The 72089-nt window shown below is 43.2% G+C and overlaps 1 pseudogene across 1 annotated transcript; it reads right to left on the bottom strand.

Annotated features, from left to right (window-relative positions):
- Positions 1-29466: 29466 nt before the first annotated feature.
- On the bottom strand, positions 29467-61726 carry LOC148118343 (large ribosomal subunit protein eL27-like; annotated as a pseudogene). Its single transcript, XR_015736130.1, has 2 exons — positions 61663-61726; positions 29467-29903 (listed from the first exon to the last, which is right to left on the bottom strand). The product of XR_015736130.1 is annotated as a large ribosomal subunit protein eL27-like (transcript).
- Positions 61727-72089: the final 10363 nt, after the last annotated feature.

Genomic DNA, 72089 nt, shown 5'->3' with positions numbered 1-72089 from the left:
GGAAGGTATGGGTAGCCTCCACTTCTTTAGATCGCCTACCCCAGTCTTACCTTGTGTATTAGTCAGTCCTAACCGGATGGGATGAGTTCATGGCCTGAAGAGACAGATGACTCATCAATGGAGTATAGGATTTGAACTTGTGAAGGTGCGGCCTGATCAGGATCTCTTTTGTATGCCTGTTGAAAGGAAGACTTCATTTGTTCCCTGAGAAACCTTTTAAACTTGCTAAAAGTGTAGATCCTTGGATCTCACTCTGTGGAGGTTTGAATGAAAATGGTTCCCACAGACTCATAGGAAGTGGCACTATTGGAGGTATATCCTTGCTGGAGGAAGTGTGTCACAGGGGGTGAGCTTTGAGGATTCAGAAGCTCAAGCCAGACCCAGTGTTCCTCTCTCTCTCTTCCTGCCACCCGAGGATCTGGATGTAGAACTCTAAGCTACTTCTCCAGCACCACGCCTGTCTGTGTGCCATCATGCTTCCTGCCATGACAATAAGGAACTAAATAAACCTCTGAACTGTAAGCCAGCCCCAATTAAATGTTTCCCTTTCTAAGAGTTGTTGTGATCATGGTGTCTCTTCACAGCGATAGAAACCCTCACTAAGACGTACTCCATACACTAAATAAGGGCAATCCTAGAAATCTATACACTAGCAACAGAGGAACAGACTGTAAGGAGGACTATAGAGTGTTGATCAAGAACAGCTGAGATTATCCCATCCCTCCCTTAACATTTGCCTAATCTTGCTAAAATGAGTTCATTTTCCTCTGCTTCATCTGTCATTTGGCAATAAAAATCTTAAAAATACCTAATGAATAGAGAGCATTAGTGAGTGAACCCACTTAAAATGGCTAGGCTAGTACAAGGCATTCCGTCAGGTTAGTAGATACTGGTGTGATGGAAGAGGCCTTTTGTTTGTTTTCGGCTGCTAAGACCCAAATTGTCACACAGAAACTATATTATTTGCAATACTGTTTGGCCAATAGCTTAAGCATATTTCCGGCTTACTCTTATATCTTAAACTAACCCATATCCATTAATCTGTGTATCATCATGTGGCTGTGGCTTACCATGTAAAGTTCTGTCCAACATCTGTCTCTGGTGGGGCTATGTGGCATCTCCTCGACTCTGCCTTCTTTCTCTCTATATAATCTCTTCTCGCCTGACTATATTCTGTTAAACCATTGTCTGAAAGCAGCTTCTTTATTAACCAATAACAGCAACACATATACAGAAGGACTTCCCAAATCACCTCTCCTTTTCTGTCTAAATAAAAAGGAAGGTTTTAACAGTGAAATTACACATAACAAAACAGGTATTGTTATAATAAAGGAAAATTATAATTATAAATATCTATTCTTCAACTCCATCAAAGACTCCAGAAGGATATAATATTACCTAAATAAACAGGAAGTACATTTTAAGCAACTTCCAAAACTCTAGAATTGACAGAGACATCTCACTGCCTGGACAATCACCCAAAGTTCTTCTGTATCATTGGGGCATCCAATCTTCAGCCCACAGGCCCATAATATCTGGCAGACTTTTCCATGATGCAGGAAATTTGACTGCCATCTACTTGAGGGGATTTTCTGAATTAGGAATGCGACTATGGGACCAGAAGGATGGAATCAGTTAATATAATCATAAAATATATCAATGACTTTTCCATCTTGGTCAAGCTACTTAAGTGTTCCTGCTACATGAACTGTAGTTTTGAGGGCTTGTTGCTGCTGCCTGTTGTGTGGTCCCCATTTCCTGGGGGATGGGAGTGATAAGACACAGAGACAACGTCATAGACTCTGGGAGATTACAATACAGAAGCTCTTTATTGTAAACAGGTTGGGGTTTTTTATGGGGTTAGGAAAATTAAGTTGCTGCAGGAATGGTTCTGGTTGGTCCTTTAGAAACTGACAGTCACTGCTGGTGTGCTGTGATTGGCTAGGAGCATGCCTCATTAGTTACCATGCTTTTGGTTCGACAGGTTGTCTTGGCCAATTCTCTTTACTCATTGTGAGTTTGCACGCCTTGCTTGTGCTTGCTTGCGTTTGTGCTATTGCCCTGCCTCAATGCACTAGATTAGAAAAAGGCTCCCTTCCCCATGGAACACGCCCTCTGTGGAACCAATTATCCTGCTTGCCCTGCACTGGTTCAGCACTGAGTTCCTGGTATTCTTCAGTCTTAAGTACACCAGAGTGGGAAAGACTCTGAGCCCTGTCCTCCTGGATTGGATCCTCGATAGAAGGAAGTAGAAAAGCTAATCTTGTAGCCTATCGATTTATAAAAATCCAGTGGCTTTCCCTGCCCAGAAAAGTAGCTGGACTCAGCTGAAACAGACAAAATTTCCTGAGGATGAAGTGAGCTGGGGCAGAGCCACCTTCTGCCCAGGGGCGAAAAATTAAAAGGCCCTACAGCTAAATCTGCATATCTTTGACCCTTTGCCTCATGGCAAATTTTAATACTACCACAGGTACAGGGGAGAGAAACCAGTTCTCTCCCTTCTTGGTTTGGCTAATATGTAAATCCAGTTTTCTTTACCAATTTCTGTTTGTTTCTCTTTTTGGGCATACTGAGAGAGGGCACCTGAGACAGGAAGTTATGAATTTGAGTTTCTGGTTGACTCCCAATCTTGAGGTAGTGAGCAGCCGGAGGTCTGGGCTTAGTTGTGTAAGCCTTCAGGCCTGCAGGGTCCCTGGAGGCTGCAGGTTTAAGAAAACACAGGGGTGAGATTCTTCTGTGCTCCTCACACTTCCCGTATGTCTGAGGGCTCTCATGCTATGGTGCTTTGTATGCTACAAATAGCAGCGATTTCCTGGGGTCTGAGATTTGTATGCCGATAGCATTTGAGCTGGAGAACGGCAGAAAGACTTGCTTTCCTATTTTCCCAGAAGGAGAGATTCGGGCGGGTGAAGACAAGCCTGTAGATTTTATAGTGCTGTGGAAATCACAAATCTTGCCAAGGCAGTCGATCACCATCCAAAGACAACGGAAGAGCTCATTGTTTGCCCCAGTATGAGTTCTGCTAACCCCAGTAGGTATGAAAAATGGTACTGAAACGAAGGAAATTACCTGAGTGGGGCTGTTAGACGAGGAGGGGAAGGCTTGCTTAATTAAAGCGCAGTTTAATTATTGTTATAACTTAAGGCAATGGTGTGCTGTGCAGTGAGATGGGAGTGTGATAGGTCTGTGCCTAGTTGGGCAACAATTAATTTCAAATCGTTGGGCTGGGGTTGGGAAAGCAAGATTAACACAGGAGTAGGCTGAGAAATGAATTGCCAAGGAAGTACATTTTTTAACGGAATGAAAAAGTCTAAAAAGAACAGGAAAAAAATTATCAGGCTGCAGCCTTTTAGAGCAAGACAAGAAGATGCTCTTTGGGTCAGAATAAGGGTCGAGACTCAGTTCCAGCTCTGCATCTTTGATGGAATCTCCGGTGCTCTTGGGTTTGGCTCGGCAGAAAGCCATTCAGGAGGACCCGAGGATCCCGAACCTGACTTCTGCTTGGTTTACACCCTGCTCTGAGTCTCCAGGGCACCTCTGTGGTCCCTAGCCTGGCCACAGAGCCCCAGTGTCTGTATTAGGTCCTTTCCCTCTTCTGCTTTCTGAGGGCATTTTCCAACCAGCACTTCAATTTCCTAGTTTGTTTTCATTTGTCAACTGTGAGGAAAGCTTCTCATTTCTTGCTCACTGCATGATAAAGCTTTAAGATAAAGCAACACGTAAAGGTACCAGGAAGGGAAGAAAGAGATTTCTCTAGGCAAGGGTGACATGGGGAATAGCAATACTCCACACCACACCACACCACACCACACCACACCACACCACACCACACCTCTTTTCATTTAAGAGAAGTGTGCAAGTGTGCAAAGCAACCGAGGAAGAGATTGATACATTCAGGAGGGAAAAGATGCCGTGCACGCACATGTATGTGTGCATGTGTGGGTGTGTGTACATGTATGGGTATAGATGTATGTGTGTGTGCACATACATGTGCAGGTGTGTGTTCACCCCATTAGATAATCCAGAACATCCCTATATTCCCTGTACTCCACTGTGTTGTTCTGACATATTTGACAGTTTGTTTTCTCCCTTCCTGCCCCTTCTCCTCTCTTTTCTACCTCTCGTTCTCCCCCATCACCCTCCCCTCCCCACCCCATCACCACGAAGAGTGTTCTCCCTGGAAGAACCGTTTCTTAGTCCTTGTATTCTTTGAGACTGGCATTTTTGAAAGAACTAGAACAGCCATCCCACAGGATAATTTTGGTTTGTTCTTGTTCGTGATTTCTTCCTTATAGGTTCCTGTTGCCCATGGATGGCCTTATTATCATAAACCGATGCCCTGTCCATGGGGCACTGGATCAGGAGTCACGAAGAACACCTCTGTTCCTTGTTACCATCTGTTTAAATGCTCAAATAGTCTGAACGTTTCTTTTCCTTTACACTCTGTGTGTTAGGGTCTACGTGGTGATGCTATTGGTCTGTCTCTATGGCAGTACCACACTGTTTTAAGTATGCAGATGTTACAGTGAGTTTTATGACTAGGAGGCCTGATCTCCTTCATGGCTTTCCCTTTTCACTGTCCTTGGGATTCTTACATGCTTATTTCTCTGTGTGAAGATTGATATTACCTTTCTACCCTCCACAAAGAAAAGTTCTTTGTGTTGTGTTGTGATCATATTCTATTTCAAGCTAACCTAGAAAAAAACTCACCTTTTAATTATGAAGACAGGTTCAATCCAAGAGAAAAAGAACAAGAAGCACCTTGGTTTAGGAATATTTTCATTGGGAAATCCAGCTGAATTAGCCTGCTCTGATTCAAGCCAGGGGAGTGTGAGTTAGAGCAAATTACAAGCAGTACGCGGACACCAGCACATCCTCCTCTCTCAGACACAGCTTATGTGATCCACATGCACGATTTCACTTGAGCAGAAATGTGTGGGAGAGCCTAACCCTGCACACTGAACCATAAACCTTTAACTTTCTTTACAGAATAAAAGGAAAGAAATATGGGAAGTTTGACAGTGTACAAGATTTGTGACTTGGGAGCTCCTTAAAAATTCAGGATGTTATTCTGGTCCTGCAAGCATTGACCCCAGATGAGAAAAAAGAAAAAAAAAGCATCTCAAGAAAGGATGGAGGGACGGGAGCTGAATTGCTGATGATTCTGTACCGAATAGTTTCATTTCTGCATGCGGAGGTCAGCAACTCTGAGCAAATTATTTCCATATATGAAAACTCATTATTTCTCGGAGACAAGTAACTTCATGCTCACAGAATCAGCCATTTGTTCTTGTGGTATGACTCCTTAGAGGATTTTTTTTTTAAAGCTCTTATTTTTTTCAATGAACCTTTGAGATCACTGCTCCTCAATATCAACACACGATCATGCTTTGGGTCATTTCATGGATTACATGACGCACTGTGACTTAGGGGGATCATAGAGATCTCATGGTTGGTCAGAGACAGAGGTCACAAGATCAGTGACTTCTCTTGCTGTGGACCATTAGGCCAAACAAGAACAAATGCATGAAGTCACTGTTCCGCGAAAGAGTCCTCTACCAGAGAAGTGAGCCGTCAAAATGTCATGTTCCCACCCACAACAATAAAAATCCAAGAATCTTGATTGCTGTGGACTCTTGGTTTGGGCTATTTTTTCCCCTAGAATACTATTTTCTTATCAATCACCTTATCCACTCGTTTTCCTCATGAATCTGTATTTCTGTTCCCATTTCCTTTGCTTACTCTTTGCTCCTTAGCCTAGTGGCTTAAATGTTCTCCTCCAGGGTCAGACACACATGGATTTATATTCTGTCTAGAAATTTCAAGTCTTTTTGCCTCCAGGTTTGTACCTGTAAAATGGGAATAATATTGGCCATAACTTCAGAGGGTCATGATGAAGACTAAATAACACATGGGAAGTGTCTAGTGCTTGCCATAAGGAGAGTGAAGCCCACCATAAATGTATATATTCATTGTTTGGAAAGCAACCAACAAAAATTCCATTAGCCATCTAGTATTATTATGGCTGTTTTGTGTGTTTGTTTGTCTTCATTTAGCGCGTGCGTTTTGGTATGTTCTGGGGAGTCCAGTGTCAAGGGATGGCCTTTGGCAAACTGACATACAAATATACCACTTTAGGGCAAATTCTTTCACTTCTTGCCCCCAATATCTTATGCGTACCATAATATAGGTGCGATACAACTTAAAGAGTTCCACCATTTTTAAATTTTCCAAGGTTTAAAATGTCTGAGATCTTTGAGGCTGGAGAGACAGCTCAGTGGTAAGGACGCTTGCAGCTCTTGCAGACGACGTTGGGTCAATTCCCAGCACCCATGTTGGGTGGCCACACACACCTGGAACTCTAGCTCGAAGGTCTCCAAAGTTCTTTTGGCCTCCCCACCCACATGCCAGGTACTCACACAGACATATACAGAATTTTTTTTTTTAATTTAAAAAAGGCTCAAGGTCTCTTTTAAAATATAAAATCTCTTAACTGTGGGCTCCTATAAAATAAAAAAAAAAACAAGCTACATAATTCTTATTCTAAAATGTAACAATCCAGGCAAAGAAACAATCAGATGAAAGCAAAATTAAAACCCAGTAATGTAAATCCAGCTCCTGTAGCTCAATGTCTGACATTTGGGACTCATTCATTGTGTATTCTTCTGGTTCCCAAGAGTGTGGGCACACCCACTTTTCCAGTTCCGCCATTCATACCACATAGTCAGGCTTGTAGGCTTAGGCTGGCTCCACTTCCTACCTATGGCTGTCCTTGAAAGGTGTCTCACAGTTCTGGCCTCTCCAAGCACCTGGGTTCTCCATTGCAAATGAGGCACCTTCACCAAGGGTCTCCCTTGCCGTCATTTCAGGGACTCAGTCCTGCCACCCAATGGCAAGCCTCATCTTTTTCCTTGTTCCCTTCAATCCAGCAGCTTTCCTGCCTTCGAAAACCAGGACCAAGTGGGTGACTCGGAGACACTGCAGAGCTCAGCTGCCAGCTTAGATGTAGCGTTGGCTCTCTTCTACCACAGTTCTGTGTACTGACCCTGCAGAAATAAATTCCACGTGTTCTAACGAAACACAGAGATTCTCACCTCAGTGGTATTTATCTCGTATGACTTACAGCTGCTTTTTCAGCCCTAGCTGACCAGTATCCCATTGTCCCAGTGAAGTACAAAAGGTTTCTCTTCAGTGGCATTGATTTCTTGATTAATTACAACTGATTCTTCAGCCCCAGATTTGTTAGCAATTACCAAGTCTTGATTTAAAAAAATATCACATAAATGTCCCTTAGTCAAGTACTTAATTAAGTTTTTGCTCCTCTCCAAAACCTCATAAGCACGGTCTCTACAGTCCATATTTCTTTCAGCACTACAATTTCCCAACAATTCAATGGTCTTTCCAGCTCACATTTCCAAACACTCCCACAATCCTCCACCAAAACAACATGCTCAAGTCCATCAATAGGAATGCCCCACTCCTGGTACCAACTTTTGATCTACTTTCATTCTATTGCTGTGGTGAAACTTTCTAACCAAAAGCAACTTAATGGGGGAAAGGATTTGTTTGGTTTACAATTCCATGTCACACACCATAATTGAAGGATGTTAGGGTAGGAACTCAAGCAGGAACTTGAAAATAGAGACCATGATTGATGTCTCTTGCTGGCTTGCTTAGGCTCATCCTCAGAAAGCTTCCTTATGCAGCTCAGAACAACCTGCCCAGGGAGTGATGCCATCCATAGTACATTGAGCTCTCCTACATCAATTAACAAGACAGCCCTTTTAGAGATATGACACAGACCAACCTAATAAAAACCATTACTTAATTGAGAACTTTTATATTTATTTATTGGTAGGGTGGAGATTCTAGGCAATGTCAAGTTGGCAGTTAATTCGAAATAGGAAAGTATTCTGCATATTCAGGATCAAGTGTGTGTTTGTAGTTTGGAGGCCAAAGAAAGACATTGGCTATCTTTCCTCAGGAGCTTTCCAACTTGTTTTTGAGATGGTGTCTCATGGGCCTAGAGCTTGCCAAGCATGCTAAGCTAGCTAGCCAGATAGCCTCCAAGAGTTTCCTTGCCTTTACCTCCTCAGCATTGGGCTTTACAAACACGCACCACCACATTCCACCCAGCTTTGTGTGCATGTGTGTGTGTGTGTGTGTGTGTGTGTGTGTGTGTCCTGGGGATTGAACTCTTATCACATGAGTAATTTCTCCAACATCTACTCATTAAAAAAAAAATAAAACCATGTCTTTGAATTTTGCTTTGTTATACTATTATTGTTTTATAACATAATTTTTAAGTTGTATTTTAAAATTTTGTGTGTGTGAAGGGGTACATATGTGTGTGTGTGTGTGTGTGTTTTGATGTTGAATGTTCTTCTCCTATCACCTTTTCACCTTACTAAAGCTGAAGGTGACATTTCAGATACACTGGCTGGCAGCAAGACCTTGTATGAGCCCATCTCTATGTCCCAGTGATGTGGTTATAGGTATTTGTCACTGTGCACTTTTATGTGGGCTCTGGAGATCAAACTCTGGTTCTTCCATTTGCTCAGCAATCTCATTATCTGCGGTCTCCCCAGTCCCCCATATACTTTTATATGGATACTAATCTGCATTTTAAAATCTGTGTATCTGCTATAGGATTGCGCTTACTGCTCTAGCTGGTGGCATAAACCTAAAAATGATACAGACTAAAGTCTCAAGCAATAGCCAACTTCATTCAGAGCATCGGGCAATCTATATTCTGAGGTTAAGAAGGGACACATAAGTAAGGTGTTCAATCACAAGGACAAGCCACATGTGGCAAGAAAATATGTTTTTCCACAGAGGCTCAAGAATAACAATAGCTGAAGTGAACTCATTCCGACCAGCTACTATCGGCGAAGAAGCCCGGAGCAGGAGCCGGGACCAAGCACCGGAACCAAGAGCCGGAACCAAGGGAGCCTGATCCGGATCTGCTTCTCTTTTTAAAAGAGAAATATACCACGCCCCAGTGGGCTGGTATTTCAGCAGCTATTGGCTGACGGAGCGGAAGTCGCTCCCCGCTGCACTGTGGGCTCGTATTTCAGCGACTATTGGTTGAGGCAGCAGAAGTTACTCGCACAACAAGCTACACTGGGGGGAGCATGAAAACACACTGTAAGAACAATTCTGTGTTTTGAAGAAACTAAGGTCATAAGATTCTTACCTTGTTTTCTTGAAGCTTTGTCACAAGCTCGCAGAATTCTCCTCCCACAGGCCCATTCCAGTGCCGTGTTCCAACAGTAATGGATGTATTCTCTTTTTTTCAGTCATTACAATTGTTCCTGAAACTTATTCACTAGGGATTTTCTCAATGACCAGCTATTTCGTTTATTTTTAACATGTGTATGAGTAAGTACAAAATGGCAGAAATCAGGCATTGACATGGAGCAGAAACAGAGCAGTGATTAAAATCAGACTGACTTGATCTCAACTTTTATCTGCAACATAAGCGCTATGAAGACGTGGAGATGTTTCCCATATTGGTGTCCTCATACACAAAATGGAACCATACTCAATTAAAAATGTTTTAAAGGATAATAGTCATGAGGCCTAGGCAAGAGGATTGAACACAAGTTTGAGGGTGGTCTTCAGATTCCATCTGAAGAAAAAAAATCTTAGTAAAACGAGATTAGGGAATGCATATTTAAAAATGGGCAGGGGCTGGAGAGATGTCTTAGTAGTTAAGAGCCCTGTTGGTTATAGATGTTTACAATAAAGTAGTCCCATACTAGCTTAGAATGGAGTATAATAAAGGGTGTTTTACTTAAGGGTAGACTCACAGATCACGGTCCTCTGCATGAGTGGGAATCAGGAACTGAATCCAGCTGTCAAGAGGTTGCTGCGGTCTTTATACAGTATATGCGGCCATGCCCAGAGTGGGCCAGTATCTTAAAGGCTATTGGCTGAAGGAGTTCCCACAGCAGTTGGTCTTCCAGAGGATCCAGGTTCAATCCCCAGCACTGGCATGGCTCACAATCATCTGTAACTCCAGTCCTAGGGGATCCAGCTCCCGCTTGGGCACTGTACACATGGGACGCACAGACATATATGTGGGCAAAACACTCATACACACAAATGAAAATAATTTTTAAAAATTTAAAAATTGGGCACATACTGACACCCCTTATAAAGAAGATACCATGATTTCTGCTCAACTTCCATTATGTGCATCCCGAAGACGCCCCTTCCCCTCTACACCACGGATCTTTCAGAAAAGCAACAGATAATTTACAATCACCAATGGAGCCTACTCCATTTCTGCTTCTGTGAATTTACTGAGTTCTCATTTCTGGTGACATAATTACTATTGGGCACATATTTTTTTTTCTCTCTTTCTTTTTCTTTTGGTCTTTAGAGACAGGGTTTCTCTGTAGCTTTGGGGCCTGTCCTGAAACTCACTCTGTAGACCAGACCGGCCTTGAACTCATAGAGATCCGCCTGCCTCTGCCTCCTGAGTGCTGGGATTAAAGGCATGTGCCACCACCACCAGGCCATGTTGGGTACATATTCTATGGATCTCTCAGAACGAGGATTTATTTCCTGAAGAAATAGCATTAGGAGTGTAAGTACATAATTTTTCTTCTTTTGATTAGTTAAATTTCATGAATTCAACCTTCAATATGCTTGTTTTCATTTCATGCTTTGACATGTGTTCATTATTTTCCAAAGTATGCTTTTTCTGGACTTCTCCTTGGTCTGATAGCTAAATAATTTTTTTAAATTGAAGATGATTGGGGTGATTTTGCTATAGTTTAAACTAGTTGACTTTAGTTTTATTGAATTGTGATTAGGATAGGTAGCCTATTCCATTTCTGCTTTTGTGGATTTATTTGTTTTCTTTTCTAGTGGCACAATTAATATGGGCACAAATTCTATGGGTGTCTCAGGGTTAGAGGATTTAGGTTCTGAGGAGTAGCATTAGGGGTATATGTAGATTAACACTGAGGGTTATTGAAGCCAGAACTTGTAGATGACCAACACAACCATCGTACTGAGCCATACATCAGACATGGTGAGAAGCTCCAAGGGCAAGAACTTAAAATCTGAGTAAACAGATTTAGGCACACTCAGGTAGGGGTGTGTGTGTGTGTGTGTGTGTGTGTGTGTGTGTGTGTGTGAGAGAGAGAGAGAGAGAGAGAGAGAGATGGAGAGACAGAGAGACAGACAGACCTAGGACACTGAGGAGTTCATTTAATAGATTACTGGATGGTGTTAAGTAATGAAGAAAATTCTGTAAGAGAGGAATATGTAGTATGTAGGTTGCACTCAGCACTGAACCTCAAGTAGGGAAGTGAGCTGTGTCTCCAGGTGCAGACTCTTGGGGTGAACCATAGAATTTAACAATTTTCTTAGGAGCTTCTTGTAGCTCTGTAGACTTGGTAGTGTAGGCAATAATACTGTTACTACAGCTAAGGAGATGCTGTTTTCCTTTCTCCATCTCTTACACACATAAAGACATGAGACACGAAAGAGAGAGAGAGAGAGAGAGAGAGAGAGAGAGAGAGAGAGAGAACAATTCAAGAGAGGACGGGGTATGGGCAGGGGCTTTAGATGAGGCTGTGAGAATGGATCGGCTGTCAGGTACTTCTCTTCTATGTCAGGGAAGAGATCTGATCTTGTCATCACCACAGAAAGCAATGACAATGAGGTCGGTCGGGGAGTGACAGCGCGTTGTGTAAGCCTGAAATTCTCCCCCAGGCTCATGCTTTGAATTCTTGTTCCCCAGCTGGCTGGCGCTGTTTTGAGGATTGTTGAGCATTTAGGAGGTAGGGCCTAGCTGGCAGATGTACCTAACAGGGGTCACGTCTTTGAGGATTATTAGCCTGGCCCCTAGCTCTGGTCACTCTGTTTCCTGGTCCACTACCAGGTAAATGTCCAGTGCCTCATGCTCCTATCACCATGGGTGGAGCTGTTCCTCCGTGTCTTTTGTGCTATGTACAACTGAAATCCCCTAGGACAAGGAACCAAGCAGATATTTCCTCCCTAGGCTGCCTCTGCTGGGTATTTGGTTGTGTTGGTACGTAAGTAGCTAATACAAAAAGGACGATGGTATGTAGGTGACCAGAGTTGGCGGTCCTTGCCTACACTGGGGCAGTCCTGTGCTGGAGACACCTGTCTGTACTGTCTCCCGTTTACTGATGAAGGAATTGATGTTCACAGAGTTGAGAGGCAATTTTTCTTCTTGACTGAGTAGGAAAACAGAAAGAAAAGAGCCTCTGTCTGTTTGATTCTAGAGCCATATTCTTTAGTTACGCTCTGTAGTTTTCCCTTCAAAGACATAGCAGCGGCTAGTGAAGGGCCCATCCAGCAATCTAGTCTTGGGATTCTGCTGCTCAGATGCATTATTAAATATTGTGGGCGTCTGCTGCATCTCTCCTGGATGGGGCTTGTTAAAATTGCGCCATCTCTTTTTCATTTTAGTGACTTTTGCTTTGTGCTGCTGCGTTCTGGAGATTTGCTATTATAGCTTTGCTTTTTTTTTCTTTTTTATGCAAGTGTTATTTTACAGAGATTGTATGCTACATTTTTGAAGTTCACATGCACATGTGTATGCAAACGTATTTACACACGTTTATGTGAGAGTGCATAGACACACGCACACGCGTACACAGAGACTCCCTCCCCCATTCTATCATTTTTGTACCTGATAATCTTCACAGCTGTTCACAGTTGTGCCTACTCTCACCGAGCTGTGGGATGAGCCAATGTCCCCTTGTACTCTGTATAAAAAGCATAAATATCATTGTCTTCTCTTTTTAGAGCACAGGAGAGAAAAATAATACTTCTCCATTTAAACTCTGTTGTCTTTCAAAATATGAACACCAATGCTCTCCAAGTGCCGAGTCACTGGCGAATAGCAACTTATTTTACTTTTCAAATACACTCCAGTATTATTCTGGATAAGGGCTTTTTGCCCATTTGCATGAAAGGACCACGGGATAGAGGATTTCCGGGTGGGGGGGGACTTCATATTGCCCCAGAATATTCATATGAAAATGGAGTTGCAATATACAGAGATTATACCAAGGAATCTTTGAATATATCCTTTAAAGCTTAGAGGAAATCTATCCAGGTAAGCTACTGGATGGAGTCAAAATGTCTAATATGCTATACCGGCTTAAAAAACAAAAGCAAACAAACCGAAAAACTAGATGACAACTCACAAAATCTGTCGCTGTTGTATAACAACCTTGATTTTGTATACACTTTCAAGTTACTGCCACATGAAGATAGAAATATGCAGTAGTGGCAGGACATGGACCGGGGGGCGGGGCCCGGGCCTTAAAGGACGGCAGCTCACTGGGTATGGTGGCACCTGCCTGTAATCTAAGAACTTGGGAGGCAGAGTCAGGACTGGAGACTCAAAAACAACAAGTATGAAGCCAGTTTGGGTTACATAGCAAGACCTTCTGAAAAGGACCCAAGGGTCAGGTCAGGACTCTTTGATAGACCACTTCCCTCTTTGGGATCAATCCTAAGCACTAAAATAAACAACCACAACTCTAATAGGGACGCTGGATTAGTCTGCTTTGTATCGCTGCTGATGTAAACTTCTCATCCTGAGGTTCCAGCCCAAGACCCGGTAGCTACTTGGATGAATTATAAAGTAATAAGGTAAAGTATTATTAACAGAGTATGTGTTAGAGTGAGTGCTCACACTCTGAACCAGGAAGCAGAGGTAATGGAGAGATCAGTGCCCCACAATTCCCTCAGAGAGCATGCTCCCAAGACCCAAGGACCTCCCATAAGGTTCTATGCTCTTTCTTTTAAAATCTATTTTATGTCTATGAGTGCTTTTGCTTGCATATATGTCTGTGCATCCATTGTATGCCTGGTGCCCTCAGTGGTTAGAGGAGGGTATCAGATGCCCTGGAACTAGAGTTAGAGATGGTTGTAAGCCACCATGTGGGTGCTGGGAATCCAACCCGCATCATCTGGAAGAGTAGCCAGTGTTAGTAGCTGCTGAGCCATATCTATAGCCTCCTCTAGAGAAGACTATTTCTTTCCTTTTTTTTAATTATTAGATTTAACAGTTGTGTGTGCTCCACTCCTTAATGGTCCATAACACTTCTCAATCTGCTACGCTGGGCACCAAGACCTTAATAAACAGACTTTGGGGTACACTCCACAAAACCATAATGTTGTAAAACAGTGTGAGAGGGACCCTGGCGGGGGAGAGTCGCAGGCACCAATGTTATGAATATGGCATGAGATGGGACCTTTAGCAGGTCCCATGGTGGGCGAAAGACAGAGTGAAAAGGTATTTGCCATGCAGATGGAGCTTGAATGTGGGGTTTATTGGGAGGGGTGAGACAGACAGATGGGGAGAAAAAGAGGGGACAGAGACCTGCTTGCCTTTTCAGAAGAACAGCAGGAAGACAGGAGTAGAAGGGGCTTGTCTCTTAAAGGGATAGGGTACTGTCTATTATGTACACAGGCGTGATGCAGAATACAGGGTGTGACTCACTGTGCCAGGTTCCCAAGGGTCAGGGGCCAAGTTGTGCTTGGATGCTAACATACAGTGGTGCCTATCGGTCTGTAGAAGTTGGCATCTAGCCTCCAGGGCCTTCCTCATTCAAGATGCCATATGTTCTAATGCTTCTAGCTATGAGAAACATTGGCTATTTAGACATAGCTTTTATTGATCTATAAGCTAGCATCTGAATACTGCAGTCACATGAATTTACACTTGTCGTACCAATAAAATTATCTGATTATAGAGATATAGGTACAGAACAAACAGGTGGAGGCTGTAAGGTAAGACTTCCTGGAAAAAGGGGGGTGGAAAACGTGTGTTCTGTGGATAAGCTTGGCTTCAAAAAGTAACTCTAGATTGTCTTAAATCCCTTATATTCATGTGACTATAAGGGAAAACACATCACAAACACTGAGCTGACTCTTAAATGTTTTCCAGCCCGCTTGTTTCATCAAGGAAAACAACCAGAGTCGATACCAAAAGTATCTTCAGAAACATTAATCTAATTAATCTTACCTCTAAAAACCAGGAGTCAGACATTGGGGTAAAAACCTGAAGAATCAGAGAAGCAACGAATCAGTCACAGTTTCTTCCTACCTTTTCTGTTCTTCCGTCCAAAGGGGCTGAGATTCTGTCTCACTTCCTGTCCTCTCTCTCTCTCTTTTTCTCTCTCTCTACAGTCCTCCAAACCTCTATGGTCAGCTAGCAGCTGGCTCCGCCCTCTGACCCCAAGCACGCTTTATTTGTTAGAACACAATGAAAACATCATACAACAATCTTCAGCTAGCAATTCTCATTGCACCTTCTGGAAAATAATTTTGTTCTCTTCTGGTAGAAGAAGATGTCGTGATTTCCTAGCGGTGCTGACTAGTCTGTACTGTCAACTTGATTGGGTTTAGAATTGTACACTGTTGGGCATGTCTTGGAGGACATTTTTAGGGAGGTATTAACTGAAGAGAAAATACCTACCCTGAACGTGGCATCGCCCCACTGGCCTAATAAAGAGGAAAAGAGGAGGAAGGTCATCGAGGGCCAGAATTAATTTCTCTCCGCTTCCTGACTGTGAATGCAGTGTGACCAGCAGCCTCAGCTCACATCGTTCTGCCTTCCCTGCTGTGACGGACTGAACCCTTAAACTAAACCAGGATCGGAAGAAATTCCTTCCTTTCTTCCTAAGTTGCTTTAGTCAGCTCTTTTATCATAGCAACAAGACAAGTAATTCATTCTCTAGGCAAGGCGAAGTTTAGCGGGGATACTTGGGAAGGAGAATTTTCCAGGTTTATTTAACTGAGATCAACTGCCCTCAACCTTAAGAGGCATCGTGCCAAGGGCACTCACCGTAGGCACCATCTTCCACATAGATGCTGGGGTGAATACAGTGACTCTTACATACCAATTGCTTGCTTTCCCTGCAACTCCTCACCATCTAGCAATAAATGCGTTATTCCTCAGAACCTGTGAGTTATGCCCTGGTAGTGAAGGGTGTGTATCGTGAGAGTTCTCAGATTGAGAAAGTAAGAAGGCTGGGGGAAAATAGTCAAAAAGAAAAAGAAGGAGGAGGAGAGAAAGAAAAGAGAAAAGAAAAAGGCACACCATGCTGGCGTACGCCTTTAGTCCCAACCCTCAGGAGTCAGAGGCTAGCGTGTATTGAAACCAACTTGGTCTACATACCTAGTTCCACGCCAACCAAGGGGTACATAGTAAGACCCTGTTTAAACAACAAAAGTCTCTCCCGTGGTCTGCCCTCACTTTGTATATAGCTTTCAGACAAATCTTAGACAAATCTGAGTGGCCTAGTGGAGTCAGGAGAGGATGCAGATTTTGCCAAGTGTTCACCAGTTTTTTTTTCCCACTGATCAACTGATCAAATACCCAAGGTAAACCAATGGCTGGTGTACAAATAGCCAAGGATTGCTTGTGACACACAGATTTGTCATGGTTTCTTCTCTATTGACAGTGCCGAGATGTCTTTTGCTATTTTCTTTCTTTCTTTCTTTCTTTCTTTCTTTCTTTCTTTCTTTCTTTCTTTCTTTCTTTTTTTTTTTTTTGTGGCTGTTCACCTCAGCAAGATCTCATTGCAACCTCAAATTTCCCAGAGGCCTTTAGTGAAAACTGCTCTTTGCATGTTTAGTCCTCTTGGGGTTTTGCTACATAAGATCTGATTTAGCACTAGAAGGCCCGAGGCAGGAGGATCATTAGTTTGCAGTCAGCCTATGCTATGTATGGAGAGCTGGTCTCAAACAAGAAACAAAATTTTAGCTTTAAAATTAGCAAATTTATATAATTTTCAGAATAACTTTCTTTACTATTCTCTCATATGGTTCCTTCCACCTAGAATGCCGTTGCCATTCACCTGCTAAATTCCCGCTTCGTGGGACTTCTTAAACTAACTGGTCTCCTTTTGCTTTTTAGAAGAGTTCTTTAAGATTTTTAGAAATATTAATTATTTGTCTTATGGTGTGTGGTGTATATGTATGCGCATGTGTGCATGTGTGTGAGTGTGTGCACGTACTATGGTGTTTGTGTGTGGAAATCAGAGGACAATTTGCAGGACTCAGTTCTTTCTTCCCAATATGTGGGTCTTTAGGATTAAACTCAGGTGGTCCAATTTGCCCACAAACCCATATCACAGACCCCTTTAACAAATTTTTCAGAGAAACTGAATCCTCCCCCCTCCCCCTCCCCCTCCATTCAGCTCTGTTTTTTAACTATGGTGCCTGCTAAAACAAACTTCTTTTACATTTTGCCATAATTCAAAAACAAACAAACAAACAAACAAACAAGCAAGCAAAATGAAACAAAAAACCCAAACAGTTTGCATTATGGCACATATGGCTAAATTACAGACGATTATGAACAGTTTGCATTATGGCACATATGGCTAAATTACAGGCGACTATGAATGACTTCTGCTACTGGGATTGTTTCCAGCATCTGGGGGGGGGTCTCCCATTTCTGTTTCCCATTACACTGTAGCTCAGACTCTGGCTGTGACTGTGTGATGATTTGCACCTCGAATCTGAACTGAGGTGCTGCATAATATATCTACATGCATACATGCATACATAGCTACATGCTGGCATGCATTTGCATGAGTGAACAGTATAACCTCTTATTTCTGAGAAAGAAGAATTCTCAGCCTATTCAAGACCAGGGGAAGGTACAGGAGACACCGAGAACCCTGAGAATCTGTTCCCAAGTTCTAGGTTTGACTCCTCTTTTTCAGAGAGGGGCCAAAGCCCAAAATGAAAGAGTTATTTTTTCTTTTGGAGGAATTTTGTGACATTCTGGACACAGACAGAGCCATACAGGCCTGGGGAGACCATATCACCTCTAGTGATGGACGTTAGGAGGCAGAAAATAGTGAACTCTTGTAGTCAGTACAAGCTCCGTTTCCCACCTCAGTTAATTTGATCTAGACAATCCCTTATGAATATCTGTTTCCATGATTATTCTAAAACCCATCAAGCTGGCATCAAGATGTTTTGGGAGAATCTCATGCTATTTGGTACCAAGAGGTACCAAAGAGCAACTTTACAAACTCCTAAGGGCAGAGATTTTGGGTGAAGAGTCCATGGATCCTTCAACACCAGAAGCAACCATGGTGGCAGAGGGCAGACTCTTTGAAAAACCACCATTGGAAAGTTACATTTTAAAAATAGACAGGAGGAGAAGCTCCTTGAGGTCTCAGAGGACTCTTTAGACATCCAGGAGGATCTTGACTACAGAGGCCATGCAGCTAGCATCATTGAGTTTAACAATTACATAACCTAGTTTGAACTGTCTAACAAAATTTAGGAAAGCTCACTTTATAGGTGAATAAGAACTTCAAGTTACAGATGAATAATACATTTCTGAATAGAGGATGCTCTAACTTGAGTGTCTCCTCCCAAAGTTTATACGTTGAGAATTTAATTCTTAATGCTACAGTATTAGAAATGGGACCTTGTAGAAAGACTGTCTTCATGAATGGACTGACATTCTCTTTCTCTCTCTCTCTCTCCCCCCCACACACACACACACACTATGATACAGCAAATACAGACTTCCAGACTCTAGAGCTACAGGCTGAAGGTCTCTGTTCATGATAAATTACTCTGTCTATGGTAGTCTGTCCCATCAAACGGACAGAGGACATATGTAAAGCACCGAAATCGACTGCTCCTTGCCATACTGTTTTGATCAGGTACCTTTACTAATGTCAAAACATGAATTGGGTAGCTCTGGATCCCCACAAGTTCCCCGTTTTCCAAGTCTGCCTCTCTAGAATCAATCATTGAGCAGTCATCAAACTTGGTGTTGACCTTGAAAGAAAAAGGCCAGGAGACGAATGTTTGATTGAAAACAGGGGGAATGCAGGCTGTCTGACTGTCAGATGCTTCAAAATGGAATTTACCTTGGTGATTTAACCATAGGCCAGTGTCTGGCCCTGAATTTTTCAGGTTCAGAAACAGAGAAAATTGGTTTTGTCAGCATAGTGAGGTAAGATCAGTTTATCAGGCCCTCAGTCATGCTAACCAAGTTCGCAAGAGAGGGATGTGTAAATCAAAATGCCATTTTATTAATTTATATTGACAAGCAAAATCAGCCCTGAGATCAGACACCCATTCTGCTTGGAGCACACTCTCTCCCTGTGGTGAAATCTAGGTGGGAAGTCAAATTATCATCAGAAGACAGCCGGGTGAGCTGGAATTAGAGCAAGCAGAGGCAGCTGGCTGGCTGTCTGACTGCAATGTTAAATGAAAGCGATGCAGCACTGGCCACCAAAGGGAAACACCTGGAGGGATCTAGGGACCTGGATTCTGCAGCTAGGTCGCTCGCTGTTCAAGCACAGGCCCGAGTGTACACAACTTCTTTGTCTCTGTGGGCGCTGCTCTGTCCTGTGCTGGGCACACTTTTTGTGCTGGACATGTTATATCTTTAGCGGGGTCAATTCCATTGATCAGTTACAGCCCGCTTCTCCCTTTGTAGGAGTCTTCCTTTCACCTCATCTGGCAAGTAGGGCCGGGACGATTGTCTCCGAGTGACCTTAACCTATCTTCAAGGTCAGCAGGAGTTGCTGTATTCTGCTGAGGTTAGGAGACTTCCGTGAGTCACCAAACAGCCTCACCACCCCGGCCCTTAGCTTTGCTTGCCACCCTTCAAGCCAGGTTAGTTTGGGCAGAAGAGGCTAATGAATTGATAATGAGGGTGATCAATATGTTTGTCTCAGGACAGGGGCTGCCTCATGTTCCTAAACAATTTACAACCTAAGTTAAACCCAGAGTAAGTTGCCATTGTGTCTGAGTTGCCAAGAGCCCTGCCGAAGGCCTGGAGCTATAGGCATCTTCTCTGGGTCAGCATTCAGATGTATTTTAAGAGCTCAAGATGTGAGGTGTCACCTCCGTGAGTGTGAAGAAATGCCCCGAACCTAGCAGCTTGGATTTGATCTGTGGGGAGAGAAGTGATAACCGTTTTGGATGTCACCCCTTTATCCTAATGTGTCCTGTCTTCCCCAACCCATCTCTGCCCTTGACACCTCCCTGACAGATAGGGTGACCCCTTGTCATCCCGCATTAGGAGCCTGTCAAATACTAGATTCTTGGATTAATGATTGCACTTGCTGTTGTGACTGAATACTTGATAGGAAGCAATTGAAGGGAGGAGAGGTATATTTTTGCAGTCTGAGGTGATGCCCTTCATTGGGGCAACAGAGGCACAGCAGCAGACAGCCACATAGTGACAAGGGCACATGGCAACCGCCGACTCACATCTCAAGGGACCAGAGGAGTGCTGGCTCTCTGTCGGCTTCCTCCTCCCCATTTTATTCGACGTCAGACTCTAGGTCACAGGCTGCTGCTGCCCACATATAGGGCAAGTAATTCCCTGTTAATCTTCTCTGGAAATGTTCTCCCAGACAAACTCCAAGGTGCTCCTTATTAATGCCCTAGACTTTTATTAATCCAATCAAGTTGACAAGTGAAATTAACTGTCACAACTTTGTTCTAAGCATCTAAGTAATTTCTTTAACCGTTATAACCATCTCTGAAATCTGTCACTATTATTACAGATGAGACATAGAGAGGTTAAATAAGTTCCCCCAAAGCCACTAGCTCATGTGGAACAAATACCTGTTTTTGTACTCTGATGATAAAATTTGGGGTAAAGCTGCCTCCTTCTTGTCGCCAATGACAACCTGACGTAGGAGGCACGCTAAGTTACTATACTACTTTCTCAATCTCAGTTGAGTTTCAGCCAGTCGGAGACTACTGACTGATCAGGCCATGTCCATATAAGGCAAGTCCCTCATTACACTGTGCACATACGAGCCTGACTGCAGCCAATCAGATTGCTTCTTGTAATACTTCTTCCTTTCCTCTGCTCATAAACATGGCTTGCACATGTGACTGGGGTTCTTGTTCCAAATGTTCTCGCTCTATAATCTCTTTCTTGCTCAAATAAACTTTGCTAAATTTAATTTACCTCAGACTTTTCTTCAACCTTAAGCGGTGACACCATACACTGAGCCTGGCCACCTACTGTTCCATAATGCTAAGCAAAGCCAGGTTTCTTTAAATGCCTTCAAACCACTCCATAATAAGTCTTAGCTGAAGAAATCTACTTAAAAATTAGAGTTCATTAGTAATAACATAAATTTCTCCTAGCCATATATCCTTGGTTAAGTCATTTATATTTCTGAAATTTAGTTTGTTTAATTGGAGGAGATCCCCTCAGAACTCTATATCCCTGTCCAATTTCATCCTTGTGAGTTTTATTTCATGACCATTACTTTTGATTTATATTTTTATCGGCTTTTAAACAATCTGCCATTTTATCTGAGCCAACAGGCATTTTCTGCTCACCTTCATTTTTCTGAATGTATTGTTCATTGTGGTGTTGGATACACAAATGTTGGTACTGCTTATACATATATGAACTTGAACTGATGGTTATCACCTCCCTGTAAGGTGGCCAGTCAGGCACCATTACTGTCTCATTATGCAGATTTAACAATTTATGCTTAGAGAGATTTAGTAAGTGTTCTAGACTTGTAGAGTTCACATCTGTCATACTTCATCACCATCCTTCAGTCCCTGGTGGAATTTGGTACCACCTTCTTAAGCAACCGGCAGTGCAGCTGCGGAGAGCATCATTAAGGCATGTGCTTGTCAGAGACACAGTGAGATTTTGCCTGGCATAAACTTACTACCATAGCTACTTTTTGTTTGTTTGTTTTGTTGAGACAGGGTTTCTCTGTAGCTTTGGGACCTGTCCTGGAACTAGCTCTTGTAGATGACACTAGGCTGGCCTCAAACTCACAGAGATCCGCCTTGCCTGTGCCTCCAGAGTGCTGGGATTAAAGGCGTGCGCAACCACCACCCAGTTCTGTAAACACTCTTTAAGGCAACGAACTGCCCTAATGGTTTACACAGAACTGTGGGTTGTAGTGTGTGGGGCCGGCTTGTTGGGGTTTCTGTCTGGCCCAGTACCCCAATAAGCCAGCAAGTCCCAAGGAAAATCACGCACAAGACTCCATAAGATTATAAACTGATTGGCCCATTAGGTCAGGCTTCTTGTTAACTCTTATAACTTATATTAACCCATTATTCTTATCTATGTTAGCCATAATGGCTCCGTACCTTTCTCAGCTGGACAAGTTACATGCTGCCTCTTTGGTGGTCTGCGCAGGAGTGGCTGAGAGAGAGCTTCTGCTTCCAGAATACTCCCAGTCTCTTTGCTCCACCCCTACTTCCTGTCTGGCTTTCCTGCCTATACTGCCTGTCTGGCCAATCAGCGTTTTATTAAAATATGATTGACAGAATACAGATAATTCTCCCGCACCATTTCCCTCTTTTTTTTTTAAACAAAGGAAAATACCCATAATCCATTTGTTGGGAATGTGGGCATAGTATTTCAGGCTACTTCCTGCTGGTTGGGGGCGCTGATGATCTTATGGGGACCTAAAGAAAATTTAGAATTATCATCAATTCCTGACTGGAATATCCTGTGAGTCTTGATCATCTCAGGCAGCAGTCTTGAATCTGTTCTGGATGTAGAACTCAGACATCCAGGCCATCTATTCCTGTTGGAGATTTTTCAGGTGGCCTTCCTTGATCATACTGGATTTTTCTTAACTCAGAATGAATCCACAACCTCTCATTTTCTGTGGAAACAAAAGCAAAATCTCTTCTCCAAAGTAGCATACCTTTTGACTTCAATTTTGAAGCCAGGGTATTTTTAAAATGTCTATATTGGATTAATTCAGCAGCATTTATAAACAAAAGTCTTTTAGCAGCTGTTTCTCCTTTCTCAGCATTCAAACAATTTAAAGAGAGCATAATAGCATACAGTATCAAGATTCTCTGTGTATTTTCCATCTTTATGTGGCTTTATTTTAACCTCTATTTCTTTTAATTTTACTTTTAGCCTTTTGAGACAGGTTTTTTGTATATATCTTTGTCCTGGAATAACTCTGTAGACCAGGCCGTCCTTGAACTCACAGAGATCCGCCTGTCTCTGCCTCCCCAGTGCTGGGATTAAAGGCGTATGCTACCACACCTTGAACTCACAGAGATCTGTCTCTGCCTCCCAGGCATTGGGATTAAAGGCGTGTTCTACCACACCTTGAGGTCACAGAGGTCAATCTACCTCTGCCCCTTGAAGACACAGAGGTCAATATGCCTCTGCCTCCCAGGCATTGGGATTAAAGGTGTGTACCATCACACCCAACTACTCTCTTTCTTTCCTTTTAACTTTAAGAACTTTAACTTTAAACCTGCATATATTTTTAACATACTGTAAACCATTTAGAGGTTTTCTTTCTCTTTGAATCTCTCTTTACTGTATATCTCTCTTTTTTGACCACATGAGCCTTTAATTTACAAAGCAATACGGAAAGCCGTGGCTTTGAAGGCTAGATCTTTAACTTTCCAGCCTCTGCGGAGGTACTGGCTGTAGCCATTTTTGTTGCCATAACTCTGTGGCGTTTTAAGGTCCTTGTTAGCAAGTAAACTGGAGCATTCTGCTCACAGACCACACTCAGTAGGACTGCCTGTCTGAAAGAGTCAGAGATTGCCCTGACAGGACAGCCCAGAAAGCCGGCATTTTAAAACAGCACAGCTTTTTTCCTGCTACTTCTGAAAACCCGAAAAGCATGCGTTCAGCTTTTCATCAACACCATTTAAGTGTTTCGTGGCAGGGCCTCTTAAAAGAGCTGCAAGGTTTTGCAGCTAAAGCTGAGTCAGGAAGCCTCTCTTAGATGAGGGCACTTGCTTGCCTCTAGCAAGCAGAGCAGACCCGAGAAATTGCTGCTACCAAGAAACCATGCATAATGCTGTTATTTTGTTCTAGAATTACTTCCCAAGCTGTCTCAGGCTTTATGTGGATACAGTTGTCCACACGTTGGCGTCATTTGTAGTGTGTGGGGCCGGCTTGTTGGGGTTTCTGTCTGGCCCAGTACCCCAATAAGCCAGCAAGTCCCAAGGAAAATCACGCACAAGACTCCATAAGATTATAAACTGATTGGCCCATTAGGTCAGGCTTCTTGTTAACTCTTATAACTTATATTAACCCATTATTCTTATCTATGTTAGCCATAATGGCTCCGTACCTTTCTCAGCTGGACAAGTTACATGCTGCCTCTTTGGTGGTCTGCGCAGGAGTGGCTGAGAGAGAGCTTCTGCTTCCAGAATACTCCCAGTCTCTTTGCTCCACCCCTACTTCCTGTCTGGCTTTCCTGCCTATACTGCCTGCCTGGCCAATCAGCGTTTTATTAAAATATGATTGACAGAATACAGATAATTCTCCCGCACCAGTGGGTCAACCAAATATTACGTGTACATGTCTTTTTTGAATTAAGTACTTGGTCCCTAAGGATGAATGTTCTGGTGTTTACCACATTAAAAATTCTCAATTCTGAACTATGGCTCATCAACAATCATCACCCACGAGCTCAGAGACATTTTTTCAATGTTAGCTCAAATGATTCAGACTTCAGCACTGTTCAGTGCAACAGTATCTATGTGTGTGTGTGTGTGTGTGTGTGTGTGTGTGTGTGTGTGTGTGTGTGCGTGCGTGTCCCCGTCCATGAGGGTTTGAGACAAGGGTCTTATTTCATTGCCTAAGCTTGTCTTGAACTCTGGGGGTGAAGCAACCCTCCTGCCTCAGTCCCTGGAGTAGCTGGGACTACATGGATGTGACACTGCCCCTAACTGTGACCTAGCTGTGACATATTCTCCCCATATGGAGTAATGAATGATCCTGCTTAATCTTTTTCTTCCTTTCTTTCTTCCTTCCTTCCTCCCTCCCTCCCTCCCTCCCCCTCTCTCTCTCTCTTTCTTTCTTTCTTTCTTTCTTTTTACAGATCACAAATCAGAGATAAAAACAACACACCCAAATTAGATTCATTCAAGGTCAGTTTGATCTACATAGTATTTGGCCAGCTAGGGTTACATAATCAAGTGCTCTCTCTCTCTCTCTCTCTCTCTCTCTCTCTCTCTCTCTCTCTCTGTCTCTCTTTCTCTCTCTCTTTCTCTCTCTCTCTCTCTCTCTCACACACACACACATACACACACACACACACACACACACACACACATGCACAGAGGGAGAGAGATTCATAGGAAGTTAAGCACAAAGTCCCGCCCCTAGCATAGAAGCCATGAGGTGGTTAGCTGCTGGGAAAAGAAGGTGAGTCAGTTTTCTTTGCTGACAAATTTGCTCACTTTCGTCTTTCTACAGGTTTAGAGCCATTGGAAATCTGACCACATTTCAGTAGAAGGCCACATGTCTGAGAATAGCTGGGCAGCACAAACTGGTTTTAATAGGAGAAGCAAAACTCAGGGTCTAAAGAAATGACTCAGTGGGTAAAGCCACTTTCTGCTGGGCCTGGCAAGCTGAGTTTGATTAAAAGACCTACCCAGTAGGAGAGAACTGACTCCACAGTCAGCTCAGCTCACTGTGGCATGCATCTCTGTATACACACAGTAAATAAGTAAATGAAATAAAATTCGACGTATTAGTTTCCTACTTTGATCAATTAAAGTTTTTCACAAGACCGCTAATGACTTTTGCTATGATGAAGGGACCAGCCTTAGGCTCTTCCCATGCCTCTACTCTCAAGATCCCAGGAGCTCCCTACAGCACTGAGATTCTCCAGACTAGCAGGAGATGATGTCTGGGAAAACAGCCCCACAGACACATCAGCTCCGGTTATCAATACGAAAGATCCTTCAGGGAGATACACGAGCAGAGGCAGGGCTGGGAAAAGACATGACAGAAATTAGTGTGTGAGTATGGAGTGGAGAATCCTTAGGAGATGCTGCCTGCATCCCGGGCACAGAGTGGAGAGTCCTTGGGAGACCCTGCCGCCTGCATCCCCAGCTGATCAGAGAAAATCTCCAGCTCTCATGTCTGTCTTGCTTCTTCAGGAGACGGCTAGGCTCCTGTGCAATCACTGCTGTGTTTCTGAAACACCTCTGTGGGGGCACGAAAGTAAATGCCTAGGCAGTTGTAATAGGATGATAGGCTATTCTTTATAGTATCTGCCCACTTAAGGTCTTAGATCCAAGTGATACACTAGGACCTTAATGCTGGGGATATTTTGTTTTTACAGTTCTAGCTTCCCCTTCTCCCCATTCTCCCGAACGTTGCTTTTGTTAAATTTTTTTAAATACATCTATCTTTATTTGGTGTGTGTGTGTGTGTGTGTGTGTGTGTGTGTGTGTGTGTATGTGTGTGTGTGTACACATGTGCATGGATGCAAGTGTGTGGGGAGGCCAGATATTGATATCCAGTTTCTCTCTCTCACCCTCATTAACATTTGATCTTTTTTATATGCGTGGTGATTTTGCCAGGTCCTCCTGAAGAGCATCATATGCTCTTAAACACCAAGTCACAGCCTCCATCTTATCTTTTGAAACAGCTTCTCTTACTCTAAGGTCTTACTCTGTAACCTTGGATAGCTTCTAACTCACTTTGTAGACCAGGCTGGCCTTGAACTCACAGAGCTCTACCTCCCTGGGTGCTGGAATTAAAGGTGCGTGCTACCAACTCTCTACTGAGAGTTTCTTGTTGAAATTGGAGCTCACTGATTCAGTGAAGTTGGACTCACTGACTCAAGTGGACTGGCTGGCAGCAATTCAAGGACTCCCCTATCTCCTTGTGTTTAGTATCAAGATTACAGGTGGGTGCCCACCATGCTTGCCTTTTTACATATATGCCGGGAATCTGAACTCAGGTCTTCCTGCTTGCAGGGTTAAAGCATTTTACTACCTGAGCTATCTTCCTGGCCTTTTTATTTCTTCTTTAAGTGACATCTAAAAGGGTCTCACTTTCTTTCGATTAAAGAATTGGCTCTGGGGACAGAGAGATGGCTCCATCAGCAAAGCACCTGCTGAGAAAGCATTAGAGCCCGGAATGGGATTCTCGGAACCCATGGGAAAAGTGAGGTGTGCTTGTGTGTGGCTGTGACTCTAGCACGGGAAGCAGAGTCAGGCAGAGGCACTAAGCTCTCTGGTCAGACATGCAAGTCAACTGGTGAGCAATGGGTTCAGTGAGAGACTCTTGTCTCCACAGGGAGGGTGGAGAGCAATCTAGGAAGTCATTGGTAATGACCGTCAGTCTCTGCATTCATGTGAACACACATATATACTCACCTGAATGCATGTGTACATGTGCACACATAGTACTACACACACACACACACACACACACACACACACACACACACCTAACTTCTGTAATATGAAGTTTACAGTCAAGGATTGAGATATTCTGAAGGGCAATTTAAGGAAGTATTTTATGGCTTTTGTTGCCTGCGTGGATGAGTTTTCCCGCAGTCTGGAGCTCTTAAATTAGTTTTAAAATAACTAATTGCATTAAAACAGGTACTTCTGTTTAACAGTGCTGCTTAATAAACGACCCCTAAAGGGTGAGTGTCAGGAGCAGTCCTGTGTCCTCACAGCCTGTGGATCAGATGCCTTGAGCAGGCTGACTCAGTCCCGTGTCTATGTCGTTTTCAGAGCAGGCTCAGCCTGGGGAGACTGCTGCTCCCTGAGTCTGTTTGTACTGGAGCCTGAGCTAAAAGCTAGCAAAGTCCCTAGGGGAACTCTTCCTGGAGATGGTGTGAATGCAGGAAGCCCAGGGGCAGAGACAAATGCTTTTGAAGGGCTGTGGTGGGCAGAATCTTGCCCTGCAAAGATGTGTTGAAGTCTGAGTCCCTGCCCACGTCTTACCAGCGACTATAACCTCATTTGAAAATTCAGCCTTTGCAGCTGTAGTCACATTAAGGGTGACGTCATCGTGGATTAATGTGGGCCCTGTTCCAATGTCTGGTGTCCTCACAAAAAGAAAGAAACTCGGACACAGATGCCCAGGAAGACAGTCACGATGGTAAAGGCAGAAAGTGGAGATTTGTTGGCACAACCAAGAACGGTCAAGGATTGCTGGTCACCAGCACAGGGTGGGAAGGAACTGGACCAGACTCCCTGAACCCACAAAAGGATGGATGCTGCTTGAGTCTGGCTTTCAGAGCTCTGAGAGAATGTGTGTGTGTGTTGTGTGTGAATGTACATGTGTGTGTATATGTGTGTGTGTTGTTTTAAGCAATAATTTGTATTAATATGCTGTGGTACCCTTGAGACAGGAATACAGGATATAAAGCTAACCCTTTTGGCTATATTCCGTTGACCAGGGCAGGTTCAACAGCTCAACTGAAAGCTGAGGCTCATAAAGACTGTGCTGGATCTATGCATAGCCAGGTGGTGGATGGCAGGAGGCAGGGGATCAGAATCAGGCTGCCACATAGGCGGATTCGGATTTGTGTTCCTAAGCATCCTCACATAGGATGCTAGAATCCATGCCCTAAGAGCACAGATGCTGCAGTAAGAGAGAGTTGAATTCTTCTTCTGAGAGTTGAGGTTCCTTGATCTTAGGTGAATGGCTTGACCTTGAAACACCAGTTCCTTCATTTGTGCATCAAGAACAATAACAGTGACCCTCTCATGAGGCTCATTAATATTGCTCGAGTGGATGTCTGTGAAGTGTTTGTTTCAGTGATCGACATAACGCAGTCCAAACGCCCCATCGACAGTAGCTAGTGCCATATTATCTCTGTTCGAACAGAGCAGTAGGAACTTGGAAAGTCAGCGAGGAGTGTTCTTTAGATGAGAGCTGGATGAGAGGAAGACAAGCTATGCAAGGGACACATGCATCTTTTCATTCGCACAGCATCACGTTAGATATGCTAATGATCCTTTGGGTAGGCATGGGGTATATCTCAGGACGAGAAGAGCCCGTTTGCCTAGAGAACAGCCAGCTTCAGAGGACTTAAAACTGTGTATAAAAGGATGAAGTAAAGCTCCTAGCTAGAGAGGAAGGGGATATGGAGAATTTGGACGGTGAGGGGAACCGGGGAGGGTTATGAAGAAACCAGTCTAAGCTTCAGCACCTGTTTGATAACATGTTTAGTCTTGGAATTAAGCAGACATGACATGGAGGTGTCATGTCAAAGACTTGATTGTCTCCTCCGCAGGTTGGAACTCAGAATGTAGGTCTGAGTATGGAGTGGTTAAGGTTATATTTTTTTAAAGTTATGTTTTTAATTATCGTTTTAATTGTACAAATTAGTAGAGCTTGCTAACTCTCCTGCTTCGATCATTGCACAGTGCTGAGTTACACTGACTGTGCTGTAGCTAGAGGAGCTTGTGAGGAAGGGTGGTGTGGCCCTGTGCATTTAGATCCCTGATGCGGTGGTGCAGCCTTTAATTCCAGTGTTGGAGAGGCAGAGGCAGGAGGATCTCTGTGAGTTCCAGACCAGCCAGGGTTACATAGTGATGCCCTGTCTCCAACAAGCAGACAAACCAACCAACAAGCAAACAAGGGATATTTACTTTCTAAAGGAGCCACAATCCAAGGAAACAGAGTACTCACGGATGAGGTGAAAGAGAGACATGACTCATTTTTTTCTTTATTTCTTTTTTAATTTTTAATGATGGAAACAAAAATGTACCTAAAAGTGAATCTCCTGGAAAAACCATTTGTTCTTCTCTGTGTTGTGTCATTCTTTAGACTTGACCTTGGCCTCCTGCCTGGCCTTGGATTTCAGGGCTGGGTGTCTAAAGACGTCCTTGTTGATAACCGTTTTGCCCAAGGAGATATCCACAGAGGACCTGTGGAAATGAGGTGGTTATAGTTACAAACTGTCACAAAAGATGTGATCTTTGATCTCTTGGTGATTTTCTCCTTCCATGGTAGCTGTCACTTCTGGGGGATAGCGGTCAATTCCAGCTACCAGAACATGACTCTAAGGGCGGTCTGAGGTGCCATCATCAATGTTCTTCACCATGATGGATTTGTGTCCAGAATGGCATCCAGCCAGGACCAGCACCACGTTCCCAGGTTTCATCAATTTGCCCTTTCCAACAGCAAGCAGCCGGCACCCAGAAGAAAGGGAAGAAGGACACTTCTGTTAACCTTTCACCTTGTGGAACGTCAGCTTCACTTTCGATTTTGTTTTTTAGTTTAACATTTCTGTATGTCACATGATTAGATGAAACGAGAGATTAACCTGTGCTTTTAGCTGCTACAGTGACGTAGTGGCCAGGAGACACATGTCCTCTTCCGGAGCTGGAAACAGACATTGTGAGCTTCTGACGTCTCTTGATGGCTAAAGCCAAGGGCACAGCTGAAATATTTTATTTTGGAGGACAATGAGCAATTTGTTGGGGAAGTTAATAACATAAAGTTAAAAAAAATCTGCTGAAGCTTTACACTTCATTGGTGTGTGTGTGTGTGTGTGTGTGTGTGAGAGAGAGAGAGAGAGAGAGAGAGAGAGAGAGAGAGAGAGACTCTGTCATAATCCTAAACTATCAGTAAAGTTAATCTTTCCTTTTAAATGGCAAAGAAATGGCTTGAACTCAAAGTACTTGTGTAGCATGCATTATCTAAAACCATGGCTGGGAGGTTGCTTAGCAGTAGAGAGATCTCACAGCGTGTGTGAGGCCCTGGGTTTGATTCCACAGCCCTGCCAAGGAAAATCATTCTAAACACCATCACATGAAACCCTGCAGACACCACCTGGAGATGGTATCTGCCATCCCATCGTCTTTATTTTATAGGTCAGAAAACAAGCAAAAATGGCCAAGTCAGCTGCTGGAGTAACCTGAAGAACTGACTGTTGGTCTCTTGGTGTGTTCCAGGTATTTTGCTTCTACCGCCCACAATCTTCACGAGCAGGGAAACTTTAGGAAGGAGCTGCCCCACCCACCGCTCTACCCTCCCAAGCTGAATGGGTGGTGTCAGAAGTCAGGCAGCATTTGCTGAAGGGCAAGGGAATCTAGGCTTGAGTATCTCTTAGCAGGACAAAGGACTGAGCCAAGAGGTACAAAATAATTATTCTTCAGCAGTCACATTTTTGCTCAAGGCATGAAAATTGCCCTTTTAGACACATCAGCTTTGTCTCCTGCCCCACACCGCCTACCCCGTAGCCCATTCCTACAAATTTGCCCCTGTAACTCTTACAAGAGGATGTTCCTTCTCTTGGAAGATCATTTCATGGCCCTGCCTCTTCCAAGGCTAACTCAGGTGCCCTTCACTCTCCTTTCTTCATCCCTGGCTGTGAGCTTATTGTCCAGGTATGTGTCTTCTTGCCCTTTATCATGTAACCGAGTGCAGGAACCACCACAGGTAGGAATCAGTTCCCGTTGAATGGCTCATCGTCTCTATTTCCCGTTGCTAGTGGGGGATCGAAACGAAATAAGCACCACACAGGGCTGTGTGTCTTGCATTTTGGAGAAATGCTATTGCTTATTCTAATTGAAAAAGCCAAAAGTTAAAGATGCACGCAACCTACTTCCTTTTGAAGGGAACTTCGTCTTGCTGTTTTATGTGCGTGGGTAAAATGTACTCATAAAGCAATCTGTTCGGAGAACAGCGAAACGTTTCGGGGAATTTTCTGCGAAATGTCTTCTTTGTGCTGTTATCGACTTAGTCTGTAAGGACGACGGGGGAGGCAAGAGACACAGATGAAGAGGACAGCTCCAAGTCTGTGCACAGGGACAGAGAAGCCACACAAGAATGTCATTAGGGAAGACGCATGCACATTTCAAGAGCGCCTTAAATTCTTCAAGATCTGCAGGAAGGCTATCGTAGGCTGGTTGGCAAGAGGGCTGTAGGAGCTGCCTCTTTGTCCTCTCGACACTGGAGAACACTGGAGTTACAGGCGTGTGTAACCGTGTCTGGTTTTTACATGATCGCTGTGGATTAGAACTCAGGTTCTCACTCTTATTCACCGAGCCGTCTTCTCGGCTGCACAAGCACTTTTTATCGACACTTCCTGCCTAATATGTTTTCTGAGTTACTGGCGATTGCTCTCACGCCTTTGAAATACGTTGCTCACAATGAATCTGTCATACTGTTTTTCAAGCCAAAGAATATTTTCCCTTTTGGATTTTGAGACAGGGTTCCTCTGCGTAGCCCTGACTGTCCTAGAACTCACACTGTAGACTAGGCTGGCCTCGAACTCAGAGGTCCGCCTGCCTCTGCCTCCCTAGTTCTGGGTTGAAAGGCATACGCCATCACCGCCTGGCCCATTATTTTCTTATATATAAAAAGAAAAAGAACATCTGTTTTGGGGAGGATTAAATGTTGAGATGTCAGACTTGGGGAGGAAGAAATGCCAAACTGTGCCTGTACGTCTCCTTGTGATAAAACAGAAACTCTTACAAGTTAATTGTGTTGTTTGTTAAATTATACCTTTGCCTAATCAACTAAGAAGAAAACAAGCTGCCAACATCTGGAAGCTTGGATTTTGCATATTTTTGCATCTCATGGCTCCTTGACTTGAAAGAAGTGAGCAGTAATTGTCATAGGAATTAAGGCACATGGTGCCAAACAGGGCTCCCCCCACCCCAAATTTACATGGCTTCATGACACCACATCTTTCTTTCACAAAACACGACTATTTAAACTTTAGGTGAGAAAAAAAGTGGACTAAAGACAAATTTCAGAATTAGAAATGTTTTCAAGAAGATTATAAGAATTATTTGTTGAGTGGTTATTATGAGTCACTGGGAAACCCTTTCCGTGAATTATCTTATTTATTCTCAGAAAAACCTTATGACCTCAATATTATTAATAGCAGTCTTTGAGATAAAGAGACGGTGGGTTAAAAAAGTAAATGTTGCCAGGTGTGTTGGTGTACACTTTTAAGTCCAGCACTGGGGAGATGGAAGCAGGTGGAACTCTATGAGTTTGAGGTCAGATTGGTCAGCATAACAAGTTGTAGGTTAGCCAGGGTGTCATAGTGAAGAAGAGGAGGAAGAAGAAGAGGAAAAGGAAGAATAGGGGGAAGAGGAGGGGCAAGAAGAGGATGGAGGAGGAGGAGGAGGAGGAAGAGGAAGAGATGGAGAAGAAGAAAAAGAAGAAGAAGAAGAGAAAGTAGAAGAAGAAGGAGGAGGAGGAGGAGGAGGAGGGATGGCCCAGTTGATAAAGTATTTGAATGAACATGAAAAACTAGACATTGCAACACACCCCTATAGCCCCAGTGTGGAGACAAATGGATCAAAAGATGAATCAAGGAGTTTGAGGTTCACTGGGAGATTCTCAAAAAATAAACATGGAGAGAGATTGGGAAAAGACACCCTTATCTATAGACCCCTGGCCTCCACACACACATGCATACACATACACACCCCTCCACACAACACACACTTTCCTGCTTCCCCCACTAAGAAAGTAGAAGAAGTGATCCAAAGCTTTTGAGACATTAAGTGATATTGCTGAAATTAGATCCCAAGCTAGACTGACATTCTATTTCCCTTGACTGTAGATGTTGCATTACTAGTTACTAATTTGCATTTGAATTTCTTCTACAAAAACCCCACCAGGTGATCTGGCTGTATTCAAATACTCTAATGATCTCGGGAGCCCCATATGAACAGAAGAGGTATGTATTTTTTTTTTTCTGAAATTATCCTCAATATGTATTTTAAGTGGGCTTAATAGCTGTTCATGGTTCGTGGTCACCAGTGTTTGTTGGATGAACAAACTCGCCTGAAAGAGCTTACAGGAACATTAAACTATTAGTACAGGGCATGAGAGTGTCCATATAACCATATGATTCCTCTGCCCCATTTAAAGAAGCAGCTCTTAGCACATGAGAAGCAAACTAAAGGGCCAGATTATCCCACTCCACACGATGAAGCAATCAGTGACCTTTCTTTCAAGTCACCTCCCTCCCAGGATGCTTGGTGTCAACATGTCTTTCTTTTCTGTTCATTTCCCATCCGTCTCTCCATCTCTTTCCCCCTTTTCCATTGCTCCCCCTATCTTTTCCCCCATGTCAACCACAAGATCAGTCTCCAGCATTTCACAAGCCTCAACAACAATGGTTGAATCCCAGAAGCTAGCTAGCTCCCAAATTCATCAATGAGTCACTAGCTAAAACATCTATTTCTATCACAAACATCATTCTTTTCTTTTCCAGACATTAAAGCATTTGATACAATATAGATAGTTTTTGCAAGCTGTATTGCTGGATGACATGGGTGGAGGGGGCACCACAAAGAGCAGGCCCTTTGATGCCGTCCACTAGTTTCAAGCCTGCAGTTACTTATTTATTTTTAATCACTGAGAAATCTGTGTTAGCTTCACTACCTCCATGTCCAGTATTGCTAGTGTGGTGTTCAGGACTTAGCTCTTACAGTCTCAGTCCTCCGCAGAGCCTCCAAAATGAGGAGCTGGGCACAGATGGAGCAAAATAGAAAAAAAAATATGGAGACGTTCACCTTTTCTGAAAGCAGCTCGCTGTCCTCTGCACATTGGCTCTGCACCGGGCAGCATAATGAGATTCCCCCGCACCCCACCCGCAGCACAAAGCGCGAGGCTTCTACTTTGTGAATATGCAAACCGTGTGCGGGAGCAGGTGCAAGCTGGCTGATGGGCTCCGGGCTCCGGGAACCTTCCAGCCGCACTCAGGGTGAGCCCTCCTGCTCTGTGCCTCTCTTCCCTCTTCAGACCCGTCCCAGGGATGAAATCGGAGAAGAAAAGGTTAGCACCTTGCAGCGTGTGTAAATGGACTAATTTGTGGGATCCTCTTGTTTGAGGAATGAAATGGGGAGACCTCTCTAATGAAGCCTGCCTAGTTCTGCACTGAAGTAGTTTTTCCGGCAGTGTTAGACATCTGCTGTGAGTTAGCAATGCCAGCATCTGCTGTAGAGATGGAAAAGGCACCCCAGTGCTTCAGATTCCAGAAAGTCTCGGAGATGCCCTACCTCAAAGGGAATTGCAAAGGAGACAGACACATCTCATGTCTTCATGCCCTACCTGCCTAATACGACACCTGGACTGAGGACACACATATAGTCAGGGTTGTCTCTGACTTCTCTTTCTTAAATAGGAAGATTTCCTGATGACAGGAAAGCCCCAGCATTGTCCTTGGTTCCTATCTTTTTATGTTGAGCCAAAAGTAGGCACCTACGATGAATGATTGAGCGAAACATTCATTTCTCACCCCAGAAATTCAGCAGAAAGGACAGAGAGCAGGAAAAATCTAAGTGTCTGTGTCACCCATGCTATTTGGAGCAGTGTTGAAGGTGACAAAAGGTAAGGTACTTAAATAGTCCCATTAAGACAGCCTGGGCGCTAACACAGTCATTTATCAGGTCCTTCTCAGCCTCATTATGCTCGCTTCATTTGGCTGGGGAAGGCACGGGGGCTCTGTTCTCCACAGCATTTTCAGGTAATTCTGACCCTTGAGAAGATTCTCCAAGGCAGGCAGTGATGGGCATTTCTCTTTCGTCTGGAAACTCTCCTCCGATTAGCGGAGAGAGTAGGAAGTGAAAAGTTTCTGTACCCGGATAAACCCCTCCACCAATGCAATAATCCGAATCAGACCAAATCAAACCAAATTAGAAAAAGCCCAGGTTTAATGGATACAAACACTGCTGGATGGCTTTCCAGACAACCAGAGAGAAAATGGGAAAGGAAGACCGGAAAACCATGTGTTTGTTCTCTGAGGCGGGGATGGGAGTGGGTACTTTAAGTACCCTGTGAGAGTGGTCTTGAACATCTCTGGGGAGCGGCCATCGTTAGGCGGGCTTTCTGTGGGGGTAACTCTGGTGAGGCAACTCCCAGAGGAGGGAGCTTGGGGTGGAATTTGCACCAGAACTTTTCAGACCCTCTGGATACATGGATGCCAAGAGTGTGGCTTCCATCCGAATACGAAATTGCCAAGGTGGTTTTGGAAAAGGTGACCGTGACCATGGACTAACTATGTCTCAGAGTTTTCTTACTTAACTTCACTCTTTGGGGGAGAATCGCATGACCAGGACAAATAAGATCAGCCTGTGGGCTCTCCATGCTGGGACCTCCAGGCTCTGTAGTGGCAGGTGTTGGGGCTTAGTAGGGTTGGGGGATTCTTGACCCAACAATCCTCCTAAGAACACCTACAAAGGCCTTAGAGAGAGAGTGTGACAGCAGGTTCCTTCTCTGGGTACACATCCCAGAGCCATTCCCCTGACGAGACCCATGGTCTCACCACACGCCTGTCTTTAAACACCGTGTTCTCTTCAGCTCCTGACAAGTGTTTTTTTCACAGTAGTGTCCCTACTATTGTGAGTTTTCAAATCTTGTGCCCCTACCAGTATCTCCCCAAGCCACTCAGAAACAGGGAGAGCCTTTGAAAAAAATCAACCTATTTTATTAAATGTTAATAAGATTTTAAAACAAGCATGCACCATTAAAACACTCACCCTAAGAGCGACATCAGTTCTTTCAACTACTCTTTTCGTCTTAAGATTTTCTTTCCTGAAAGTAAGGCTTTTAAAAATAATTTTAGGTAATTTTCTGATATCTTTTCTCTTTATTCTTTATAACACATTTTTATTTGTTATTATTTCTTTTCTTTTCTTTTTGAGTCAGGATCTTACTACATCTCAAACTCACGGCAACCCTTTTGCTTCAGCCTCTGTGTGCCGATATGAGAAGGTGCGATCCAGCATGCTTGGCCCTTCGCTGTTTCTTGATACTTCAATTTCAGGTGTGTGACTATTGATTCTGCTAGGCCAGTCATTATTAGCTCTTATATCCCCATCTTATATGGCTTGCTCTCCCCATCTGCAATGACTATTTCATAATTGTAATGTTATTATCAGCACATTAAATATAGATCACTGCTGAGCCAACTACTGTGATTCATTTTTGTATTAACTCATCTATCACTGCAAACTAAATTTTACCTAAAATTAACAACTTCAAATGATAATTGCCCTTTCTGGCTCATGATCTGTGTGTCTTAATATGTGAATGACTTTAGCTGGGTGGTTCTGGCTTATGGCTTCTCGTGAATGTCAACCTGTAGAAGTTAATTGTACTTTTATTTCACCATAGTGAAATACCAGGAGGCCAGACAATTTACAAATAAAAGAGGTTCATTTATGGAGGCCCAAGAGCGTGATCCTGGCTTATGCTTGTCTCTAGTGAAGGCTTCATGGAGGATGACATCACAATGGTGGGGGCACATGCCATGGGAAGACAGGAAGTCAGGGCAATTTAGAGGTCCTCTCATTTCACATTTATTTATTATGTATACAACATTCTGCCTCCATGTATGCCTGCAGGCCAGAAGAGGGCACCAGATCTCATTACAAATGGCTGTGAGCCACCATGTGGTTGCTGGGAATTGAACTCAGGACCTCTGGAAGAGTAGCCAGTGCTCTTAACCTCTGAGCCATTTCTCCAGCCCCACATTTTGCTTTTTAAGACAGAGTCTCCCCGTTTGGCTGAGGCTGGCCTTGAATCTGATATATAAACAAAGTTCAGTGTATGTGTGTGTTCTTGTGTGTGCATGTGTGTGTGAGTGCAAGGGAGTGCGTGGCTGTTTATAGAGACCACGGGTCAATGTCAGGTATCTCCATCATCTTTCACACGAGTGTTACTGTGTTGCTATTATTTTGAGGCAGGGTCTCTCACTGAACCTGGACCTCACTAATTTGGCTAGAGTGACTGTCTAGGAAGCCCCAGGAATCCTCCTGTCTCTGCCTTCGCAGAGCTGGGACTATGGGCATATCCCACTGAATCTGGCTTTCCCATGGATGCTGGGGATGGAACTCAGGTCCTCATGCTTATGCAGCCAGCACTGTACCAGCTGAGCCATCTCCAGCTCAGGCTTATTCTTGGGAGAAAGAACTCATGGGAGCTACCTTAATCCCTTATTATGGTCTTCTATTATGCCTTGCCTCTTAAAGGTATATCCACCTCCTTTTTTAATTGTTTTTTTTAATTGAACCATATATCTTTCTCTGCTACCCTCCCTTCTTCCCTCCTTACCTTCTGTCTTCTTCCATGATCCCCATGCTCCTAATTTACTCAGGAGATTTTGTCTTTTTCTACTTCCCATGTAGATTGGATCCATGCATGTCTCTCTTAGTGTGCTCTTTGTTGTCTAGGCTCTCTGGATTGTGAACTGAAGGCTGGTTTTTCTTTGCTTTATATCTAAAAGCCACTTATGAGTGAGTACATATATTTGTCTTCTGGGTCTGGGTTACCTCACTCAATATGTTTTTTATATCCATCCATTTGTCTATAAATTTCAAGATGTCATTTTTTTTCTGTTGCAATTGTGTAAATGTACCATATTTTCTTTATCCATTCTTCAGTCTAGGGGCATTTAGGTTATTTCCATGTTCTGGCTATTGCAAATAATGTTCCTATGAACATAGGTGGACATATGTCCTTGTGGTACAATTGAGCATCCTTTGGATATATACCCCCAAAAAATGGTATTGCTGGATCTTGAGGTAGATTGTTTCCTGATTTTCTGAGGAATTGCCATACTGATTTCCAAAGCAACTGTACCAGCTTGCACTCCCACAAGCAGTGGAGGAGTGTTCCCTTTACCCCATATCCTCTCCAACATAAACTGTCATCGGTGTTTCTGATCTTGGTCATTCTGATGGGTGTAAGATGGAACCTCAGAGTTGTTTTGATTTGCGTTTCTCTGATGGCTAAGGATGTTGAACATTTCCTTAAGTGTCTTTCAGCCTTTTGAGATTCATCTGTTGAGAGTTCTCTGTTTAGGTCTATACCCCATTTTTTTTATTGAATTATTTGTTTCTTTTGATGACCAATTTCTTGAGTTGTTTGTATATTTTGGAGACCAGACCTCTGTCTGATGTGGGGTTGGTGAAGATCTTTTCTCATTTTGTAGGCTTCTGTTTTGTCTTGTTGACTGTGTCTTTGGCTTTACAGAAGTTTCTCAGTTTCAGGAGGTCCCATTTATTAATTGTTTCTCTCAGTAATTGTGCTACTGGTGTTATATTTAGGAAGTGGTCTCCTGTGCCAATGCGTTCAAGTGTACTTCCCACTTATTCTTCTATGAGGTTCAGTGTGGCTGGTTTTACGTTGAAGTCTTTGATCCATTTGGACTTGAGTTTTGTGCATGGTGATAGATTTGGATCTATTTTTATTCTTCTACTTGTTGATATCCAGTTATGCCAGCACCATTTGTTGAATATGTTTTCTTTTTTCTATTTTATGTTTTTTGCTTTTTTGTCAACTTCCTATGGAAAAGCAAAAACCCAGGAAAGCCAAAACAATCCTGTACAATAAAGGAACTTCTGGCGACATCACAATCTTTGACTTAAAACTCTACTACAGAGCTACAGTAATGAAGATAGCCCGGTGTTGGCATAAAAACAGACAGGAGGACCAATAGAGCCAAATCAAAGATCCAGATATCAATCCACACACCTATGAACACCTGATTTTTGACAAAGAATGTATATCCATCTCTTAATACCACTGACTGATAAGGCTTCAACACCCTGTGGGAAAAGTCACATTGAGTGATTGATGTCTCTTTCACACACACATTCCTTTACTTTTTCATGAGGGTTCATAAAAGGCTCCTGCCAAGGTAGTATCAGCTCAAAGTTTACAATTTAGTTTACAATTTCATTGTCTAAATCAGGTCCAAGCAAAGATGGTGCTCGACAGCCAACTTTAGAATTCGTTCTCACTGTAGAGACCTGGAAAAGAGACACCTTGTCTGTAGTCCACATACCAGCATGCATTGGTAGAGCAGGCCTATGACAAATGCTAGAAACCCTCCTATCAAAAAGGAGAGGGGGAAGACACACAGGAACCAGTGGTTCATTACAGTTCTTAAATTTAGTGGGGACATGGGGACAATGGACTAGTGAGATGGCTTTGCAATTAAAAAAGCTTGTTGTCAGTCTTGCTGACCTCAGTTCAATCCTTGTGACTCATATGATGGGGAGAGAGACTCCTACAGTTTGTTCTCCATTGTGCACGCGCACACACACACACACACATACACACACACACACACACACACACTTGCTGTGGAATAATCTTTTTGTACAGGGTGAAGATGTGTCTTTGCCAAATTGGTTTAATAAAATGCTGACCGGCCAATAGCTAGGCAGGACTAGGTTCGGCAGGAACACCAAACTGAGAGGATGCTGGGAAGAAGAAGGATGGAGGCATAAGAAGTCACCAGCAAAAAGCAGAAGCAGCAGGAGATGAACATGCCATGCTGAAAAAAGATACTGCCTCGTGGCAGGGTGTAGATAAGAAATCTGTGTTAATTTAAGATGTAAGAGCTAATTATTAACAAGCCAAAGCTATCAGCTGAGCACTTATAATTAATAATAAGTCTGTGGGTTATTTGGAAGCAGGCTGGCAGGACATAGCTATCTGACAGGACACAGAACAGTCCACCTATACACAGTAAGTATAGGTATTGTATTTTGTTTTAATTTAGTAAGACACACTTGATATTTCTTGATTAGGACTCAAGATCTAGGAAGAGTTCTTCTTGGTTCCTGGCTGTGCCCTCTGAGTGTTTCTATCTTCTGAGTCATTTTTCCATTTCTGTGAAAGGTAACTCACGTTTGCAGCTTAGGTATTTTCTCAGTCTGTTTTCTGCAGATAGAAGTTTGAAAACTCCAAACCCACTTTCTAACTGATTCTGTGTTTATTGCTTTCGGTACAATATGGAAGTCATTTTACCAATATAATTTTAGAACCTGGGATTCATGCCATCAGAGAGCAAAATCATACCCAGAAATCTTTGAGATGACCCCCTCTTTACCTGGGTTTCTGCTGAAAAGGTGGTAAGACAGTGTTCTTTAGTTTCTTAGAAATGTTTGCTTTCTTTTTCAGTTTTTAACACAGAGTCTTACTTTGTGGCCTAGAGCTCATGGCAATCCAGCTACTCCTGAAGCTCTGGGATTGGAGGCTTGAGCCACTGTGCCCAATATAAGCCTTGATTGTTTCTGACGTTTTGAAGTCTTTTTTTTTTAATTGCTTCTTTGGCTTCACCTTTACATTATTGTGTTGCTTACACAGCATGCGTCTGTTCTTTGCCCAGGAGTCACTTCGTGATTTTAAAAAGCATTTTTCATATAAGATGACAGAAACGTTCCCCTTGTTATGTCTTACCTACTTTTTATTTAATAAGTCTTTCCTGCTGTGATTACCTACTCCCAAGTTAGATTACCACATGACTCTTGAGTTAGATTCCCTAATAAACAGATATACTTTCTATTTTTTATTTAAAATAGACAATAGTATTTCTAAACTTTTACTCCCATGTAATAAGAGGCCCCTGTGCCCTACTTTCTCATAGGATTTCCTCCATGTGTTGATTCGGGCTTCCCTCAAATGCCATCAGTCCTTCCTTCCTAGCATTATCTGGTTTTTGTTTATTTCATGCATGGTCTTGCTATGTGGTCTAGACTGGCCTTGAATTTGTTCTCCTCAGTCTCCAGAGTGCTGGGGTTAAAAGCACGTGACACCACTGTTTATAATATACAACTAACACTCTGCCCAAAGTCTCCTGTTCAGTCCAGATCCGCACCTATCCCTTAAGGTTTCTGTTATAGCTACATCCGACTTCCAGAAACACTTTCACGCTCCAAGTTGCCTCAGTGGCATAGAATAGAAATATACATTGTTCTGTGCTTTCTGTGTGTGGAGGGTCTAGATTTCAGGGGTGTTTTGGGCAGATGGTCTGACTTGTCAGAGTGTTGACTAGGGACCCATGGTATCTGCAGTGTTGGGTCGGGTTCCTCAATCTGCTTCCTGGATAGCTCATTTGTGTGACCGGCAAGGTATGCTGTCTGTTGGCTAGCTCTAGGTCCTAAGGTTACTGAGCGTTGTTGTGTAGTGGAAACTGGCTTCCTCCAGAGCAAACTGGTCTGAGGGATCAAGCTGAAAGTCTCAGTGCCTTTTCTAACCTAATGCTGAATCTCACAATCATGTCCGCAAAGCACACTTGTTGCGTGGTCAGCCCTACTGAAATATGGACAGGAATAATACAGGGAGTGAAACCCAGGAAATGGGTAGCGTCGGGACTGTTTTAGAAGCGGGTTATCAGCATGGTTTTCTTGCTAGGTTTTTCCTGTGTCTGATAATTGCCATGGAGGATGCTGGATCTCCTCCAACACTTCCGTATCTTTTAAAAATACATAGGAATTATTCTTCCAAACCCAGAAAAACATCAGAATATGTGCACTTGCGTTATTTTTATCCTGTGGTTGCCATTCTTCCATAGCCAAACATCGTCCTGTTCCTTCCAGACTGACTCCTTTCTAAGTTTTTAGCCTGGCTTTCACTGCAGGACCTCCTTTTGCTGTTCTTCTGTATTCTAACTCTTGTTCCTTTTATCCCCCGATGGAGTTTGACTGTGAAATGTCTCCCAGAGGCTCATATATTGGAACTCTGGGTACCCAGCTTGTGGATCTGAATTTGGAAGGTTGGGGAACCTTTAGGGGTGACGTCTTGCTGGAGGAAGTGGATCACTGGGGTGTGCGTTGAGGTTTTGTAACACAGTCCTCCTTCCTGCTTCCTGTCCATTTCCGCAGTCCCCATGCAGTGTGACCATCTGCCTCCCTGTTCCCGAGGCTGTGCCCTCTCTGCCATAATGAGTGGTATTCCCTTGGAAGCATAAGCTAAAGTAAACACTTTCTCTCTCAGCTGCGTCTGCCAGGGTGTTTTCTCATAGCCACAGGGACGGAACTAGTACAGTACAGCGCCTCTTTGTCTTCGCTGCTTTTCTTCTCCTGCATCTTTATTCCAAGCTCTAGGAACCCGAGAACTCGGGAGATGAGAATGTTGAGTTCCATGTGTCCGGAGATGTCTTCCATTCCTTCTTCCTTGGGTCCTTGACTGCACACTCGCGTTGCAGAAATAACTAAAATGGGACTAAGGAGTTTGGTGAATGTGGGCGGGGTTTGCCAAGTTATAGGCTCACTTGTAGAAGATCAAGGGATGAACAAGTCTACTCTTCCATTGATAGATTCTCTCAGAAGACGAACCTTCCACTCTCTCTGGTCCCTAGAACGGGAGGGGAATGGTAGGCCCGAGGGCCTCACAGTTCACGGCACTGCCGGGTTTGAATCACTCCGCACACGGCACCAAGCCTGCCTCGGGTGCTCTTTGACGCAGGGTTTCTCACTGCAGCCCAGGCTCACCTGAAACCTACTACGTAACCCAAGCTGTCCTTGAACTCACGGAAAGCCTCCTCTCTGCCTCTTGAGTTCTGGGATAATAGGCATGAGTCTCCACACCTGGGACACCAAGACTCCTTAGTCCCTAGCTGAGCCTTCTGGCTCCAAGTTTGCAGTCCACTCTCTCCAGAAAACAAGAAACCATGCCTACTTCTCAGGCAGAAGTGAGCAGGGACTAGTCACCTGACTCCTCGGGTTCAAGAGTTCAGTATGGGCCCTTTCAAACAGACCTCCCTGTTTGTCATCACGTGACCACCCTGAACTGCTCCTTTCTCCTCTTCTGGCCTAAACCAACCCCTTCATTTATCATCCATTTTTCTCCCACCTACGGACATTAGCTTCTGATGTCTCCCTTCTCCATCGCCATTTGCTTTGCCTATCGGCCGGCACCCTCCTTAACATTTGCATGCTTTGGAAGGGAAAAGGAAGAGAAGTATTTTTGTTGGTTTCCCTGTGCATAGTGGGTAGAGTCTAGGAGAAAGATTTTGACTTGCAAAAGTAAAGGAATAACATAAAGACTCAGAAATCACCCTATAGCCACTGCAGACAAAATGGCCCAGAGTGAGCATGCTCTTTTACACCCAGTCTTCTGGAAGAGGACTCTTTGCACCTCCACTGAGCAGAAAAAGTGTATCCCTTCCCCGGCACCAGCCCACGTCCAGGCATCTGAGCAGTGTTGCCAGCTCGGCTTCTGTGGCCAAGGGAAGCAGATGGCTTTCAAAAACTGATTAATCTCTCTTCCCTTGCTTAGGTTTCCAGCTGTGGTTCATGCTCCCCTTCCTGGCATGGAGCCATTGCTTCTGAGTTCTTTTGTCCCTGGCAAATTGTCAGAAACATGGCTCTCTTTTACTACATCTCTCTGGTCACCAGTTTCATATTGCTGGGCAGCATGGCTTTATTTATAGTAAAACCACTCTTAGGTGGGGACCTTCGCTCCCCTGTAGAATGAAGCCGACTTCTTCATCTAGTGTCTGACCCGGTTGTATGTCCAAAATCAGTTGGAGTTTCTCAAAATCCCAGAGGTCTCTTAGTAACTGCTAGAGCTGGACCTGCCAGAGAGGTCACTTCCGGGCCCTGTTTCAAAGTCACACGGCACAGCATGAAACAAGACAGAATTGTTGACCGTTAGGTACAGGAATCTTGCAAAGGGTTGGCCAAATTTCGTAGCCTTGAAGTAGTCCATCTTGACATTTGGTTTGGGGATTATTAACTTCTTCTAAGAACCTGTTTCCTCTAAGCAGGGTGTTCTGAATCTGTGCTATGCATTTGGAGAGTCCAGGGAGCGTGATCTCATGACGCATGCCCAGACTCTACTAGGAGAGATGCTTATAGTCAAGGGGCTTGCATTTTGTAAGTTCTCCAAGAGGCTTTGGTTAAGAATTGTTCTAAAGGAAGTCTCTGAAGTAGAAAAGGCAGCACAGTACCATAATTATTAAAAAAGAAAGAAAGGAGGGAAGGAAGGAAGGAAGGAAGGGAAGAAAAGAAAAGAAAAACACCTCTGGACACCCGGGTGCAGGTCCTGGTCTTCGCTGAGCCCCCCCCCCTCATTTGTAGAGAGGTCATATTCTTTGCCATCCATAGTAGGACACATTTGGTAGCAAGGCAGAGACTATTAATAATTACATCAGGACAAGAGGCATAAATTGAGACTGTCTGGACAATTCGGTCACCTAACTCATTAGTCAAATGAGAGACCGGAGCAGATAACTCTGAGGTCACTCCCAGGTTTATGATCCCACAATTCATAATAACTGGGACAGTGCAAAGCATGCTTTCCTTCCAAGTGCAGCAGAGTAGCATCAGTGAGGCAGGGACTCTAGGCAGGGAGCTGAACCAAGAACCATACCCAGTTCAGCAGGGTAGAGTCAGTGAGGCAAGGATCCAGGCAGGGAGCTGAACCAAGAACCATAACCAGTTCAGAGGCAGAATGATGACACACACGGAAAGAGAGGCCAGGGGACAAACCTGACAGGATCATGTGACCCAAGTTCAAAAGCATGGGCCAACAGGGGCAAAGCCACAGCGAGCTTTTGTCAGGGACAGCTGTTCTTGCTGCCAGAGCCCTGTGAGTAGACATAAATGCTGTGTGAGGTCTGTTGACATTTACATATTTCTGGGTCATACTCCAATATGGCAGCCAGAGACATTTACACACACTTCTGTAATCTTTCCAGTCTGCTATCCAAACAATCTGGGTTGCCATTTTCTTGGTGACATTTTGCTACATGGCATGAATTTGAAAAAAAAAAAAGTGTGTGTGTGGGGTGGGGGAGTGTTAGGTTAATTCAAAGTTCCGGTTAATGATAAATTAGTATATCCATCAAATCATATACAAATTATCGAAGTTCTAAAAATCAAAGTGAATAAACTACCAATAATGAAACACTTTTAATTTCATGTTTCATGTTTTAGAAAGCATTTTCATGTTCTGCACTATCTTGTTGGACTATAAAAAGTCAGCCCGTAAATCTATGGTATCAGGAATTTTTGATGAACACAGAAGGAATAAGCTCAGGGCAGTAGGGCTTTGATGGCTTGTTTCTACTGTATTAAGTGTTGGTGAGATTTAAACCATATTAAGAATGAGATATGACAAAAAAACTTTATAAACTAGGAACAGAGGCCAAAATCACTTGTTTGTGATGGTTTAGACATGAGGGGAGTTAGCAAAAAGAGGGAGGGAAAGAGGCTCAGAGAAGCTGGAGAGATGGCTCAGTGGTTAAGAGCACATAATGCTCTTCCTGAGGACCTGGATTCGATGCCCAGCACCATCAGGTGGCTTAAACCGCCTGTAAACCCAGCTCAGAGGGATCTGTCATCTCTGACCACTGCAGCACTTGTACTCAGGTGCACATACCCCTCCCCAAACACATAATAAAAATAATAAAAATAGATACTTTAAAAAAGAGATTCGGAGAAGAGGGAGCAAAAAGGGGAGATGGGATGAGGGGAGCAAACCTATCGAGAGACACCAGAAAGAGAGAGGAGGAGAGATGATGGGTGTGGGTGCAACAAAATGTATGTTTTTTTCATGTATATGTGGGTGTGCATCCAGGGGAAAAAAATCTCAAAAAGTATTTGCACCAGAACACAGGATGTGGGATGGCTAACACCAGGGATGGAGCTATCTAGATGGACACGATCCAGTTTGTATCACATAGGTTTAAGATCTTGCTGTTTGGTAGGAAATGACTCACTGTGACTGTGCCTCAGGAGTGTCATTAGGAGGACTGACAGTGATGGAAAGGTTCCCACTACCGCCCTGGGCTGAAGCCAGCAGACTGTGAGCAGCTCAGTTCTCATAGCTGTGACAGCATCATCGATTGTCGGGACCTGTGCCTTGTGTGCAGTGGAGTGTGCACATACTTAGCTCTGTGTCCTGTGTGCCGTGGAGTGTGCACATGCTTAGCTCTGTGTCCTGTGTGCAGTGGAGTGTGCACATGCTTAGCTCTGTGTCCTATGTGTAGTGGAATGTGCACACGCTTAGTTCTGTGCCATGTGTGTAGTGGAATATACACACACTTAACTCTGTGTCATGTGTGCAGTGGAATGTGCACATGCTTAGCTCTGTGTCATATGTGCTGTGGAATATCCACATTCTTAGCTCTGTGCCATGTGTGCAGTGGAATGTGCACATGCTTAGCTCTGTGCCATGTGTGCAGTGGAATATGCACATGCTTAGCTCTGTGTCCTATGTGCAGTGGAATGTGCACATACTTAGCTCTGTGTCATGTGTGCAGTGGAATGTGCACATGCTTAGCTCTGTGTCATATGTGCTGTGGAATATCCACATTCTTAGCTCTGTGCCATGTGTGCAGTGGAATGTGCACATGCTTAGCTCTGTGCCATGTGTGCAGTGGAATATGCACATGCTTAGCTCTGTGTCCTATGTGCAGTGGAATGTGCACATACTTAGCTCTGTGTCATGTGTGCAGTGGAATGTGCACATGCTTAGCTCTGTGTCATATGTGCTGTGGAATATCCACATTCTTAGCTCTGTGCCATGTGTGCAGTGGAATGTGCACATGCTTAGCTCTGTGCCATGTGTGCAGTGGAATATGCACATGCTTAGCTCTGTGTCCTATCTGCAGTGGAATGTGCACATACTTAGCTCTGTGTCATGTGTTCAGTGGAATGTGCACATGCTTAGCTCTGTGTCCTGTGTGCAGTGGAATGTGCACATGCTTAGCTCTGTGTCATGTGTGTAGTGGAATGTGCACATGCTTAGCTCTGTGTCCTGTGTGTAGTGGAATGTGCACATGCTTAGTTCTGTGTTCTGTGTGCAGTGGAATGTGCACACACTTAGCTCTGTGTCTTGTGTGCAGTGCGATGTGCACATACTTAGCCCAGATTTTAAAATCTCTTGGCTGCAAAATGGTTTCCCTGCTAACAGATTTTTATATTGACTAAGACTGATGACAGGGCTAAGAAATGACTGTTGTCATTTTCAGAGTGCCTTGGAGAGGGGTGCGTGTCTTGAGAGAAAGCAATGGAAAAGGAGCTGAAAGGTTAGCATCTGGCTCATTATGGAACATCTCAGAGTGATGTCACCGGAATAGCATGTAAGAGGCTGCAGTCTCCAGGGAAGCTTTGGAAGCCAATGGCAGTCACTTGCTTCTTCCTGAGCAATGCTGCACGTGTGGACCTTTCTACTCCTCTCTTCTGCATGGTGGACTGGTGAAGGCCAAGGAAGCACTTGATGTGCAAGTTGTGTTGGGCCCTTCAGTCCAGAGCATTGAGACTGACAAAATGTAATGGACCTCTGAGACAAAAGACAAGGATAGCACACTTAAGGCTTACGGGTCCTTAATGTCACTCTGTTAGAAAGATGGCATAAAGTATATGACTTTTGAAATAGTGAATAGTAAAACTAAGAACTTCTAGATGACCAGATTGATGCATTGAGAGATGACAGATCCTAAAAAAAATATAAGTAGTCAGGAAAGGGGTGGGCAGATCAGGCCCCAGTGCCCAGACGACCTTCTTCTACTCACTTCTTTGCTGAGGAGACATGTACATCCTGACTGCTGCCATCTAACTAGCCTGGCCTCATTGTGCACCTCCCAGGCCCATGGCCAAGTGGACTAGGCCTGGGAAAATGATACCTAGCCCAAGACCAGCCAACCATAACCTCAACTGTTATTTCTTGGTTTGTGGTTCTTGCTTTTGTGTTTGCTTTAGACAAGGTTTCTCTCGGTAGCACTGTAGCCCAGGCTTCTCATGAATTCACTATGTCGCCTTCCATGGCCTCAAGCAAGCTCCTACACTGACCTCTTGAAAGCTGAGATTATAGTCTGGGGCCTCCACACTTGACTATTTTGATTTCATTTAATCCTGGATGGTGCCAACAGACCATTCTCCCGAAGAGTCCAGTCTTATAGAACTTTGTCTCACTTGCTGTTCTAGACATAATCTAAGACAAGAAAAGAAGGGAGGAAGAAAGGCGGGAAGGAAAGAAAGAAGGAAGAAAAAAGGAGAGAGAAGGAAAGAAAGAAAGAAAGAAAGAAAGAAAGAAAGAAAGAAAGAGAAGAAAGGAAGGAAGGAAGGATGGATGGAAGGAAGGAAGGAAGGAAGAGAGGAGAAGATGTTTAGTTCCCAGGATCAGAAGGTTCAGTCCTACTAAGAGTCCACGCTCTGCCTCTGTGCTAGGGACACTGCTGTGTGCTGTGGGAGTTCCTTCAGCTCCTTCAGCCAATCGCCGCTGAGTTACCAGCCCATTGGGGCGTGGTCTCTCCCTTTAAAAAAAGCAGCGGCTGTCCTCCACTCTCTCTTTGTCTTCCGGCTCCGTTTCCGGCCCCTGGACTCCTTTCCTGTTCGCGCGGAGGGGCTGTTGTCTGTGACGGTAATCTGTAAGTTTTTTCCCCTTTGAATAAATAACCATTCTATTAATCATAATTCCAAACTGGTGTGGGATTGTCTGTGACTTACGCCTTCATCTGGCGCCCCACGTTTGGTTGTAGAACCCCCCCTTCCCCCCCACTCAACTGTTTGCTACCAGCTCGGCTAGTCACGAGACCTCCCTCAGCTGTGGCCTGTGCCCTGTGTGTGGAGCCAGCAGTTCAGTTAAACCCCACGCCTCCCAAGCTCCACAGGCTCGGGACAGTCTCTGCCTGCCTGGTTTGCTCTTTTCTGAGTTGTTTTTAAATTTCCCTTGTAAGTGCGGTGCTTTAGTGGCGTGAATCAGAACGACTCGGTCACGTGGAGGCATACGCGGCTTCCGGGTTGCTCTTTTCTACCCCTGGATTCTGGGTTTCTGGTTCCGTGTATGGAATTGATTTAATTAAACTTTCTTTCTTGAGCAACTTATATTTCCTAGTTTTTAACAAATACTAAGGCAGACACTGAAACAGGACCTGTTTAAGTCACCTTTGCAGTGGTTCTAGTCGCAACTTGGCAACGGCGCCGCCAACTAGACAAGAGGTAATATGGCAGTTTTTGTTTCCAACGCCAATTTTACTGTTTTCTTTATTAATACAATGGATTATGTCATGCAAGGTTTATATGACTATGGGAATATATTAATTTACTTGTTGCTAGGTTTCAGTTTTCTTTTCAATATTTTATCATTAAGAAAGATACGATTTTTACGGACTAATATTGAACAACTAGTTGAAAGGATTAAAATTATTGAAAATCAGGGGTTATCTGAACAAGTGGATACTATGATAGACAAAATTGACTCCATGTCCAAGGGTACTAGGAAGTTACCTGAAAGGGTACAGGCTGTTGAATTTGACGTTCAGATGTTACCACAAAGTTTTGATAAGGTAACAGATAGAATGAACCTCCAGAATGGGAACCAAAAAACTGATACCTTAGTGAAATTACTAGAAACACGGGTAGGTCAGGAGATTCAGGATTTAAGGGATACAATGATAAAAAGATTAGAAATGATTGAAGAAACTATTGGAGCTGGTGAACAGAGTAAGAAGGCACAAGGACAGGATACAATGCCACCACCAGCTGTTAGAACTGGCTTACCCAGGGTCCTAACAACATACCCTGTAATTTATTCTGACAAAGGGTTAACTTCCAAAGGCTCAAAGGGAGTTAAAGAAGCTAGATGGACACCAATAGCAATGAATGATTTAAAAGAAATTAAGCAAGCTGTCGTTAACTTTGGCTTGCACTCTGCATTTGTTAAGGAAATGATAAGGACTTGGGCTTCTAATGTCAGAGCTACCCCCCATGATTTCTCTCAGCTAGTGTCTGCAGTTTTAGATGATGGGCCTTCCTTGATGTTTGGAATTTATTTCAGAGAAGAATCCAAACATATGGAACAGCAAGGAAGAGCAAAAGGTGTGGAGGTTTCCCAAGATCAAATTCTTGGTGTAGGAGCATATGCTGATCCACAGGTCCAAGCTCTTTATGATGAAGAAGTGCTGTTCTTATGTCACAAAGCAGCCTTGAATGCTTTGAATAGAATACAAGATCCAGCAAAAAGGGTCGAATCATATACCAGGGTTAGGCAGGGACAGAGAGAACCCTTTACTGACTTTGTGCAAAGATTAATTAAGGCTCTGGACATAGGGGTAACAGACCCAGAAGCTAGACGAATACTTCTTGAATCTCTAGCTTTTGAAAATGCAAATACTGAATGTAAAAAGATAATTGGGCCTTTAAGATCTAGATCAGCACCAATGGAAGAATGGATACAGCATACAATGAATGTTGAGATGTTTAGCTATAACGATGAATCCTGGGTAGGAGAAGCGATTTCCAAAGCTATGAGGAGACATCAAACTACCAGGTGTTTTAATTGTGGTAAATTAGGACATCTGAAAAGGGATTGCAGGCAAAGAAATCCTAGGAATAATATCTCCTCTGGGAATGACAAAAGTAGGAGATCTCAGCCTTCAGGTATATGCAGAAGATGCGGTAAAGGCCGACATTGGTCCAACGAATGCAGGTCAACAACAGACAGACAAGGCAACCCGATACCATCGGGAAACTCCTTGAGGGGCCTCTCGCAGGCCCCCAAGCCAAAAGTGGCCCAGTCATTCCCAGTTACAGTCGAAAATGTGTCTCACCAAGAAAATTAAAAACTCCAATGTCTGCCGTAAAAAGTAATACTGGTCTAAATGATGAATTACATGTGGAGAATGAGTCAAAAAATTCAGGAGGACAGAGTAAACGTATATTTTGGCAAACGTATATTAACGATCAAAGACCAAAGCTAAGAGTCTGTATAAATGGCATTTTTATTGAAGGCTTATTAGACACAGGTGCGGATGTAAGTATAATTACTCCAGAATCCTGGCATCCGAATTGGCCTCTTCATGAGGTAGATGTTCAGTTCCTGGGAATTGGAACCCTATCTCGTGTAAAACAAAGCACAAGATGGGTGGAATGCATAGGGCCTGAAGGGCAAATAGGAAGATTAAGGCCATATATAGCAAATATTGCAATAAATTTATGGGGCCGTGACCTGCTACAGCAATGGAATACCCAGATTAACATTCCTGTAGTTCCAGGAACTCACAATTCTGGGAAGGATATAATGAGGTATTATGGGAAAAGGTCACCAGCCATTCAGGCTGTACAAGAACACACAGCCAATAGCAAACCTTTAGAGGTACCAACAGCCCTACCTTTAAAATGGCTAACTGAGAAGCCAATATGGATCAAGCAGTGGCCTCTAGCTGAAGATAAGTTACAGGCTTTGGAACAGCTGGTACAAGAGCAACTAGATGCTAACCATATTGAAGAATCAACCAGCCCTTGGAATTCTCCTGTGTTTGTTGTAAAAAAGAAATCTGGTAAATGGAGAATGGTGACAGATCTAAGAGCTGTCAACAAGGTAATTCAGCCTATGGGTCCGCTACAATCTGGAATTCCTTTGCCTTCTCTATTACCAAGAGGATGGCCTCTTATAGTTATTGATTTGAAAGATTGTTTTTTCACTATACCTTTGCAAAAAAAGGATAGAGAAAAATTTGCCTTCACAGTGCCTACTTATAATAATTCTCAGCCTACTAGGAGATATCAATGGACTGTCCTCCCACAGGGGATGCTCAATAGTCCCACATTGTGTCAATATTTTGTTAATAAGCCACTGGAAATAATTCGTAAGCAATTTCCCAAGTCCATAATTTATCATTACATGGATGACATTTTATTATCTGATTCAAATAAAGATATTTTGGAAAGTATGTTTGAAGAAGTAAAGAAAGTTTTGCCTAGGTGGGGATTACAAATTGCCCCTGAAAAGATTCAAAGAGGAGATTCTATTAATTACCTAGGCTACAGAATAGGGTTAGAGAAAATTCGAACACAAAAGGCACAAATTAGGAGAGACCGGTTACGGACTCTTAATGACTTCCAAAGATTGTTAGGAGATATTTCCAGTCTACGACCAGCTGTTGGGATAACACCTGATCTAATAGTTCATTTAAACAAAACCTTAGATGGTGATAAGGATTTGAATAGTCCCAGAAAATTGACAGTTGAAGCAGAAAAGGAACTGACAATGATTGAGGAAAAATTACAGGAGGCACATGTGGATAGGGTCAACCCGAATCTTAGTTCCATCCTAGTCATACTGCCTTCCAGAATTTCTCCTACAGGGATTTTAATGCAGAGGGAAGATATTATTTTAGAGTGGATATTTATACCTCATAAACCAAGTAAAAAATTAAAAACTTATGTAGAAAAGGTTTCAGAATTAATTATAAAAGGTAAACTGAGACTTCGTCAACTAGCAGGTATAGACCCAGCAGAAATTATAGTGCCTTTTACTACTGAGGAAATAAGAAAGTTATGGGAAGATAATGAACCATGGCAAAGAGCTTGTGCTAATTTTTTGGGAGAAATTAGCAGCAACTATCCCAAAAGTGATAGACTTAACCTCATAAAGAGAACTTCTTGGATTCTTCCTAGAATTGTACGTGATGCTCCAATAACTGGAGCTCGGACATTTTATACCGATGCAAATAAATCAGGGAAAGCAGGTTATAAATCAGAAGAATTGAGTAAGGTGGAACAAAGCCCTTATAATTCTGTCCAGAAGGCAGAATTATATGCCATTCTTATGGTGCTAAGGGATTTTAAAGAACCTCTTAATATAGTTACAGATTCACAATATGCAGAAAGAGTTATCTTGCATATTGAAACCGCTGAATTCATACCAGATGACACAGAGTTGACTTCATTGTTTATCGAGGTACAGGACATAATTAGGAATAGGCTTTGTCCAATGTACATAACACACATCCGGTCCCATACCGGTCTGCCTGGGCCTCTAGCACAAGGTAACGCTGAAATTGACCAATTATTGATTGGAAGCGTTCTGCAGGCCTCAGAATTTCATAAAAAACATCATGTCAATAGTAAAGGCTTAAAGAAAGAGTTTTCCATTACATGGCAACAAGCTAAGGACATTATAAAGAGATGTCCTACTTGTTCTTTCTATAATCAAACACCATTGCCTGCAGGGAGTAACCCAAAGGGTACTCAAAGGAATGAAATCTGGCAGATGGATGTGTTCCACTTTATGGAATTTGGTAAATTAAAATATGTACACCACACCATAGACACGTATTCAGGTTTTCAATGGGCAACTGCCCTGAGCTCAGAAAAGGCTGATTCGGTAATCACACATTTATTGGAAGTTATGGCCATCATGGGTATACCTGCACAAATAAAGACAGACAATGGTCCAGCATATGTATCTAAGAAAATGAAACGCTTCTTTGCTTATTATAATATAAAACACGTTACAGGTATACCAAATAATCCTACAGGTCAGGCAGTTATAGAAAGATCAAATCGTACTATAAAGGATATGCTAAACAAACAGAAAGGGATGAAAGATACCCCCAGAAATAGATTGCATAATGCTTTATTAACCTTGAATTTTCTTAATGCTAATGAGAAAGGAACAACAGCAGCAGAGAGGCATTGGATAATGGAAAAAACTTCTGAACTAAACCAACCTGTTTATTTCAAAGACGTGCTGACCTCTCAATGGAAGCCAGGAGATGTGCTACGTTGGGGAAGGGGTTTTGCTCTTGTTTCCACAGGAGAAGAAAAATTGTGGATACCATCAAAATTAATAAAGGTTCGATTTGAAGAGGAGAAACCTCTTGGAAAGGAGAAATGACAGCATCTACAATGATGATAACCATACAGGTGGTAAGAAAAGCATATAGAATGGGGGCAGGGTTCTGTTCTTATCTCCACAGGAAAACACTGATCTTTGAAAAGTTCAAGGGACCCTGGATATTTGAATACTGACAGATGGAAAATAACGGCCCAATAGGGACTATCAAGAAAACTGAATAGGTTCTGTAAGTACCATATACTAAATCATATTTCTAAATTTATAGAGCTGGTTTTAGAGTTGAACTCTGGCTCAGTCCCTCTCTAATTCCAAGCCTGTTGTTTAAAGAAAAACCCAGAGTTTCTGGAGTTTCTGTCTCATGTCAAGAGCCATGATATGGGACAGAAAGAAATATGAGTTTAGAAAACATCTTTACTTTTCTTCATATCTATCATACCTTCATTAAATATATCTATCATGTCTCTCATTGAATATAGGTATTCATGTATATGTCTATATAATTAATGTTTAAGTTTTCCACAATGAACAATGAGTTTTTCCTACAGTGACATTTGAAGTTTCCAGGAAGAAGATGGGGCCCCATAACAACAACTCCACCTGGTTGATATGACGTCATGATACTGATAGCGCTACTACAAGACCTGTTTTGGGTACCAGCTGCACAAGACGGTTCCAACGTGCTGAAATGGTGCACATCTTGTACAACATTCTGGCCAGACCTCCACAAAATACTCAGAGACTATTTGCAATTTTAAAAGACATTGATCTTGAAATTTAACCATCATTTTACTTTCACAGGATCCCCCAGAAAGAACGTCGCCCCCATGACAGCTGGAAGTAATTCTAGAGAACGACGTCCCCTCTCCCAATAAAGTTTGTCCTTGGGTTTAGGGACATCATTTAGGGGTTGGTTATAATTAGTATACGGTTGAGGGTTGGGGGAGGAATTTTATAAGCACAGGAATCTTAAAAAAAAAAAAAAAAAAAAAAAAAAAAAAAAAAGGAGGGATAATTGGATTATGGGATAAATAGATTTGTACTTGTGAGTTATTGCTTTTAGACAAACATATTGGTATCGATTCTTATATATTGATACAAAGTTAAATTATGTTGACTATTTTATGCATGCATGCTTCATGCTTCTACCTCTGTTTAAAACATTTTTATGTATTTGTATATATATATTGTATTGATATATGTATATTTACCATATTGCATTGTACACTTCTACCTCTGATTAAGATACTTATATATTGTTTATGTATTGATATATATTTATCATATTGCAATGTATACTTGCACATTGTTTATATTTGGAGGTCTCATTGTCCTCATTTATTGCACACTTGTTTATTATCTCAGTCTTTAAGTTAGATAGATATTGAGAATTATATAGATCAACAGTCATCTAAGTTTGTCATTTATAATTAGACTAATCAGGTTCTTTAGATATATAGAGATTATATTCAGTATAGATAGATAATCTTCAACCTCTTCAAAGAGCTGTAGAAAATGGCCTTTAATCTAATTCAGAGTTCTATGGTAGGGAGACACAATCACTCCTGGCAACACTGATCTATGCCCGAGAGAATGTTGAGCACCAAAGACACTCCACCTGGAGCCTTTCTTCTTGGCAGAACTGGCCTTTGGGTAAAAAAATGCTCATACCTCAACTACTGACAGAGTTACAGAATATCCGTAAATGGATAAAACAAGACTGTCATATCCTGCCAAGACAGGGTAAGATAGTTTTGAAGTTTCTTGCCTTTGAAAATGGTATGTCAGTTACATCAGGCCTTAGCCAAAGTTGGTTGCTTCAATGCTGCAAATGTGACTTTGGGTGTTTGTCCAGGTAGCCAGTTGTCTCTGCGATTTGGTACATGTTCTGGAAGTTGTTTGATTGCACTTCCTAATTACTCAGATAACATTATTTCCCTTCTCAGATCTTCGATGGGATTGAAGATTATATAAATGTAGTTACTTTCCTTTCATGACTTGGCCAAGTTATTTGTTATACAAGACTTAAGCTAGTTAGAATAGGATATTTGTATTTATTGTATATAATTTCGTAGGTTTGTACTTATTGTATATAATTGCGTAGTAGGCTTAGAACTCTCTTACTTAAACAAAAGGGGGAGATGCTGTGGGAGTTCCTTCAGCTCCTTCAGCCAATCGCCGCTGAGTTACCAGCCCATTGGGGCGTGGTCTCTCCCTTTAAAAAAAGCAGCGGCTGTCCTCCACTCTCTCTTTGTCTTCCGGCTCCGTTTCCGGCCCCTGGACTCCTTTCCTGTTTGCGCGGAGGGGCTGTTGTCTGTGACGGTAATCTGTAAGTTTTTTCCCCTTTGAATAAATAACCATTCTATTAATCATAATTCCAAACTGGTGTGGGATTGTCTGTGACTTACGCCTTCAGCTGTGACCTCTCCATGCCATGTCACATTTAACCTTTAAACTCACTTGGCAAGACAGCGGTGGTTCTTAGTTTCATCCTACAGAGGAGGATATTGAGTTGAGAGAGATTACAGCGAACAGATAGTTAGCTGACCCTCTGCCACTCCCACAGCTTCTGTAAAGCTGATCTCTTTCCTTTCATTATTTCTTGTCTAGACAGTGTGCTCTGGGTCCTTCATTCTTCAGTCTTCTGTCCGTTGGATGAATAGATCAGTTGCCTCCCTGGTCCTTGGTTGTCAGTATGTCCTCCATAGGTTTCACCTGTCTTTTCCAAGTTACTTTGCTCCCCTTTGGAGCTGCTTCACATCTCTGTCCTCAGGTAAATAAATGGCTTTGAGAGTCTGCTTTCTCCAAAACAAAATCTAGAATTTGTTATGTAAATGGATCGTTCTGTACCCAGTGCCTTGTTGTCTTTCCCTTAGCACAGTGCATCATGAAGACAAGGGAAAAAAATGAAGAACTTGGATCCAAGTCTGCAGGCCTGCAGAGTCCAGGACACTATGACCTAAGCGTTAGTTTAGACAGTGATGTTAGGGATAGGCTTTTACATGTAGAACCAGCACATTGCAGGCATATGCTAACTAGTTGTTTCTACAAGCAAGGCAAATACTTTTCTGGAACCAGCCAAGCTAACTGTAGGGTCAGAAATACATCTAAATAATTGGTTGACAGGGCCAGCATGCTGGGCAGCCAGTTTAAGCCTGCATGAAATGAAATCTATTTCTCCCTTATGATGATTTGTGCATTCACGTCTGCCTAATTCGTGGAAGAATCATCTCTTCCTGAGGCAGAGGGACTAAGCAATGTTTTCTGCACTTTGATAGTTGTGTTCCATGAATGACAACTGGGGAGTTAACCTTTGACAGGAAGGACCAGCATCAGCTGCCTTCCCCTCAGCCCATAAACAATGAAAAATACCCAGGACTCACAGCCTCTGTGAGACGGAGACGGTGCTGTCTTCTTAGAGACTGAATGTTGACTGCTAAGTGGGCTTTGTCCACTCCATTTCCTATGTGTTTGCTCTTGGGAGCCATGTGTGGTTACTGATTCCACACCATACTCCGAATCCCTTAAGTAGAACACAGAGAGCCTAGCTGAGAGGGAGCGAGCGATTCTGCATTCAGACAGTGACCTATCGCAGATTTGCAGAACGTGACAGTTTCGCACGCCATGTGCCTGATTGATTTGTCCTTTTCCTGTCTGCAAGATTTCATGTGCAAATAAATGTTTTAGACGATGCTAATGCCACGCTGATGACTCTCCGCAAGCCTTCCTCCTTTTGAGAATAAAATAGCTGTTGTCTCCTCTTGCCTGGCTGTTGCTCATCTTTCCTGTAGGCATTGCGAGGAATAAAGGGGCATCATTCCTCCCTGGATTCCTTCACACAGACACAACCTCCCCTCTCCCCCGCAGCTTAGGATCTTTGGGGTTTTCTGGTTGTTGTTTCTTGTTTTGCTTTTAAGAAGCCTCTCAACTATGAACGGACTTTATTTCTTAAAACTTCACCTGTCTGTTAATTCTCCTCAAGGACATTCTTTAAAAACAAAACAAAACAAAAACCCACAAGACTAGAAGCAAGGCTTTTGTCTTAGCTTGGCATTACGATGTATTGCCAGTCTTCCACTGTCTCTCCATCCGGTCTGGTCCTGTCCAGTGATCCCTCACCCCGCCCCATCCCCAGCCTGCTGTATCCTCTGCGGCAGGACTCTCTCTCAGTCAAGTGCAGTCAGGTGTCCTTTTCCTACAGGAATGGAGATGTCCCGGTGACTGAAGAAGCCTGTTAAGGTCAAGAAGTCACTTAGCAGACAGAAGTCAAATGGGTCTTGAGCAAAAAATGACTCATGTCTACCTCTGACGTTTACTGATACTGTCACCTTGCACAAGATGCCTAAACCTTCAAAGACTCACCCGAGCATCTGCGAGATAGGGGTGAGATTACAACTTAGCTCGCAGAGTTGGAATCCCAGGACACCAGTGTGTCAAAGTGCTTGGCATGCAGATCCCGCCCCAAACCGAGCCCTTGCATTTGGTCGCTCTCATTGTTGTGAGAGCAGCTAAGAGGACTTCTGATGGCCTCGGATTAGGTGCTGGGAACCTAGGAAGCCATTGTTCAGACCGTAGCTTCCATCCCTGGCTTCCCATTCGATTTCCGGTTCTCCATTGCTACTTAAAAGGCAGGAGAGTCACAGTCTTCTCTCCCCATTTAGATTTAAGGAGTGAAAAGTAGATGTAAAAGTTTGATGAAGCCTCTCTCCGGGTAATTTATGGAGTAGGCTGACTTTACGAGTTTTTCTGAAAATGCTCTCGGCTGCGTTGGGGAAAAGATAATAGGGACATTTTTTGAGGAAAAATGTTCAGCTAGCTGTGCTCCAAGAGATTGGACCATCTTTCTCCCTTGAAAAGCCTTTGGTGAGGAGCTGACGATGAGCCACAAAACAAGTAGATCCATCACTTTGACAGGATGTTTTCCAAGAGCCCCGGAGCACTAGCTGTGACCCTAACTGGCAATCTCTCCTTATCTGGGACAATTTCACTGGAGGAGGAAGGCAAGAATCACTTTTCATAGTTTCAGTTTCTCATTAGGTCTAGGCTGAAATCTCAAGCAACTTTTGAGAGAACACTGTAATGTTTCAATTGCTTCCTGGATGGTTTGCTTCCGTGGCTTATCACGCTGCCCCTCACTTTTACCCGGCGTGCAGGCATCAGGGTGACTTCCAACCCGATCCTCCCATCCTTAACATGGTCTTACGTGGTTTTTTTTCACTTGACACAGCCTGTGTGTTCATCCGCTGTAATATTCCGCAGCTGCGAGCTTTTCTCTTAACAAAGTGGAAATGCAAGCTGACGTGGGTGGAGACACGTTAGGTGGTATGTCTAAGTAAAACCAACCTTTATCAAGTTCTTACTACGTGTCCGTCAAGCTGTCTGGGGCTTTTTACAGTATTCGCTCTCCTTTTATCACCCCAATGACCCTGTGAGGTCGGTCTTACTAATCTTTCCATTTTGCAGCTGAAAAACTGAGGCAAGAGAAGTTTAAGTGACTTGCTCGGAGACACGCGCCACTAGGGCTGACAATGAAACACAGGTCCGGCGAGGCCTAAACCCAAGCTTAGCTACGCTATGTTTTGAGGAGGATACTGCAATGCCCTTGTTTTCAGAGGAGGGCGGTGCATGCTTCCAGGGGCCAACAGTTAGTTCCTGTCCACAGCTTTTCCTCCTGGGTACCTCACAACACTGTCCTAGCAGTTGGGTCTTCTGGATTCCCGGCTCTCTCTTCTCTTTCTCCACATTTTAATTGAAAATTAAATTGCTATGCAAACTGCTTTTACAAATGTCAAGTTGCCTATCCACTACCCTTGCTCTCTCGGTTTTATTTTCTAAGTTTTCTAGGTATTTTTGGTTCAGAAAGTTCCAGGCGAATCCATGAGAATGCTTCTAGGTTCCTTGAAGCAGGACTCTGAGGCACCAACTTTCCCCGGGACTAGAGACTCCTCGACTGTGGTGGTCCAGTCCTTAGGCCGTTGTCTCTTTAGAGACAGAAGAAACCCACGGCCTCTGCCTGTAATGACCCCTGAGTGGAGAAAATGATCAGACTTGCACCCAGATTAAAATTAAATTTTAGGCAGCTCATTTCCAGCCTGCTCCCTCTGGTTTCAATCCAGACAGAACCTTAAACAAATGGTTCCAATGTACATGGGACGCGCCAGTCAAAAGTCTCATCTGCTCTGTCAGATCCAGGCGTGTCTGTTTGTATCCCAAGGTGGGGTGGTGGATTAAACCTCCTCTTAGCTCATGCCACTGTTTGCTTATTCTCTGGATGAATTCATACTGAACAAAGATTCTGGAAGGGTTGTTAATTAGCCCTGTAATCTAATTTATTGCTCCAGGCACCAGATACGCACTATACCTTCAATAATGTTAATTTTATTCTTTTGTGAGCTGAGCCTGGTATTCACAGGCAGCTGTAGGATGTAATTTATTTCTCCCCACTTGCCTGCTAAATATTAATTCTATTGAAAACTGATTGAATAGATTATGTAAAGCGTGGTCACTGCATCCACTCTAAAGGTTAATCCTGCCATCCTGTAGCCAGATAATTAATTTGCAGTTGTTCCCAGGCATCAATTCTCAGGGAAGTTAAGGTGTGATGGGTCACAGTCCTCTATTAAGGAGATCACTGTGTGCCCGTCTATGATAAAACTCCCAAGCAACAAACCTCAAAGCCTTGGGAAGTTAAGGACCTTTAGGACATTGATGGGCTAAATGTATCATGGGAATGGTGCTATCCCTGATCCAGATTTTAGAAAGTAAGTTTTACTAATTGCTATAGTTTGGGTTTAGGGCTTTCGGGACAAAGGTCCATATGTAAAGGTTTGCTCCCAGGGTAGCACTTTGGGAGATGCTATGAACCTTGGACAGATGACAAGTCTTAGGTCACGGCCTGGCAGGGACTATAAACTCTCTCTACTGGCCCTTCTATCTGCTTCCCACCTCAGCATATCAGCACCTTATTCCACATGGTCCCACCACAATAAGCTGCCTTGGACAGAGGTCCAAACCAATGGGGCAGTGGCTGCTGCCTCGTCTTGGACTTGAACTTCTGAACTCGGAGAGGAACAAACCCTGTCACGTTACAAAGGTACCTCAGCTATTTCACTGCAGTAGCAAAAGTGGCGTCAGTAGCCTTCTCTTACTTCAGTTCTCTTAAGTGTCACTTCACCTGTTGGGAAGCCAGGCATGGTTTGGTTTCAGGAAATCTGGGGCGCTCTACCGCTTCAAATGGGAATGTGGCTCACCATTCAAAATTTCCCGGCCAGGAGAAACCTTGACAGACATCTTCATGGCTTCCCCTGCCCATCATCACGCTCTGACCTTAAGTACACACATGGTTGGTTACCTCTACACTTCTCTGAAGAGAAAGAACCACCCAACAGTGTAATATGAGGGCCTGCTTGTTGGGGTTTCTGTCCTGCCCGGTTCCCACAGCCGTTTAGGTCCCAAAGAAAATCACACAGAGTTCTACATGAGTTATAAACTAATTGACCCATTAGCTCAGGCTTCTTATTAACCCTTATAGCTTATATTAACCCATTATTCTTATCTATGTTAGCCACATGGCTCAGTACCTTTTTCAGCAGGGAGGTCACATCCTGCTTCATCGGTGTCTGGATAGGACTGGGATGGAATGGGCTTCCTCCTTCCCAGAATTCTCCTGTTCTCATTGACCCACTTCTACTTCCTGCCTGACTACTGACCAATCAACATTTATTTAAAACATAATTGACAGAATACAGAATTGTCCTGCATCACAACAGTGTCCTTCCATTGTGTTGCTAGGTTGCTAGAGAACTCTTCCTCCAAGGCAGTCCGTGAGCCCTCTTCATGTTTCCCCCTCCTTGGCCAGCAGTAGGGACATCTCAAGGACAGCTGAGCTGGAGCTAGAGGCTCATGTTTACTTGGCTTTGTGAGCCTGCTCTAACAAATGTTACATAAGAAGACAAGGTTGAAGTTTTAAGCAACATGAATATGTATTCGGCATGTAAGACAAACTCACATCTCTAAATCTTTTAAAGTGGCTAATGCTATAAATATCCCAAAAGCCATAAAAATGACAACATTTTTACTTAAAAATATTTTTCTGCCCTGCTTTTGTATAAAACATTTTTCAAAATTTGGTCTGCCTACTTTGATCGTTTCTTCGTGCGGCAATGGTTTCCTAATATCACTTTCTGGGGGAGAATAAGGAGATAATTCTTCTAGCAGAGTGTCAGAACATGTTTCCTATCGCGGGTAATTAGGTTGAAGAAAAGATTTCGGCACCACACTCTGACACGCTGTTTTCAGTACTGCTTCAGGATGGCGCCTACAGCACAGGAACCTGATAAATCCCACTTCTTACAATTGCTATCAAAAAGGGAAAAATAGACATGAGGAGAGTTTAAAGCTGATTATGTTGCTATGCAGTGTATTCCCTGACAAGAGAGAACTTTACTTCTGTCTTCAACCACATCCTCTCCTTTATTTTCCTCGTGTGATAGAATGTTCTAGATGAGGTTGGAATCCAGCGTTCAGAAAACTCATTTCTTCTCCACTGTTCAGATAGTGTTTGCCAGTCTCTGGAGAATTCTATTTTTTTCTTTCTTTCTTTCTTTCTTTCTTTGTTTTAACTCTCTGTGTACCTGTGTCAAGGGCAAGCTGAGGTGCTGGCTATCATCTTCCCCCTGGTTTCTTGGTGTTTCTTGCTGCCCAGTCCAGAATAGCTGGTGCCCAGGCTTCCAGGGATCCTCCTGCCTCTGCTTCCCACGTCTCTGTAGGAGAGTTGACATTACAGACACATGCACCACATCCAACCCTCTGTGGGTTCTGGGGATCCAAACATAGGTCCTTATGCTTGTATGGGAAGCATTTTACCCACGGAGTCATCTCTCCAGTCCCCAAAATTCACTCTTATCTTGATGTGACCCATGTCCTTGTTGGAGACTCGACAAGTCAGCAGTCAGTGTAGGTATTCCCAGAAGGCACTCCTATGTGGCGATTGGCTATATATGTACATGATTCAGAATTTTAACAAAATATCCCATTTAGCCAGTCTAAATGTATCCCCAGCTCAAAATCCCCTCAGGTAGATACCTTGAGGACTGATGGACACTCCGGGGCCTCTTGATAAATGCACAAGAAGGAAGGAGGAGAAGTTAGAAGGAAAAACTCACCAAATTTAACTGATGAAATTAAAAGGAGTTGAAACATGTTATGCTGGTTTTCTTTTGTTTCTTCACATGAAATTTAGCATTTTTCATTTGAGGTCTGTGAAAAATTGTACTGGGATTTTGATGGATACTGCACTGAATTTATGGATTGCTAAATAAAACACCAGTAGCAAAGACACTGAGAGAAACAATTAATAAATGGGACCCCCTGAAACTGAGATGCTTCTGTAAAGCAATGGACACAGTCTACAAGACAAAATGGCTGTCCTCAGAGCGGGAAAGGATCTTTACAAACCCCACATCTGACAGAGGGCTGATCTCCAAAATATACAAACAACTCAAGAAGACATCAAACTACCAAATAATTCAATAAAAATGGGGTACAGATCTAAACAGAGAATTCTCAACAGAAGAATTTCAAATGGCTGAAAGACTTTTAAGGAAACTGTAACATGAGGGCTGGCTTGTTGGGGTATCTGTCCCGCCCAGTACGCCAACGAGCCAGCAAGTCCCAAGGAAAATCACACGAAGTCTACATTAGGTTATAAACTGATTGGTCCATTAGGTCAAGTTACTTGTTAGTTTTTATGACTTATCTTAACCCATTATTCTGATCTATGTTAGCCATACAGCTCCGTACCTTTTTCACCTGGGCAGGTTACATGCTGCCTCTTCAGTGGTCTGCACAGGAATGGCAGAAGAAGTTTCTGCTTCCCAGAATTCTCCTGTTCTCATTGCATCACCTCTACTTCCTGTCTGGTTTTCCTGCCTATACTTTCTGTCTGGCCAATCAGCGTTTTATTAAAATATGATTGACAGAATACAGACAATTTTCCCACACCATTTTCCTCTTTTTTTTTTTAAACAAAGGAAAATACCCATAGTCCATTTGTTGGGAATGTGGGCGTAGTATTTTAGGCTACTTCCTGCTGGTTGGGGGCGCTGATAATCTTATGGGGACCTAAGGAAAATTTACAGTTATAATCAAGTCCTGACTGGAGTATCCTGTGAGTCTTGATCAGTTTTGAACTGAGTTTTGAACTCAGGCAGCAGTTTTGAATCTGTTCTGGATGTAGAACTCAGACATCTGGGCCATCTATTCCTGTCGGAGATTTTCCAGGTGGCCTCCCTTGGTCAAAGATGATTTTTCTTAACTCTGAATAAATCCACGGCCTCTCATTTTCTGTGGAAACAAAAGCAGAATCTCTTCTCCAAAGTAACATACCTTTTGACTTTAATTTTGAAGCCAAGGTATTTTCAAAATACCTATCTTGGGTTAGTACAGCAGCATTTTTAAACAAAAGTCTTTTAGCAACTGTTGCTCCTTCTTCAGCATTCAAACAATTTAAAGAGAGCATAATAACATACAGTATCAAAATTTTCTGTGTATTTTTCATCTTTATGTGGCTTTACTTTAACCTCTATTTTTTCTATTTTTACTTTTACTTTTTGAGACTGGTTCTCTGTATATCTTTGTCCTGGAATAACTCTGTAGACCAGGCTGTCCTTGAACTCACAGAGATCCTTCTGTCTCTGCCTCCCCAGTACTGGGCTCAAAGGTGTTTGCTACCACACCTTGAACTCACAGAGGTCAATCTCTACCTCTGTCCCTTGAAGTCGCAGAGGTCAATATGCCTCTGCCTCCCAGGCATTGGGATTAAAGGTGTATACCACCACACCCTATTTCTCCCTTTTTTCTTTTTTCTTTTTAATGACTTTAACCTTTAGCCTGCATATATTTTTAACACATTGTAAACTCTTTAGAGGTTTTCTTCCTCTTTGAATCTCTCTTTACTGTATCTCTCTTTTTCTGACTACATGAGCCTTTAATTTACTAAGCAATATGGAGAGTCATGGCTTTGACGGCTAGAGAAACATCCTTAGTCATCAGAGAAATGCAAATTAGAACAACTCTGAGATATCATCTTATACTTCCCAGAATGGCCAAGATCAAAAACATTGATGACAGCTTATGCTGGAGAGGATGTGGAGTAAAGGGAACACTCCTGCGTTGCTGGTGGGACTATGAACTGGTAAACTTCTCTGAAAATCAGTATGACAATTTCTCAGAAAATTAGGCATTGACCTCAAGACCCAGCAATACCATTTTTGGGTATATACCCAAATGAGGCACAATCACACCATAAGAACAATTGCTCAACTATGTTCATAGCAGCATTATTTGTCATAGCCAGAACCTGGAAACAACTTAAATGTCCCTCAACCAAAGAATGGATAAAGAAAACATGGTACAATTACAATGGAGTACTATTCGGCAGTAAAAACAATGACATCTTTAAATTGGCAGGCACGTGGATGGAACTAGGAAAAAAACCATTCTGAGTGAGGTAACCCAGACCCAGAAAGGCAAATATAATATGTATTCACTCATGAGTGGATGCCAGACATAAAGCAAAGGATAACCAGCCTACAGTCCACAACCCCAGAGAAGCCAGAACCCTCTTCCAGAAACAGATGGAAGCAGATGCAGAGATCCACAAGTAACCACGGGGCCGAGCTCCTGGTGAAGAGAGGGATGGGTGATAACATGAACAAAAAAGACCATGGTGGGGAAACCCACAGAATAAGCTGACCTAACTAGTGTAAGATCAGTGACTCCAGAGTGACAACTGGGGAACCTACATAGGACTGAAGTAGGTCCCCTGAATACAGGTGACAATGGTGTGGCTTGGGCCACTGGCAATAGAACCAGGATGTAACTCTAATGCATGAACTGACTTTGTGGAGCCCATTCTCTGAGAGATACCTTGCTCAACCTAGGCTTGGGGAGGGCAGCTGGGGGAGGCTTGTTCCTGCCTCTACGAGGTGATGGGACAGACTTAGTTGACTTCCCAGGAGAGACCTTAACCTCTCTGAGGAGCAGGTGGGGATGGGGTGAGGGGGAAGAGTGGAAGGAAAGGAGGAGAGGAGGGAGGGGGAACAGGGATTGGTATATAAATAAATAAATAAATAAATAAATAAATAAATAAAAATTTAAAGAAGCGTGCTATGTTGTCTATTATTATGGGGCTGTCTAGGTATATCTTCAGTGTATGTCATAGGCCTTTGAAAAGGGTCTCTAGAAATGAGGTCCTGCAACTTTACTTCACAGTATATCTGTTTTTGGAGACTTGGTTCCCAGATTCACTTTTCCTAATGGCAGTCAATCCTACCCACTACAGTTCTGTCTTTATAGGTTTGTGATAGTTTGAATGTAATTGGTCCTCATAAGTTCATAGGGAATGGCAGTATTGGGAGGTATGGCCTTGTTGTAGTAGGTGTGGCTTTGTTAAAGGAAATGTGTCACTGTGGGGGGCGGGATTTGCCATCTCTTTTGCTTAAGCTTCACTGGGTGCTACAGTTGACGTCCTGTTGCCTGCGAGATGTAGGGCTGTCAGCTACTTCTCCATCACCACGTCGGCCTGCAAGCCGCCATGCTCCCCACCATCATGATAATGGGCTGAATCTCTGAACTGTAAGCTAATCACCCCAGTGAAATGTTTTTATTTCAAAGAGTTGCCATGGTCATGGTGTCTCTTCACCGCAATAGAAACACAAATTAAGACCATGCTAAATCTTTTTCAAACAACATGGCACTGTATCTGGCAAGGCCCTTATGGCATCACATTATGGTAGAAGATACCATGACCAAAGGACATGCAAGGGGAGACCACAGGGTAGAAAGGAGCTCATCTCGCAAGAACGCACTCCGGAAGAGTAACATTAATCCCCCAAAGGCCTAATTACCTTGCTCTAGGCTCCGTCTTTTATGCGGCTGCCTTACGCATTGCCTCACTCACAACCAAGCTTTCAATGAATAAATTGTCGAGAGATAAACACCATCGAAATGATAGCAACAGGCAACCAGAGTTTTGAGATCTTTGCATGAACTATTGCAAACCTCCCTCTTGCATCCCCGCATCCTTCCTGGAACCATCACTGCTCTTCACCTTCATTTTCTTGCCTTTGGATTCATTTCCTGTTCTATCAGTTCCCTGCTCAATTTTAATTGCTCTGGAGAGAGCTAACCAGAGTACTAAGTAAATAAAGTAAAAAATAATTAGGAATGAAGGAGACCTGAAACCCCAAGTCTCTCATTTGTTGTCTGTGTGTCCTTGGCTAAGTTATTCAGTATCTCTGAGCCTCAACTTTACAATATCTGTAAAATAATTAGAACTGTCCTATAATATGTGTAGCATGTGAGTTCACACAGCAGCGCCTGGTGCTTTGTTGTTGGTCATGGGAAGGGTAATGATAATACAACAATCCCAGCGTTTCTTTTCCTCTCCCATCTTTCCACGCCCCGCCCTGCGCTTCCTTCATCCTGCTCTCATCTATTGTGCAGAGCCGGACATCGGCCTCTGGTCCTGCGTGCCGGAAGATGTGATTAGAGCCACAGGTTGGAGCTTAAAAATAAATGAGGTCCGGTGAGCAAGCGGTCGGGTCAGTTCAGCCACACAGCACGGTAGAACCTGTCTGTATGGGGCACGCACTCTCTTCCCTTAGTTTTCCAAGACGGTAATACTGTTAACGGGCGGCCCGTGACAGCACAAACATCTGCATTGTCTGCTGGGCAAGGTGACAGAATGTTCTGCACGTCTTGTCTCGCAGGAACTGTTCCACGGATTCAGATGCAAATGAGAACGAAGCCTGCCCGTCCTGATTTGCATTTGCTCTGGGTGAACCCGCTTTCCCTCCCAAGTTCATACTTTGCATTTGCAATGCTGAAATGACTCTGCCAAAGCAATTTCTTTTTTCTACTCTATCCATATTAATCTGTTTTTAGAAAATCCTTCCCCGGGAGCCCAACTTTTACTCTTTATTAATTTGGCCTTCCTTGCCCAGACTCTCTTCCATGGCGCTCTTGCCAGTTCATTCACTCTGCATCCAGGTCTCGACTTGCTGCTACTTCTCTCACGAGACCTTGCAGCTAGCTGTCCTTTTGTGTTGTTTCCCATCCTGACCTTGTGTCCTAGTTCCACAAAAGGCATTCAAGCCCTCCTGGAGGACCAAGAGAGTGGCGTGGGTGAGCTGTCAGGTCTTCTTATTATGAATTATGATAATAATTTTTATTTTGAGAATTATGACAATAAAAACAAATAGTGAATTCTAGAATATGGATATAAGCTAACTATTTAGTTGTGTCATTAATGCATATATGTAGATGATAATAATTATACTATTGAGTACCATAAAAGACATGAGTATATTGTAAAAAGCCAAACTTCATTCAAGACTTAAATAGACAAACACAGATTATACACAGTGTCATTTGTAGTTGGGAGAAATGCAAACGCTTGTAAACGACGCAGGCTTAATTATACTGCATAAAACTCTTATTTGGGTGTTTCAGCCAGTTTTCTGTAACTGTGATGAAACACGTGAGGTGACCATCCCAAGGAGAGGAAAGGTTACTTAGACGGCTTTGTGCCCCTCCTAAATTTATATGTTGAAACTTGAACCCTACTTGATTAGAGACAGGCCTTTCAGGAGGTGCTTAAGGCTGAATTAAGTCATAGAAGTGGGCTCGTACTCCAGTAGAGAAAGAGAACACCCGTCCCTTCTGCACCCAGTGAGCAAAGCCAGCTGAGGACATGGGACACAGTTGGCCTCTGTCATCAGGTAGGGAGCCCTTACCAGATCTGAGGTTCCTTTCTCACTGCCTAAGACGTGATCTAGACTTCTCACAGCTTGGCAATACGCTTACACAACTCCACTTGTGACTCTTACAGTGACCTCAGAGAGCTTCAAAACACATTTTTTTTTTCTGATGATTTTTGGTCGTTTGTTTTGTTGCTGTTGCCAGAGAAATATCTTTAAAAAGCACCTAATTTTTACTGTTGTGAAATACAAATAAAACTTTTAATGTTAATCATTTTCAAGAGTACAGTCAGTGCTATTAACTGCATCCATAATGTTTTGTATCTAGCTCCATAACTCATTTCCTCTGGGAAGAATGAGTCTCTGTACCTATCAACCAATAACTCCTTGTTCCCTTCCCTCTGTGACCTAGAGTCACTGTTTTGCTTTCTTTTTATTTTCTTTCTTTCCCTCCCTCCCTCCCTCCCTCCCTCCCTCCCTCCCTCCCTCCCTCCCTCCCTTCAATAGTAACTGTGTTAGTTACTTTTCTGTTCCTATGAAAAAGCATCATGACCGAAAGCGACTTACGACTTACAGGAGGAAGGGTTTATTTGGACTTGTGGTCCCAGTGGCTTGAGAGTCAGTCATGGAGGACAGGTATGGCAGCAGCAGCAGAAAGCTGAGAGCCCACGTCTTGAACCAGAGGCAGGAAGCAGAGGGAGCAACTGGAAGCAGACAAGGCTTTTTCCTCTTATAACTGCCCCCAGTACCGTACTTCCCTGCTCCCCTTCCTCGCTTCTCTAGCTGTTTGTCTCTTTGGGGTTCTCTCAATAATGGATCTGTTTTCCCTTTTCTTCCACTCTAAAACTGTATAGGTATTCTGTCCTTATGTTTCTGGTCTCTTTTGTAATGCCTGCTAATCTGGTCCTTAATGGGACCACCTGTGAGCTTCCCTGGCTTCTGCTGCCTACTCCAGGATTTTTAAGTTGGTCAGCTGACAAAGGTTCCTAAAAAAAGTTTTATTTGTCTCTCTTTTAAAACAGTGTGGTCACACTATGCTTTTTTATGTCTATGTGTGTATGTGTGTTTGTTTCCACAGTATGCTTGTCTTATTTCTCTATGTGTATGTGTGCATGTTTTAAGATCTGTGAAACTTGTAACTCCATATTACAGCAGCTCTAGAAAAATACAGACACATAGGTAGCCACCATTTTGACCTCAGTGCCATCTTTGGTAAGAGTACCCATGTGTGCTAGATCTACCAAGGAGACATTCTACCAACAATATTCTTTGACTTATTAAAATATTCCTTTTAATCTTCTTAAATTTACTAGCATTGGTAATCTGTAACTGATTGGGTAAACTATATCTCTAAATATAACTTTTATGTCTAATTTAAATATACCTAACAGGTAATGGTATCCTAATTCTCAAGTACCTTTACAGATTTATGAGTATAGCATTTAACAAAAGAGCTTCTAACACAGAGACATGTCAGCTCCTGCAGTATCCTATAGCTCCTCCAAGAAGATACATGGTTGCAGAAGACTTTCCACTGAAGGCTTGCCTTTGGCTATGGCAAAGCCACCCACACAGCAAAAAGCAGTCTTCTACCTCATCAGCTTCCTGGACATTACACCAGGGGATCCATTGTCTCATCCTGCCAGACATGTAGGCTAAATCCTCCCCACCCACAGAAAGGTCTTCCCGCTTCCTGGACTCAGCAGCTAACATCAAGTACTGCTTCTAAGGCCAGTGTTCGCCAAAGACTACGGAGAGACTTGGGATTGCCTGTGTAGCTGCCTCATTTTTGCTCATTTATCCCTCTCAGTTCTGTCTAATGGCATTTAATAACTTAGGGTACTGGTTACTCATTACTTCATTTGCTAAGTTTCCTACTAAAATCCAGACATGTGTGCCTCATTCACAGGCTTCAGAGTCCAGAATTAGCAGGTGTCAGATGTATCTTAAAAGATCCAGAGTTCTCAGTTCCTTTTAATTGTCTTCTAAAATGTTCCTTTTCCAGTTGTCTTACAGGTACCTGCAGGTTTTTAAAAAAGTTCTGTCGCTTTATCAAAAAATCAGGTCTGGTAAAAATTAACAGTCTCCAGAGCCTATTTTAACCCTACCCATTTTCAAGCATATTTTACATGTCACTCCTGCTGTCTGGACCAAGACTAACTTACAAAAAGTTCTCCAGATAATGCCAGCACCTGCACCAACTCCTAGGTCTTCACCATTGGCATCACCTCTCCTGCCACGAATGGACATCTACTCAACAACTAAAATCTGGTTTTAAAGGGAATATCTGCTCTTGTGTCTCACTTATTCACTGGAACCTCTCTTGCACAACCAGGGCACTTCTCTATCCCATTCTTTCTGGCAGTTAATGACCCTTCCTATGGCTAGCCCCATTCATGGGGCCGGTGATAACAATATATTTTTTCTCCTAGTCACCTGCCTTCTCATCTCCCTCAAGAAACAGATGCCTAAGGTCTCCAGGATGGCAGTAAACCAGATGCCTCTCCAACCAACCTCTCACTGAGCACGAGCCCACCAACTCCCAGCTCTCCCCCATCCCGCATTGCCCCATGCCCTCAGGAAGTAGCCAGACTTAATCCGATGACCCTATATCCAAAGAGTCTGGGATGTTTGGTTGGCAGCATCACCCTAGCCCCTGGCATCCATCCTACACCCCCTCCTCTGGGAGTTGCCATTGTCCAGACCCCACCTCTGAGAAAACCTGCCAAGTGAGGACCCCTCTCCAGAGAGGGTCAAGACCACTCCCACAGGCTATTTAAGCTGCTCCCCAGAGAATGAACACGAGGTCTTTCCAGTTCTCCTTTTCCCTCCGTGGTTTCCGGCTTTTCTTCCTGGGGGGGGTGTCTTTTAGACCCCCCCACCCTGGGAGTGCTGGCATCTATTAAACCTTTTTCTAATTTGGTTTGATTTGAATTATTGCATCGAAGGAGAGACTTAGAGGGATGTAAAAACTTTACAGGTATATGTTCATTGTGTGTACATGTGGAGGAAAGGGGGCAACCTGTGAGTCAGTTCTTTTTTTTCACTTTAAGGATTCCTGGGATCAAACTCAGATTGTCAGACTTGATGATAGCCATCACCTCTACTGGCTGAGACATCGTCTTGTCTCTTAGTCTCATTTTATAGATGAAGAAATTAAAGTTTGACATAACCAAGTACCTTGTCCATAATTATTCCTAGGGAGTTACAGGACTAGAATTAAGCTTGGGTTGACTTCTAGAAAC

The sequence above is a fragment of the Myodes glareolus genome, chromosome 23, assembly GCF_982192425.1.
Source record: "Myodes glareolus chromosome 23, mMyoGla1.1, whole genome shotgun sequence".
Lineage (NCBI taxonomy): Eukaryota > Metazoa > Chordata > Mammalia > Rodentia > Cricetidae > Myodes > Myodes glareolus.
This window is presented reverse-complemented; position numbering and strand designations above follow the sequence as displayed.